General features: G+C 36.2%; 4 protein-coding genes and 1 long non-coding RNA gene across 8 annotated transcripts; 2 read left to right on the forward strand and 3 right to left on the reverse strand.

The window, feature by feature from the left end:
• Nucleotides 1–10,927: 10,927 nt before the first annotated feature.
• On the forward strand, nt 10,928–11,476 carry LOC126696915 (uncharacterized). The gene has a single exon (XM_050393675.1). The coding sequence runs from the start codon at nt 10,928–10,930 to the stop codon at nt 11,474–11,476; it is 549 nt and encodes a 182-aa protein (XP_050249632.1).
• A 4,507-nt stretch (nt 11,477–15,983) lies between these two features.
• Nucleotides 15,984–24,758, forward strand: LOC126713114 (uncharacterized). 2 transcript variants are annotated; one of them, XM_050412761.1, is made up of 11 exons: nt 15,984–16,197; nt 16,279–16,317; nt 17,527–17,618; nt 18,689–18,938; nt 19,136–19,255; nt 19,329–19,404; nt 19,806–20,014; nt 20,203–20,311; nt 21,958–22,050; nt 22,866–23,026; nt 24,031–24,758. In XM_050412761.1, the coding sequence occupies exons 1-11, from the start codon at nt 16,048–16,050 to the stop codon at nt 24,583–24,585; spliced, it is 1,854 nt and encodes a 617-aa protein (XP_050268718.1). In that variant the 5' UTR covers nt 15,984–16,047; the 3' UTR covers nt 24,586–24,758. The 2 variants fall into 2 exon arrangements, with proteins under 2 accessions (XP_050268718.1, XP_050268719.1); XM_050412762.1 differs by lacking the exons at nt 15,984–16,197; nt 16,279–16,317; nt 17,527–17,618 and adding an exon at nt 17,674–18,568.
• Nucleotides 24,759–24,894: 136 nt separating this feature from the next.
• On the reverse strand, nt 24,895–28,668 carry LOC126713113 (FT-interacting protein 3). Its single transcript, XM_050412760.1, has one exon. It carries the CDS (start codon nt 28,286–28,288, stop codon nt 25,157–25,159), a length of 3,132 nt encoding a protein of 1,043 aa, XP_050268717.1. The 5' UTR covers nt 28,289–28,668; the 3' UTR covers nt 24,895–25,156.
• A 17,186-nt stretch (nt 28,669–45,854) lies between these two features.
• LOC126713115 (uncharacterized) lies at nt 45,855–54,727 on the reverse strand. Of its 3 annotated transcripts, none has more exons than XM_050412764.1 (3): nt 54,457–54,727; nt 53,426–53,473; nt 45,855–49,236 (listed from the first exon to the last, which is right to left on the reverse strand). In XM_050412764.1, exon 3 carries the CDS (start codon nt 48,881–48,883, stop codon nt 46,190–46,192), a length of 2,694 nt encoding a protein of 897 aa, XP_050268721.1. In that variant the 5' UTR covers nt 48,884–49,236; nt 53,426–53,473; nt 54,457–54,727; the 3' UTR covers nt 45,855–46,189. The 3 variants fall into 3 exon arrangements, with proteins under 3 accessions (XP_050268721.1, XP_050268722.1, XP_050268720.1); XM_050412765.1 differs by lacking the exon at nt 53,426–53,473 and adding an exon at nt 54,181–54,299; XM_050412763.1 differs by lacking the exon at nt 53,426–53,473.
• Nucleotides 54,728–67,870: 13,143 nt separating this feature from the next.
• Nucleotides 67,871–70,104, reverse strand: LOC126713116 (uncharacterized). Its single transcript, XR_007651276.1, has 3 exons — nt 69,485–70,104; nt 69,276–69,360; nt 67,871–68,701 (listed from the first exon to the last, which is right to left on the reverse strand). It is a non-coding gene; the product is annotated as an uncharacterized LOC126713116 (long non-coding RNA).
• Between the last annotated feature and the right edge of the window lie 1,985 nt (nt 70,105–72,089).

Here is a 72,089-nt window from a genome sequence, read left to right on the forward strand (position 1 = left end):
GCTGCGGGGAACAAGCGATACATAATAGTCGGAACCGATTACTTCACTAAATGGGTGGAGGCTGAACCTTTGGCCAACATCAGGGACATGGACGCCCAGAAATTCATCTGGAAGAACATTATCACCCGCTTCGGAACTCCGAGAACACTCATTTCCGACAATGGTCTTCAGTTTGACAGCAAGAATTTTAGGGAGTATTGCCGTGAGTTTGGGATCATTAATCGATATTCCACCCCCGCATACCCCCAAGGAAATGGGCAAGTCGAGGCCGTAAACAAGGTCATAGTGAACGGATTGAAGAAAAGACTGGATGAGTCAAAGGGGAGATGGGTAGAAGAACTACCGCACGTCTTATGGACCTATCGGACAACGCCGCGGCGTTCAACCGGTGAAACCCCCTTCTCAATGACTTATGGGGCTGAGGCTGTGCTTCCGATCGAGAACAATTTCCCCACGTTGAGGTCTAGCTCGTTTACCCTAAGCGATAACGATGAGTTGCTAGGAAGAAGTCTGGACCTAGCCGAGGAAAGAAGGGAAAAGGCCACGATTCACATGGCCTATTATCACCAGAAGCTAAGACAAGGGTATGATGCTAACGTCAAATTGCGGCCTCTGGGTCCAGGTGATCTCGTGATGAGGAAGATTCTTGGCAGCGCAAAGAACCCCTCTTGGGGCAAGTTGGGGCCCAATTGGGAGGGACCATACCGCGTCACATCCGTGGCCGGAATAGGCGCCTACTACCTAGAAGATTTGGATGAAAAAGCTGTACCTCGACCATGGAATGTAAATAACCTCAGGAGGTATTATTATTAATAAGAATGGCTTAGCATACGTTTTCTTTTATGACTATTTGCCGCTTGCCAGTCTACATTACAACTATTTATAAGTTTTAAACAGAACCTAAGTCCTGCATGGCTCCTCGGACCACAGACTTGGGGGAAATTAATACTTAAGCCAACTATTTATAAGTTTTAAACAGAACCTAAGTCCTGCCTGGATCCTCGGACCACAGACTTTTGGAGAAATTATTACTCATGACAGTTCATAGTTTTAAACAGAACCTAAGTCCTGCATGGCTCCTCGGACCACAGACTTTGGGGAAATTATTACTCATGACAATTCATAGTTTTAAGCAGAACCTAAGTCCTGCCTAGCTCCTCGGACCACAGACTTTTGGGGAGATTATTACTTGTGATAGATTGGGAGATTATTACTTAAAGGAAATCATTTTAATGCGTGCGCGCAGTTTAGTACCATCGCAATCGTCAAATACGCAGCGCCAAAAACCTATTTTATTTTGACCGATTACCCATATCCACATCGATCGTAAATATTTAAAGAAAAGTGCTACTAACGCACATCCGTAGTAGGCAAAACGAACATTTTATATTAATATTCCGAGTACATTAGAAAGAGAGGTCCTTACAAAAAAGGGAAAAGTAGGATAACTCTCATTTAAAAGAAAAATAAAATAAAATAAAAAATAAAAACTATTTACAGAGATTGAAAGCCTAAAATGCTAAGCTTGAGCAGGAGGATCTTCTTTCTGCTCGGTCTGAGGAGGAGGAACCTCAATGGTAGAGTCTGCGGCGGGATCCTCCGCCCTATCAGGCACAAGGACGGCATCAGGCACCGCCAGGTCCTGCTCCGAGGCCACTTGGGCGTCTTCAGGATTCGCACGGATCTCCCTAGGATAAAAGATGCTCTCGGGCAGTCTTAGTGTCGAATCCGCAGGAACTCCTGCAGCGTCGAGAGCATGAGCCCATGAAATGCCGCAGTACTCCCTGCATACCTCGGGAATCTCCTCAGACAGCCTGGCCTCCGTTTCTTCAGCCCCGAGCTGGCGAGCAGCATTCTTCTCGGCCTCTGTAGCCTCTCGGATCAGCTGGGCCTCCTCCTTTACCTGCCTCAGCTCATCCTCTACTTTTTGCAGGGCAATCTTGAGATCTTGCATTGCCTGCCTCTCGGTGATGAGGTTAAGCTGTGTTGTGTACAGCTCTTTGCGCTGGTCCTCCGCTTGGGTCTCAGCACTCTTTAAACCAGCCTCTGCACTTTTGCGCCGGTTCTCCGACACCTTGAACTCGTCCGTGAGTTGGAGGTGCTCGTGCTTGAGGGATCCCAAGGCTTTCTCCATCTCCGCCCGAGCCTGGGTCTCGGCCTCAGCCCGACTACGGCTATCGCGGCAAAACTCATCAGCCACGAACACCTGCTGAGTAATCTGCGAACAAAACAAGAGTGTTAAAGAAATCTAACAGGGATAGGAAAATCAATAGAACAGTAAAAGGATTACTTACCAACGCGAGATCCCTTTTTAGGGATAGGAAGAGCTCGTGCTGGGAGAACCGCCTATAGGCCTCCATGTCCCGAGGAAGGAGTAGGGGTTGCTCTAGGGCGTCAGCCACGTACCCTGCTCGGCCTCGGTTATACTCTCGAACCGAAGCATTGTAGGAGATGGCAACCCCATCTAGCTCCAGCTTGGGGTTCCATGCACGAGGGGAGGCGCGCACGTCAACAAGGTTCTCCTCATCCCGGCTCTCCGAGGAGTTACCCCTTCTGCTCCTTGGCGCCCGCGTAGTCTTTTGCTGCTTGGTCGGCTGGGCAGTCACCTCACCTTCCTCAGGAGTGTCAACCGGCCTCTTCTTCTTCAGGTCCGGATTAACCTTAAGGCCAGGGTCCGAGACACCCTGGGGGATCACAGGGGGAAGGGTTTTGACCTTTGATGGACTCGGTCCCTTCAATGACTGAACCTTTGATGACTGACCTTTCCCTCGGGAGGACATCAGCTCCTTTAGAGTCTTTCCCTTTCCCGCCATGGGCTCTATCTCTTCGTCTGAAGTATCGTCCGAGCAAATAACGATTGAGGGAATACCAACTGCGGAATGTTGGTCCTGCTCTGCTTCGGGATTAGAAAGCTCCACCAAGGGGTTTTGCTGAATTTCCTCCTAGAAGTAAAACTTATCTATCTCTTCCTCAAGGGAAAGACGAGATGATTCAACCTCTTCTTCAACCAAAACAGCAGCGCCGGGCTCGTTTACCGGAGGTAGCTGCTCTGCTAAGTAGGGATTTCTGATACCTGGCAACACAACTGGTGGCAAATCGTGGTCGGCTAGGAATTCGTCCTGGGACACGTCAATTCTAGCCAGCCTCGGACTGCCAGCCCTTATAGTATGACCGACTGCCTGAAAAGCGCTGCTCAGAGGTTGGTAACCCAGAACCAGATGGGCCGCACGCAACTGTCCGTCCTGGGCGACGTAAATCTCCGACCTGAGAAGATAGTTCAGCGCTGGCACGTTCACAAGGCTTATCCGAGGAGCAACGTGACTTTTGTCTGCAAACAAACCAAGAAAAGTGAGGTTAGACCATGAAATTTTCCAATTACAAAGAAAGCAAGAAAAATAACCCCTCAACACTAAATCCTTTCCCCAAAAAGGATCAATCCTAAAAGCGCCGCACCTGGGTTTCCTGCCCGAGTTGGACAATGAATACCGTCGAACCACTCCCCAGAAGCAATGAGGAAGTCATTCTTCACGGTCTTATTGGAAATTGGAAGACAAGAGATCAACCTAACGTCCTCGTTCCGGGATTTAAGATAATACCCATCATCCCCGAGGCGGTGACATTCGTACAGATAAGCCACATCGTGCCAAGTAAGGCCAAGATTCATCCGCTCGTTTAAGACATCTACACAGCCTAGTATCTTGAACATATTCGAGGCACACTGATACGGCGTAAACCTATGGTTGAACAGGTATTCCCTCGTGATCCTACGCATGGGCAGTGTCATCCCTCCCTCTATGAAAGCAATCATGGGGATAACGACTTCTCCCATAACTCTATCTGTCAATACTCCTTCCAGAGGACAGTACCGCAGCCTAACCCCAGGGGGAATGTGATATTTAGCCCTAAAGGCCTCCATAGCGACTGGAGTTTTTACTAATTTTTCGAATCTACCCATCTGAACTGAAAGGGGGAAATGAAAGTAGAGACCACGAAGAAAAGTAAAGTCCGAGGAGGGAATTGAAACGGAGAGAAAAGCGAAATGTACTGGTACCTTCACAAAACGCTCAAGGGGACGCCTGGAAATCTCTCTTGGACGAAACGCTTCACAAAAACGGCTACGGCGGCGTAACGGACGCAAGTGTTCGTATATCTCTGGGATTCGATGGAGTTCTCTAGAGTCTTTGGAGGTTTGTGAAGTGCAGATGAAAGAAGGAACTGAACCCTTCTGACGTCTTATATAGCCGGGAGGAGAGAGAAAAGATCATCCCTGCCTAAAAATACGGAAAAAAACGATGGCCGTTCGATCCACGCCAAGCCGTTGGATGAAGGGAACATAACGCCTCCAGAAGTTAATGGCCACGCCTCGTAAATTGTAGCGCGTCAAAAGTAACGGTCCGCACGCGCGCCCCACGATCTCCTTATTTCCCTCCACTTACAAACATCAAAACCCCGCTTTTCCCCTTGGGGGGAGGTAAAAACCGGAGTTTTGAGGGGCTATTGTGGGGCCCGGCCCAAAAATGATGGGCTATTCCAAACTCAGGCCCGTCCGAGAAGCGTACTGTCCGAAGAGAAGCCTCATATGAAGCGTTACTCAACCCCAATAGCGCCAAGGAAACCTGTCCGAGGAGTAACTCCTCCTCGGACATCACGAAGCCCAAACGAGGAACTTTCCCCAGCCATTTCAGCTCATCTTCCCAACATATAAAATGAATTAAATCCAAAATATCTCATGGAAGGCTACCACCACATTAATTGCGCCCCAACCACCCTCTTGGCCGCATTAATGAGGAAAAGACTCCTGAACAGTACCGCCTTGGCCTCTGCAACTCACAAAGGGTCTGATGAGGGCGTCTGATGGGACAGGTGCTCAAGTGGATGCTTGGATGATTAACAGGTGTAAGGTTGAGATGAAAAGAAGAGAAATATATAATGTAGTGGAGTCCCTCAAAGAAGAGGACGGGAGAACTGTATCAGGAACAAAAAAGAAATAAACTCAGACTTGAGAAAGGTCCATTCTGGTGTTTTTATTTTTCTTTTTGCAAACAATAGTGTCCATGCATTAGACCGAACAAGTTCACTGAGGCTAAGCTCTTTGACCCATCCTCTACAAATAATTATTGTGGGTTGCGCTTTGGGCCAGGGCCTAATCAACATAAGTTGGGCCAGGAAAATCGTGCAACTACAATAATTAATTTAAAAATCATATTATCAGTCCAAATTTAATATTTATCAACCTTTTATTATAATCTCATGCAACAAATCACACCTTAAGAAAAAGACTTAACCAATCACAAAAATTCACATAATTAAAATTAACTAGTGACCAATCAAAATTAATTTCCATTAATCCAGTGTGATGGATCTCACCCAATTAAATGCATGCAAACCACTAAAACTTTATCTTCCGATATCTTTTGATCCGACCATCCAATTGAGAAAATGAACATATCATTGTAATCATTGAAATCTCAAGATCATTTTTCCCTCTTCCAAGATTAAATTATGGGTGCTAAATGGGATGTCTACAATGGGTTACAACTGCCATTTGATTATGCTGAAACTAAGTAGCAACTAGCTCAGCTGTTTTAGTTACATGTGTGGGCCCCATTTGTTGGTCATCTTGTTGGACCTTGACATATGGGTTGTAATATTTTGATTGGGCTTTGTCCTTGTGAGCTTTTGGTTTGGGCTTGCACCCTTGATATAACTTCTTGGGTCCTACAAAATGAATATTGAATAATGTTGCAATGGGTTTATAATATACATGGGCTTTTACTATTTAATGTAGTTATAAGATAAATAATTACTTTGATAATATAATTTTCCATTGGCCTTTTATATGTTTACCATGGGTTCGTAACACAAATAATTGTCATATGGTTTAAATATAATTTCTATGGGCTTAGATGTTAGTAACACAAATTCATAATTCTCAATGAGCTTTATGTATGTTTGCCATGAGTTTTAAAAAGATGAATAGTCTTACATAAAATAAATAGTTACCATGGTTTTATGAGGTAAGTTTCATGGCATAAATAATATGATATAAATAATTGCCATGGTCTATAATTTCCATGGGCATATATATTTGCTAGCAAATTTAATTTGCCAAAGATTATTAGCTTTGGGCTTTTTAAGATTATATGATAATATTTGCCAAATGATATTGGACTTTTAAATAATTTTTTGTCAAACTGTGATTGTCTTGTGCTTTTGAATATTGCTAAGCAATAATCATCTTGGGCTTTAGATATTGCCAAGCAATAATTGTCTTGGGCTTTGATAAATGCTGTCAAGTAGCTAGCTTGGACTTTGATAAATGTTGCCAAGGGGCTATCTTAGGCTTTGATAAATATTGCCAACTGATTATCTTGCCAAGTGATTATCTTGGGCTTTAATAAATATTGCCAAGATTGCCATGGTTTTTTGGGCATGGCTTGGATAAAGTGGAATATGTTTGTTGGGCTTTTTTGGGCTTTGCTGATAGGATAAGTGGTTTTGGGATTTATGATAATGGTTTAATCTATGACCCAATTTAGTAATGACGTGGGAAATATTTGTGGGGGGCCTAAAAATAATTTATGGAGTTTATTGGGGGTATTTTTGGTGAGTGGATAAATGAGATCAAATAGGATTTGCACATGCGGCAAGTGTGAAAAATTATACCTCAAAAGTATACAACACATAACAAAAACTTACCCATCCAATTCATTGAGTCAAAACTGCTCAAAAGTGTATATATATATATATATATATATATATATAGCTAAAAGGTGAGGCGATGTCATACGGAAAAAAAAGGAAGAGACTCATAGAATGGCAAAGGCAAATAGAGTTTTCACACATTTTTGTTATAGGTGAAAATACTATTTCCGTCCCTACATTTTCACCCCATTCCCACTTTGGTCCCTACTTTTTTTTTTACTGCTTTTAGTCCCCAAAATCAAAAACCATTCCATTTTGATTCCTGTCATTATCTCACTAACAGAAAATAACCTACAAATTCAATCGGAGTACACTGTGTCAACATTTTAAATATTAAAAAAAGCCACATCATTATTTTTCATTTTCTTTAATTATTTTAAAATAAAAATTTCCTTTCTTCTTCAGAAAATATTTGATTGTTCTTCATGTTCTTCCCAAAAACATGGTTGCCCAGAAAATTAAGAATTCAAGATTTTCTTCTCTTTTCTTACATTTTCTTAAAAACCAAATAGACAAAAACACATACAAAACTATGATCAAACTCAGCAATTCTAACACAATCAACTAACAAAACCCAAACCACGGTCAAATAAAAAACACCTAACCAAAAATACCAAAACCCATTCCCACAACAAGCACTCAAAACCCACTTAGACACCCATAAATTCTTTTGAAACCAACCCATACCCATGAACACACACAAAACTCTTTGGTTTGATCTAAGAGAGAGAGAGAGAGAGAGAGAGAGAGAGAGTGGTGGTGGTGGTGGCTAGCATTTTCACGACGGAGCAAGGAGGCTCCACCATGTTGGTCAAGTCGTTGCCGCTCTTTGATAGTGGTGGTGGTGGCTAGCTCTTCGATTCTGCTCTCTCCGATTTCCTCTATGCCGAGTCCTTCACACACATCTCTTTGTTTTGATCTAGAGGTAGGCAAATTGGGTTGTTTCTGGGTTGAATTTTCTGGTTTGGTTTTGGAATTTTTAGGCTTTGAGATTTGATGATTGATGTGTTTTTTGGTTTGTTTTTCTTGTGGGTATTCTGAATCTTTTGGGTTTACTAGAGATGGTTTTAATTGCGGGTTGTTGGTGGTTGTGAATAAAGAAAGGTAGTGGCTTGGTGGTCGGTTAGTTCAGGTGATGGGTGGATTTGAGTTTGGATTTGGGTTTTTTGGGTTTTCTGAAGATGGATTGTTGGGTTTGTGTTTGTATTCTTGTTGATGTTTGAGTTTGTGTTTGTTGTTTTTGTGTTTGGTTGACAAGAAATGGCAAGAAAATGCTAGAACATCTGGGCACGTGTTTTTATGTTTAAATCTGGATTTGTGTTCTTTAGAGTTATTGTTGAAGATGAACTCAAATCTAAATTCAGTTTTTTTTTGGATTTTAATTTTGTTTTTTCTTTTTTATTTTGTTATAATTTATAAATTAATTTGCTTTTTTAAAATGGGAGGTTGACGTGGTATTTTTATTATTATTTATTAGCCACCTCAGTATTTACTGTGCAAACAATGCACTTTGTTTGCCACGTAGGATATTTCCGTTAAGTGAGTAACGGTAGGGACCAAAATGGAACGCTTTTTTCATTTAGGGACTAAAAAAGGTAAAATAAAAAAAGTATGGACCAAAATCGGAATAGGGTCAAAATATAAGGACGAAAATAGTATTTCTGCCTTTGTTATATTGTCCCATTTTGAGGACTCACAAACACTTCAAATGTTACCACAATTTGTTCTACATACAATGTGGTGTTCAAGATGTCTATCATTTCTATATGATTTGATTTCTCAGACACTGCGCCTTCTTTCTAATAGGGTTTGAATCTATTTTTAAACATGTTTTGTCTACCCTAAAAAAAATATTGAACATTATGACTTGAGAATTCCAAGAAGTTTTGTTCAATAGAAATAATCTTGACTCCCCAAATATAATACTTAACCCCTTAAAAAAAAAGCCTAAAATCAAAATTAGAAAAATTCTATGGATACAACGAAACCACACAACATTTTCACAACACCCTTGTTTTAATTGTGTTGGTCCCAATCTAATATTTTATTATTTTATTTTGACTTATGAGGAAGTAACATCTAAGCTGTTAATATCATTGGTGTCCTGGATACAACTATACTAAAGAAGAGTTTCTCTGCAACTAAGAAAGTTCCCCATACTCTTCTTAGGCAGTAGAATAGCCGTACCTTCTATGAAGGCTCTTTGTTTCTCCCCGCACTAACAGTGTTAGTTCGGTGGCTAGTTGGGTTTTCTTCAAGGGAATAGGGAAAGACTTTTTCTTTCTTTAATTTTTCTACTGCCTAGAACAATTTGAGATAATGGAGGAATTATCACAGAGTTGGATGAAATTATCACTATCGGAGAGAGAAGGACCAGGATGTCAATTAGAAGAAGAATTCAGCTCGAAAGAACATATCATTGCAGCTAAGTTTCTCACGAAAAGGGCTCTTAACACTGAGGCCATTGCAAAAACGTTCACTCCACTGTGGGGCTCAAGAAATGGTTTCAAGATTAAAAACTTGGGAGATCATGTGGTACTGTTCATTTTTGAACGTGAAATTGAAGTAGAGAAGGTCCTCAATGTCGAACCATGGTGTTTTGATAAGCACTTGGTAATAATGCAGAAATACGATAAGAGCATGGCCTTGGAAGAACTAAAATTTGAGAAGACCCGCTTTTGGGTTCAAGTCCATGGACTTCCCTATAAGTTTATGAATGCTAAGGCGGCTGAGAAAATTTGGGAAGTTGTTCGACAAGTGATTCACTCTAATGATCCAACTGAAATGGAGGGGAGTAATTTCATGAGGATTCGTGTGGAGATGGACATATCATTACCTCTTTGTCGTGGTAGAGTGGTGTCTATGGAGAATGGCAAAAAATCCTGGGTAACTTTTAAATACAAGTGCCTTCCCAATATTTGCTATTGGTGTGGTAGAATGAATCACTCAAATCGTGATTGTGAAATTTGGCTAGATAGCGAAGGTAGTTTAGCAGAAACACAAAAACAATTTGGGCCATCACTATGTGCTCCACCCTTTTTCCTGTCAAAACGGAATGTGGTGGTTGTCCCTGGATTTTTCAGTCAAAGACGCACAGCCCCAAATGTGCAGCCTACAGAAGCCAAACCGAAGGAAGGGGGCGAACCCAACGCTGCTCCAAGTGTCAGGGAGGAGCCCACAGTGGTGCAAATTCTGGAACCTACGGACAAGGAATTAAATGCTCAATTAAGGGGGAAATCTGTGAACATTAATGTCCCTCAATTTTCAGAAAATGGTGACAGGGGTGTTAAATTTCAAGACCCCATTAATTCCCCACAAATCTCGGTCCAATTAAATTCAGAAATAATAGGGATTAATGATCCCGAAAATTTTGATGCTATGAAGACAGTAATCCTAACGGCACAATATGGAGTTAATTCAATTTATGGTCCGAGAAAGTCCACCAATAGCAATCAAGAAGGAGAGGCGACTCATACTAACCCTATTTCTAATACTTTTATCCCAAACCCTAAGTCACGTGAGGAGATTGAAATGGTTAGAGTAACCAAAAAAATAGGCACGTGGACACGGTTGGGCAGAGGTAAGGTCATGCAGCAAACAATTCAGGATGCATTCTCAGGTCCAGGCAAACGAAACTTCTCAACAATTGATGATCATTCCGATTTACCTTGCAGCAAGAAACAGGTTTTGAAGAATGATGCAAAAATTTCTATTCAAATGGTGGAGGCTGGTGCTCAGCCCCGCCAGGAGCAATGAGTTGCCTAGTGTGGAACTGTCGTAGGCTTGGGAACCTACGTACAGAGAAGGAGCTTGGAGTTTTAGTCCGGGCAAAAGATCCCTCTATCATGTTTTTAGCCGAGACATGGTCAGATGAAGCAAGGCTAAAAGAAATTAAACGGAAATTGGAGTTTGATCAGGTGTTTGTGGTGCCTCAGAAAATAGGGGAGGAGGTCTGGCATTGTTTTGGAAAAATACTATTGATGTTACAGTGGAGACTTTCTCCAAAAACCATATCGATTCAATTATTAACAAAGGAAAGGATGGTGCATGGAGATTTACAGGTTTTTATGGGGAACCAGTAACACATTTGAGGCATGAAGCTTGGGCGAAGTTAAGACTTTTAAATTCCCGTTTTAACCTCCCTTGGCTTTGTGTAGGAGATTTTAACGAGATTTTAAGGAGCAATGAAAAACATGGAGGAAGCATGAGATCACAACCCTAAATGCAGCTTTTCCGAGATGTTGTTGACGAATGTGGGTTTCTTGATCTTGGTTTTGTAGGACCTCAATTTACATGGAGCAAGCATTATGCAGCGGGACATTCAGTGTGGGAAAGACTTGATCGGGGATTAGCCAATTATGAATGGCTCACAAAATTTGTAGGGGCACGAGTTTATCATCTTCACTCGGATTCATCTGATCACTGTCCACTCCTGATCACTCTCACAGATTTGAAGGTGGCTTGTAAGAAGAAAATTTTCAGATTTGAGGAGATGTGGCTGTTCGACAAGGGTTGCTCTGACACAGTTGAAGCCGTATGGCTAACTAATGAATTCGATCATTCCAACAATCAGATTCTTGGGAAAATTGAGAAGTGTGGTGTCGAACTCACAAAGTGGAGCCGTGAGAAGTTTGGTAATGTGAGGAATGAGTTGGAAAAAAAGAGAAGACAACTAGCTGAGGCTGAAAAAGTTGCAATGGAGTTGGGGCTGAACACTCGGGTGAGGGAATTGAAGAGTGAAATTGAAATTCTCTTGGATAGAGAGAACTGAATGTGGCTGCAACACTCCAAAACTCAGTGGGCAGTACAAGGAGACCATAACACACGGTTTTTTCACAGTAAAGCAACCAGCAGGTATCGGAAAAATTTTATTCATAAGATTAGGAATCCGAATGGGCAATGGAGTGCAAATAATGAGGAAGTGGCAGATATCATCATCCAATACTACAAAGAACTCTTCACTTCTGCCAATCCCACGTTTCCTGAAGAAGTTTTGCTGACCATTGAAACTCGGGTTAGTGCACAAATGAATGAGAAGCTATTAGCTGATTTCAAGGCTTGGGAAGTACATGAAGCAGTAAAACAGATGGCCCCTCTCAAGGCACCGAGTCCAGATGGAATGCCCCCAATCTTTTTCCAACACTTTTGGCCATTGATTGGTGATGAGGTAACAGCTACTATCTTACAATTCCTTAATACAGCCATGTTCCCTTGTCATTTGAATCATACTTTCATCTCCCTAATCTCCAAAGTAAAAAACCCTGAATTAGTTTCTGAATTTAGACCTATAAGCCTTTGTAACGTACTGTATAAGATTTTTTCTAAAGTATTGGCTAATAGGTTGAAGAAAGTTTTACCCAATCTCATAACAGAATATCAAAGTGCCTTTACAAAGAGTCGCCTTATCTTTGATAATGTTTTGGTTGCTTTTGAGAGTCTACATAGCATGCAGAATCACAAATCCAAAAAGGATGGATATATGACAGTTAAGTTAGATATGAGTAAGGTGTATGACAGAGTGGAATGGTCTTTCTTGGAAGCAGTTATGAGGCGAATGGGGTTTACAGAAAGGTGGGTCCAGTTGATGATGGTGGGTGTAAAAACAGTATCCTATTCTGTATTGGTGAATGGTGAGCCCAAAGGCATGATCAAGCCAACCCGAGGAATTAGGCAAGGAGATCCCCTCTCTCCTTTCCTATTCTTGTTATGCATTGAGGGTTTGCATGGTCTCTTTTCACAAGCAGCCGGCCAAGGAGAAATACATGGCTACTCACTTTGCAAAAATGACCCCAAACTAACCCATCTTTTCTTTGCAGATGATAGTTTGTTATTTTGCAGATCTACTCCTCAGGAATGTGACAAAGTTTTGGAACTTTTGGATACCTATAGCAAATACTCGGGGTAGCACATAAACAAAAGCAAAATCACCATTTTCTTTAGCAAATCCACCACTCCGGAGAGAAAGCAATACATCAAAAATGCCCTAGGAGTTTCGGAAATTAGAAGCTATGAAAAGTATTTGGGCTTGCCCTCTTTGATAGGGAGAATGAAGAAAGCAAGTTTTGAATATATCAAGGAGAGAGTTTGAAAAAAACTCCAAGGGTGGGGGGGAAAATTGCTATCTCAAGCCGGGAGGGAAGTGCTCATTAAAGCCGTTGTTCAAGCCATTCCCACCTACATTATGTCTTGCTTCAAACTTCCGGTGGGATTATGTAATGAAATTGAGGGCCTTATTAGAAAATTTTGGTGGGGACAAAGAGGAGATAGACATAAGATCCATTGGGTAAAGTGGAGCACTATGTGCAAACCGAAAAAGGAGGGGGGTATGGGCTTCAAAGACTTGGCCTTGTTCAACGATGCTCTTCTAGCTAAACAGGCTTGGCGGCTCCTTCACAATGAAAACTTACTCTTCTATCGGGTTTTCAAAGCTAAGTTCTTCCCAAATTGCTCTATCTTGGAGGCCTCGGATTCAGCCAAAGGGTCATATGCTTGGCTCAACATATTGAAGGGAAGGGAAGTTTTGAAAAAAGGAGGGAGATGGAGAGTGGGTAATGGCAAGGACATCAGCATTTGGAGTGATGCTTGGCTGCCTTCTACCTCTACACCAAGGGTGAGTAATCCGATGGGGATTGACTTTCCAAAAGTGAGGGTTAATTCCTTGATCAATGCCCAAACGCGAAACTGGGATGTGGACTTGCTGCATGGTTTGTTCAAGCCAGAAGAGGTTCAACTGATTCGGGGCATCTCACTTGGTGATGTTTCAGCTAGAGATAGAATGATATGGCCTCATACACAATCTGGAACCTACACGGTTAAATCAGGATATAATCTATTTTCAAAGGAGAAGGAGAATTTGGACCCTCTTAATACTAATCCTGCCCACCACAGAAACTATGGAAGATCATTTTGAGTCTCTCAGTACCACCAAAAGTCCGAAACTTTTTGTGGAGGGCTGCAAAAAATGCCATCCCTGTTAAAACCAATTTGGTCAAACGGCTTGTGCTTTAGGAAGAAATCTGTGATCACTGCAAGGCACATTCAGAGGACGTGATTCATGCATTGTGGCTGTGCCCCTGTTTGAACGAAGTCTGGGAAACTGATACGGGTTGGAACTTCAGGAACACAGCCCGTTGGGATGATTTCCAAAAACTCATACTGCATGTTGATGAGGCCGGGCTTGACTTGGATTTGTTCGCCACGATCATTTGGTTGTTGTGGCATCGAAGAAACCAAATCAGAGTTAATAACTTAGCAACTTTACTCGGTCAGATAGTTGCCAGTGCTCGACAGCAGTTGCAAGATTATAACCGAGTGCAACCAACGAAGCCAGCGACTGAGGCGGCAATTCTCCACACAGCAGTGACCTGGTCTCCCCCATGAACTCCATTCCTGAAGATTAACTACGACAGGGTAGTGTTCCGGGACTCAAACAGAGCAGGTTTAGGAGCTGTGGTCCGTGACAACATGGGAGGGGTGCTTGCCTCACTAGCAGAGAACATTCCTCTTCCTCAGACAGTGGCAGACGTGGAGGCAGCAGCTGTAAGAAGAGCCATCATGCTTGCAAGGGATCTCAACCTTAGCTCGATAATTTTAGAGGGAGATTCGGAGATCATCACCAGAGCAATTCAAGCGGAGGAGCAGTCCCTAGCCTTCCATGGTAACCTCATTGAGGAGATAAAATCGCACGCAGAATCTTTTCTCAGTTTTAGAATTTCTCATGTTAAAAGAAATAAGAATTCTGTAGCACATAGCCTTGCTAGACATGCTAGACATGTTACCGGTTTAGTAGTTTGGATGGAGGAGGTTTCATCCCACATTTTACCTGTACTCTTAGCCGACGCTGGCTAACCTTACATATTAATAATAGTCGTTCCAGTTTGATTCTCAAAAAATAAAAAAATAAAAAAAATAAAATCTAAGCTGTTGTGACAATTTATTATGTCCCTAGCTTAACTCTAAAAGTTAGCCCAAGGAACAACAAAAATAGCCCAAACAACAACAAATGAATAAAATATTCAACAAAAGGCCCATTCAAAAACAAAAAATAAAACCCCTAATTATTCACATCCATAACTCGTACAACCAATTTCATAAAAATAGTCCATAATTTCTTTTTCTAAAAAACAACACTAAGAGAAAGAGTTCTCCTTAACTCCTTAGTTTTGCAGTCGCAACAACTCGTCTCGTAGTCGCAATAGATTTCATCTCTCTCTCTCTCTCTCATCATTTCAAATACTCTTTTACTTTATTACACTCATCTCAACATTTTCAGTCCTTACTTTATCTCTCATCAATTAGATTTTGCATTTTCAATTTGTTAGTATAAGAAATTATAAAATTTCATCTATTTGCGTGTTTTTATTTTATATATTTTTTATGCTGATAAATTCAAGTCTTATTTTTATTAAATTTTGTATAATTTAAGTTTCTTAACAACTATCCTAATATAATTTCTTAAAATCGTCGTTGCGGCCTGGAAATTTTCGAACTTGCCAATGGCAGATTGGTTGAAATTCATCGCCCTGCCTAATCCGACCAGCATACAGTAACAATCAAATTATTATTAAAAAAAAAGAAAAAATAAAAAGAAATTGTACTCTGACCCAACGTGTGGAAAGCTATTTTTGGGATTTTGCAAACCCAGCATATAAGTTAGGCAGGCTCCACTCAAGTGCTGCAAGGGTTTGAGGGCTAAACCAAAGTCACAAACTGAGCCCAATTTATTAGAATTTTTTTTAAAAATAACAATAAATATTAAACAATTTAGTTAATTGTCATATTTCAAAACAATTTTGAAAAATAACATCTCGAGTATCTAAAACTCGAGTTCCAGATGGAACTCGAGTTTTTAAGTCTCGATTTGGAGAAAAAAAATTGCGCTGAAAATCGAGTTTTAGAGACTCGATTTTTATAAATTGCAAAAAACGCCGCTATAGGTCTATAAAACGTCAATATAGGGCTTAAAAACGCCACTATAGGACTCCTTAAACCTGTACTTATAAAAAAAAATTTTGCAGGAAAACGTCGCTATAGGGTTTTAAAACGTCACTGTAAGTCTTAAAAACGCCACTATAGGTTAAATTTTTTTTGCATGAAACTCGAGTTTTAAAGACTCGAGATCTAAAGCAGACTCGAGTTCTAATATGGATCTCGAGTTTCAAAAACTCGAGATGTTAGTTTTCTAAATTGTTTGAAAACGTGCCTAACTAACTAATTTGAATGGTTGAAGGAAGCTGATTTGCACAATACCTCCAATTTATTATATAATAAATATAAACGTAAGCCTAACAATTAACACAGTAAAGGAAAGAAGCATAGCTGGGGTACGAGGGAAAGTAAAAAATGGAAGACATAGAGGATCTGGTCGTCGGAGCCGGTGGTGCTCCTCCTGGTTTTCGATTGCCATTGTCTTCTGTTGGACTCAAGCCCAAGAAGAAAAACAACAACCCCACCAAACCTGATGCTAAACTCTCTCAAATCCCTGGCATTCAGGTCTCTCTCTCTCTCTCTCTCTCTCTCTCTCTTCTTATCTTTCCTGTTTTGTTTTCTTAAAATGTTTTTATTTTTTTGCAGACAATATATATCAAGACTTTTGGGTGCTCACACAACCAGGTTTTTTTTTGGACCCACTTGCTTAGTTTCATAATTAGGGCCTTTTTAATTGCAGGAGAGATTGCTGTTGAATTATAGTAATTAGGGCCTTATTGTTTTTGTGAGCCAACTGGATGGAAAAGATATTGGAGGAAAGCAGGTGGTGTTAAGCCCATGGCAGTTTGATTATCAGAAATGAAATATTTTCACATTTTGAAAAATTCTAAAGCTAATTGTAGATGAAGTATCAGAAAATGTCATTACTATTATGAACTTTTTTTGGGCACATGGTGGAACTAAGTAAGATTATCAGGTGACCAGGAGAATTAGTTACTTATTTATTTATTTTATAATTCAATGGTTGGGGGGTTTGGGGGATTTGAACCTGGATGTTTCTATTGGAAACACCAGGAGGTGCCAACCAATTGAGTTACAAGGCTCTTTGGCGACAAGGAGAATTAGTTGAGAACACACTTTCGGTGGGTATGTGGAAGTTTTTTAAAGCAGTTTTGGTCTTCAACATTGGCTAATCTTTGAGTGAATGATTTCTGCGATACATTCCTTGGGGGATAATAGGATGTGGTTGAAGGAGTTTGATGGCCATGTATATGGAAAATGTAAGGAAACTGCTGCTGGCTGCATTCATTTCGTGGATCTGTGAAGGAGGGAAAGAGGTATAGATATTAAAGATTAGAGAAACATTTGTTTCTTTGTTAGGAGTACGTGCAAGGAAATATTCTAGGCGATAATGGTTTGAAATCTATGTAGTCTCAAATCAAACTATAGTTTTTTTATTTTAATGATGTGGAACCTCACCAAGGTAGGGCCTTTTGAATAAAAGGTTTATCTATTATTGTTATTTTTAAAGATATTATATAGACAAATGTTAGGTTTTGCAAATGAATGCATTCATGTTATTTTTTATTTTTGTTTTTAAAGTAGAGAAAGTGTTTATTTAAATGCACAAAAAGGGTAACTTCATGTATAAATTAGCTCCAGTGGTTAATTATCTCCCTTTTTTCCTACCAGCCTTGTAGTACTGGTATCTCTCTCTCTCTCTATATATATATATGCACCAAGGTTAGTGATTTCTTAATGAGATCAAAGCTGGTATCACCTCCATTTACTTCATTCATCAACAAGTATTTGTGCAGACTTTTTTTATTTATTTATTTATTTTTATTTTAAATCTTGTTAATTGTTTTCTTTACATTATTTTTGCTGTCTCAGAGTGACAGTGAGTATATGGCTGGTCAACTTTCTGCATTTGGTTATTCATTAAGCGACAGTCCTGAGGAAGCAGACCTGTGGCTGATTAATACGTGAGCATCATTTCTTTTCCCCTCATATTTAACTTTTTTTTTTTTTTTTTTTGGTCTTACAATTCTTCTGAGGACATCTATAAGTTTCATATTTTGTAGCAAACCTTAAGTTCTTTAAAGAGTGGTTGAATGCTGCTGGAATCATAAAGAATCATCAAGGTCATGTGTCTTAGTTGTCAAATGGTTAATATTTTTTATTAGGAAAATTTAGTACAGAACCACCCAAAGGATTTTTAAATTTGGTTAATGTTATCTCATCAAATATCTCTTTACTGGTATTTTGCTTTGCAATTTAGAAAAGGGATGGTGCTGAGCAAAGCAAAAACCCTAAATCAAATAAGAAAGGACAGGGCAGATTTTTTCCTCCAAAATAGTCACTATGTCTTTTGGAGGATAGTTCCTCCAATGCACTATGTGTCACCTTAAAAAACTATCTACGTGTACTTTTAGTCACATGACCTACTTAATAGTCATGTGATTTATTTAAATGATTTAATAAATCATATGATTTAATACATGTGGATGATCTTAGAATTGACAATTGACAATCATGTGAAAGAGTTCTACGCTAATTTGATGAATTTCAAGAAAACTTCAATCAAGAAAACTGTGATGATAAGGTTGGAACTTCAAAAGGGTTGAGTCAGCATTTATACATGCATAGTCAACATAGATATCCATATGTGCAAATATATAGGTACATATATTGCAATTTGTACTTGAATGTCTTTCAAAAAAATATGAAAGAAATACTAATTATGGGCATTATTTGGGAGAAATTGAAAAAAAAAAAAAAAAAAAAAAAAAGGCTTCCAATAAGTAGGAATATTTGTTTGAACTGATTGATTCCTGAGATTCTAACATTTATTGTCAAATTTGCTTGGAACCACCACCAATGAGCTTTGCCTCAAATGGCATCATCACCTCCCCTTATAAGAGTAAGGTGGACGGTAAGATTATTGGCTCATTGCCCATATATATATATATATATATATATAACCTACCAATAAATAAAAAAATTAAACTTTGCCTGTAACCACCAAACTTTTGATATATATTAACTGATGCAGATGCACAGTTAAATCCCCAAGTCAGTCTGCCATGGACACTCTAATAGCAAAATGCAAAAATGCAAAAAAGCCCCTAGTGGTGGCTGGATGTGTGCCACAAGGAAGTCGAGACTTGAAAGAGCTTGAAGGGGTCAGTATAGTTGGAGTCCAGCAAATTGACCGTGTGGTTGAAGTTGTGGAAGAGACCCTGAAAGGTCATGAGGTGCGGCTTTTGAACCGCAAGACATTGCCTGCTCTTGACCTTCCAAAGGTGCGAATTGTAGATTTCTATTGCTGTATATCACATTATTGTGTTCAAGGTTTTTTTTTATTGTTTTAATCCATTTCTATCAAATTGTTGGCTTTTCTTTGGTTTCATTGTTTTTCTAAAAGGCTGGCTTTGCATCTGTTACAATTCCCTTGAATTGGCTTATTAGAGAGTAGCCTTTAACTTAATTTTTCTAACAGGTGAGAAAGAACAAGTTTGTCGAGATTCTTCCAATTAATGTTGGTTGTTTAGGTGCTTGCACCTATTGCAAGACAAAGCATGCTCGTGGTCATTTAGGGAGCTACACGATTGATAGCCTTGTAAGTTCATGACATGGGTGTTCATTATTTATTTGAATTAGGTTTAGATTTTATATGTAGTTTAATGCGGCAGGTCGGGCGTGTGAATACTGTAATAGCTGATGGAGTTAAGGAGATATGGTTGAGCAGTGAAGATACTGGAGCCTACGGTAATTTGTAGTGATCTTTCTATCACCATTTTTTGTGTTACCATGTGAAAGTATTTGCGAATATGAAGCAAGTTCTGTTTCTGCAGTGTCTATTCATGAAGATCATATTGGAGTTTTTAAAAGTAGTTTGTGTTAATCATAGGTAAAATGATATGTAAATTTCACATAATATGGAGCAATTTACATTGCTTGAGCTACAGTGCTCCAGGTTAAATGCTTACCTAGAGAATTTATATTTGAATGCTATACTCGACATTTTCTTTATGTCCATTTTCATTTTTAACATCATAAGACTTATTTTAGGCCTGAGGTAGACAAATTACTACCAAATTAAAAGAAAAATTAAGACACCAGTTGTAATTTTTTTTGTTGAATAACTATGGTTTTTGGAAAATTTTTAGGTCGTGACATTGGGGTCAATCTTCCAACTTTGTTGAATGCTATTGTTGCTGAGCTTCCTCCTGATGCAAGCACAATGCTTCGGATTGGGATGACAAATCCTCCTTTTATTCTCGAGCACTTGAAAGAGATAGCAGAGGTTTTGCGTCACCCATGTGTGTACTCGTTTCTACATGTACCAGTTCAATCTGGGAGTGATGCCGTCTTGAATGTAAATCCTAACAGAAGAAATGACACCATTTTTTTTATTGCTGCTAATGCTTATACTTCTCCCTGAGATCTCTCCCCCTTCAAAAAATTGTATTTATAAATTTGAGGTTAATCAACTATTATTGCCTAGAATTCCTGTGCTTGTTGATTTTTTATACAATTGACCGTTCGATACTCTTATTATCTCAGGCAATGAATCGGGAATATACTGTGAGTGAGTTTAGGACTGTGGTTGATACCTTGATTGAGCTTGTGCCTGGGATGCAGATAGCAACTGACATCATATGTGGATTTCCTGGTAAGTAATTGTGGTTTCTAAGGCATTGTACTTCTATTTGCTTTCGCAATTATTTTGTGTGCTTGGGTTTCCCTTTTCTTTTCTTTTTTCTTTTTTTTGGGGGGGGGGGGGGGGGGGGGGGGGGGGGATCAATTTCATCAACCTCCCTTGAGGTTTTGCAAAATAACACTTTGCCCCAAATGTTGGACAAGATGACGCTACCCTCTTTAGGTTTGTATAAATGAGACAAATAATCCCATGCATGACATTCTTAAAAAAAAATTAATTTTTTTTAAGAGAGTCCTAACCAAACTATGGACGAGAAATGAAACTAGGTGCTTGAGCTGTTGTATAAATAAAACTCTGCCCCTTGAGGTTTGTACAAATGAGTAGGAATCTTGTTTAAAAAACAAAGGAATATTCTTTAGTGAAGTAACACTATAAGGGAATGAACTTAACTGTTGCATTTATGGAAACCACAAGGGGGCAGTGGCATATATAAAAAAGTTTGGGCAGGGAGTGTCATTTCAATAATCCTTATGGGAGTTTGGTTCAATGTTGTTAAAAGTGCGCTTAAAGCTTAAGGCTCCAATGTCTAAAGCACTTTGGTTGGTCGAAGCAAAACTCATTTAATGAAATGAGCCTAAGCACACTTCTTAATTTTTTTTTTTTTGTTAAAAAATATATGAATCATTAAAATTTATTGCTCAATCTTGAATGAAATGACATGCAAAAACACCATTCTTAAGGTGCTATATTATACCCAAAAAAATTGTTTACATATCAAAAGACATGAACCATGATAATTTACTGCTCTTTTGCTGTTTGGTCTTTGTATTTTGGATATATTTTGATTGAATCATATACTTCTTTTGATCATAGCTATTGTAGTTGTGATTTTTATAAGCACAAGAGGATTATATAAAATGTTAGGTACAAACTTTCTATGACTAGATTATTATTGTACTGTCCATTGATAATTGTTTTCAAATTTACTATATAAATGTTTTAAGAAATTGAAAGAACTTGTGTGGAACTTGAACTTATAGACTTCATGCAATTGTACTATCTATTTTAGCTCATTGGCAAAATATATTAATATTTTGATTTATTGTTTTATTTATTTATTATATGCTATGAACCTTTTTATTAGAGGTTATTATATATTGTGTTTGAAAAATGTGTGGTTTACTTCAACCAAGCACACGCTTTTGCTTTGCGCCTAGGCTCTAAGAGGCATTTGTGCTGAAGTACACTTGATTCTTTTACCAACTCTGGGTTGGTGTAATTTACCCTTTTTTTAAATGGTTACTGCTCAAGTAGAATAAGTTGAAGGTCGATAGTGTGCTCCAAAGCATTTAATGTAAGAACATGCAGCTATGTTGAAATTGTATGCCACTTGAGAAGCAATTAGCAAATTTCTTGTCTAAGTTGGAAATTCTTGAAAACAAAAATTGATACTGGAATATCAATGCTCGTTGGAAAAATATGAATTGGTCATTGTCATACTGGAATTCTTTATAATAAATGGAAATGTTTTGGAAGTTATTTACAACATGAACTTGGGGAAACCTTTAGAGATTGATCACGCTTTGCAATAAACATTTTAGATTTTTAGTTAGATTGTGCTTTAGGAGCCAATAATAATTTCTTTTGGCTTTTTTCAGGTGAAACGGATGAAGATTTTGCTCAAACTGTAAGCCTTGTCAAGGAATACAAGTTCCCTCAAGTTCATATATCTCAGTTTTATCCTCGACCAGGTATGCTGTTCATGAAATTGTACTGCACTCTCAGATTTCATCATTCTGCTTATCATGCTATATAGCCATGATAATTCCGTTGTGATTTTCTAGCATGTTTCTGTTGTGAGTTGTGACATTGTTTTGATGGCAAATAGCTGCATTTTCCTCTGGATTGCAAATGATATGTTGCAGGGCATCTGAAAGAAAAATGTTGATTTATCTTTTGTGAAGGTGCATGACCACCATAATTTGTATGCGTTAGACATGGCTAAATTAAGTTTAGTATCTTACTACCACTGTTCCGAACCATTGGGAAAAGGAGAAAAAAATGACTCCCAGTTTTCAGTAATTCCTTGATCAATTGTATTTATTTTAGAAAATAAGGATTTGGAGTGATGCAAAACTGCAAATACGACTCAGTGTAATTACTAATCCTGGCATGAATGCAGGCAGATTGGATGGGTTCTGGCCTTACCAAAAGGAAAGGAAACACCAAACAACAACAACAAAACCTTTAGTCCCAAAACTATGGGGTTGCTATGGATCCTCAACATACTAGAGATTATTCAAAAAGCAAAAAGAAAGAAAGAAAAAGTATCAAGATGCAGCTGATGAGCTGTATCACATTGAACCCCACCCTGAATTTGCTTGTACTATACCCTCAACAAATGACAAACTTATAAATATATGCACTAACCTTGTCCATGTGGGACTGTGGTGACACATTGCCTGACAGATTTCATAGGCATTTAACAGTTTGTTTGAATTTTGAACTATGATACTAAAAGCAATTTTAAATTATGTTCTAACCTTTTTCTTCATTCTAAATTTAGGGACACCTGCCGCAAGGATGAAGAAGGTCCCAAGTAATGTGGTGAAGAAACGAAGCCGTGAGTTGACTTCTGTTTTTGAAGCTTTCACACCATACAATGGAATGGAGGGTAGACTAGAAAGAATTTGGATAACTGAAATTGCAACCGACGGAATTCACTTGGTAAGACTGGGCAAGTGTTTGAATGCATTTTCGGTGCTTTTGGATTCCATATGTGCATCTTGTATTCTGGTGGGGGTTAAGGGTATGGTTTCAGCTTACTTTTCCAGCATTACAAAGCTTGATTATAGTTTTTTTTTTTTTTTGGATAGGTACAAAGCTTGATTATAGTTGCTTTGATGGCATATTAATATTTGTTTTGGTTAGTATAAGAGGTCGGGTCTAGGTGCGATGGCAAGTGCTTTCCACCATAAGCAACAGGTCATGGGTTTGAGTCTGGGAATCAGCCTATCAAAAAAATAATTGGGGTAAGGTTGCCTACCAATTGCCTCTCCCTAACCCTGCAAAAGTTGGATTCTTGTGCATTGGGTACGACCTTTTTTTAGTGTTTTATTTGAAGGGGTTGCTGTCTTATTTTTCTTGAACTAAATATGTGTCTACTTGTGCAAAGAATAAAAGAAATCCTACAACTTTTTGATATAAAAAAAAAAAGGGGAACCTACCTTGCAACTTAAAAGAACAAAAGCAAAAGAAAAGAAAAAAGAGAAGAAGAAGAAGAAAAAACTAAATTTAGAAGCCAGTAGTAGCTCATAATAGGTCGGGTTCTCCATCAATCCGCCACTCAACCCAATGTGATAGGGTCTTGAAAATCCATAACCAACACGGAATGAGAAGGGTTCTCGTATTGACTGAATTTTGAAGGGTGGTCGGAATTGGTTGGATTCATAGAATTGGCTTGTCGAGGATGTGAAGGAAGAGATTTGGCGGATGAGGGTGGCTAACATGGATATCTGGCAGGCATGATAGGAAACGAGTCTTGCATCGCTGGTGACCATTGTAATGGGGTTAGGTGGGTGAGGAAGGTGAGGGATGGAGGCGAGAAATAGGATTGTGGCTAGGGAAGGGGATTTGGTTAGTTGGGTTGTATTTTTCCACATTACATTATCACATGTCAATTTACTGTATAATATTTCTATTTTCTAACCGGATGTTCCTTCATTGCCAAGGTTGGCCATACCAAGGGATATGTGCAGGTGCTAGTAATTGCTCCTGAAAGTATGCTTGGAACCTCAGCTATTGTGAAGATAACAAGTGTGGGAAGGTGGTCAGTTTTTGGAGAAGTGATTGAGGCCATCGACCATATCAATGATGAATCATCTTTAAGAAACAATAAGCCTAGTCAGGCTAAATGTTCACCATGCTCTAACCCTGCTGAAAGTTGTGCATGTACAAGAGAGCCAGAACCTTGTCCTTGTGGACAAGAAAGCTGTGGACCAACTACTCATGAAGAAAGTTCTGTTTCAAGGAATTCCATGTTTGCAGAAGATCTAAACAGCAGAAATCTGATTGGATGGTTACTAAGGAAGCGGAAAAACCATGTGCACAAAAAAGTGGAGTGCGAAATTGCCTCGGGATCCATGAAAAAGCAAGAATGGGCCCAGGGAAGCATGGGTGTATGGGGTGTTGTCGATAAGGCTCTTTTGGTTGGAATATTTGTAAGTTTCTTGACAATCATGGCTTTACTGATTCATCTTGCAGTTAGGACTCTGGCGTCCAATTAAAGAATTTTGATTGTATTTGTCCGTTTCTGTGGGAGCAGAAAGAGAATTTTGTTTCAACAATTTTTTTGGAAGTGAGTTTTGTTATATGATTGTTATGTTGGATAGCTCAGATGCATGTATTTTACTAACATTTTTTAGTAGGTGTGCCACACTGCTGAATGTTTTTCTCATCATTTCAGTTTCCTCTAATCTTGGTTCTCAAAACTGCTTGAGACTGGGCAGCCATAGTTATTAGGCTGACCCTTGGTCATTGATTACTGCTCGGTAGATACACCAATTGATTACTCATTCATTCAACAGAACCTAGAATTGGAGCGAGAAAGAATGAGTTTTTCCCCCAGGTTACAAGAAAGAATGATTGTTTCCATAGATAAGATTGATGAAAGCTAGAATGTACATATATCCAGGAAAAATTGAAATATTATTTTGGGCGAGGATAGTAGGGCAAAAGCAACATTGCTGCATATCCTTCTGTCTTACGCTGCTACGAATTTGATGGTTTAATTTACTGAACCATCTTTTGTTCACGAGAATTAAGTAAATGAATAATAAACTGATAATAGCCTTCATCTCAAAGTAGCATATCTGACCTGCACGGTAACCTCTTGAAGAAATTGACGGGTACAGAAGGCATCTTTGATCTGAATCGAGGATGTCGAAGCCAGTACAGCCCAACCAGCACTGCAACTACTTGGAAAGGAGTGACATATATGAACACAGCCCAGATCAATGAGAAGATGATGAAGATTGCTGTAGCTCTTGAATCTCTCCAGCTTAATAAAGCTAGAGCCCTTTCCCCTTGTGATGCTAAATCTCCAACCACAGATTGCACCTTACTTGCCACACTCCGCAACCTATCATACCTCATCCTTACAATATCTGGAGGTCTAGAAGTTGGGAATGTGTCAAATTCCTCATCCAATTCCTCTGGGAGTATAAACTCTGCTTGTGATAGTCGTGCATCCATGTGAGGTGGCTGCTTTGGCCTGAACCGATAGTTCCATATTCCGATCACAAATAGGTAGAGGAAAATCGTAGGCAGGATCAATTCTGGGTAGCAAACCAATATCAAAAACAAGACGTGCACTAAACATGTTGTGATCGGGTTTCTCCAGAAACATATTTCGTTGATCCACTTACAAACCGCTCCAACCCCTGAAAGCAGAGACATGATGCGAGAAAAATTGGCTTTGCTTCTCCTGATACTCCACAAGTGAATATCTACATCAAGCATGTACTCAACAATTTCACGCCGGAGGGGTGGCTCTGATCTAGCTAGCCTTGCTGCCACAATCTGCATTGCGTGGTGGCGAAGCCAATCCTTGTACTTAAAAGATATGGGTTGAATATAATGTATTTTTGGAAGCAAAGGTTTTCCATATTGTGTCACCATGTTAGCCCAAGCAGTACAAGTGAACCTCAATGCCAAATGAAGCTCACCATGTTTCTTCAAACCAGATGGATGGAGAACCAACAATGGATAATAATGGGTATAAACCCGATTAGTTTCTAAAGTCGATAGTCGAATTCTTACCTTCCCAATCCTTTGATCTCTTGTTTCTTCTTTGCTTCCATTAACATGGCAATTATCGAAAACACCAACAGTGATTACAGTATATGGATCATGAACATCCCAAGTATACTGCTCATTCCAGCGAGGAGCCAGTGTGTTAAGCAGCGTTCTAGTCCGAATCCATTTGTTGCCGTACTTGGCCACACAGTATGCATCTGTAGTCCCACCATCCTTTCCCTTCATTGGAAGCAAATTCCTTGCACTCAGAATCCCAAGTTCAAGAAACCCGATGCTTGGTTTTCTCAAGTGTTTGGAGGAGGGCTGTAGATCACTGCTGAAATGCGTGGACTCATCAAGAACATGATAACCTGAGTCCACATAGATTCTAAGGAGGATCTTGCTGGTAAACTTGTCTTTCTGCTTGTCGGTGTCTACTTCAAGATGCCTGTGCAGATTATGCCAGCGGGCTTCGGGTGCTTTGTGGTGGTCATGTCTGTGCATAACATCTCTTACTGATACGACCAACCGGCCTAAAACCTCAGGTCCTACCTTGTCCTCCACAGTAATAATTATGAAGTCTTCAAGAGGCTCTGATACCACAAACATGAATTCTTCATTCCATTCAGGGTTCATTCGATTATGGCTACTCCGAATAGTGGCTCTCAGCTGATTCCCAACCTCTCCCTTCACATGTATTTCTGGAGCTCGGCCTTTTTCGGTGGGAATAAGATCCTGAGCTGCAATTACTTCAACTTTAAGGTAGTATAGTTTGGGGGAGAAATAAACCTTGGATCGTGTATTGGACATGTTTGAATGGCTTATGTTGTGAGCATCAGAATGCCATGCATCGGGAAAGGCCTCATCAGCCTGTGTTCCTACCCAAACCGCAAGCATTACTTCTCCTGAATTGTACCTGACCCCTTTCTTGTCCTCCAATTTGTACCACTGAGGAGCCAAAGGACTATCTGGTGGCAGCCGAAGAGGAATTTCAGAAAGATCAAAACTAACTCTCCCAACAAAATCATCTTTCACTAAATCCTTATCCATCAAAATCACTTCCAGGACACTGGATTGCAGCATCTCTTGTGAGAAAGCAAAAACTTGGTTCCACACCGGGTATTGGTTCTTCTCCAATGGTTTCGTTTGCCCTTTGTAGTTCCCAAGCTTCACTTCCACATAAGGATCAAGGCTTCCTGTAACATCCATGACAGGAAGATCTCTGGCCTTAACCACATTCACATACAAGTAATACATCTGCTCCACTAGATCATAAGTACTCGATGTCTTGTCTCCTCTGCGCCGAAGACGTGCTGCCAAGGGAGGCCTAGTTTCCACCAATCCAAATTCCGGGTTCGTCGGAACCTGCATGTGAAACATACTAGCCGGCCCTGCTCGTGCAAAAGCGGCCTTGGTCTCAGCCACAGCCGCTGCCTTTTCCTTTTCCTTCGTCAAATTGTTACCCTCGAACCCCCCGAATCCACCAGTATTTGGCCTGTTTTTCTCGAACCCCCCGAATCCACCAATATTGCTTTTATCGAACCCCCCGAATCCACCGCCAGAGATCACTGAAGGTTGTGTAGCTGGATGGTGATGGTGTTCATGTGTCCCGGCTCCTATAGTGTGAAAAGTTCTCACTTCTTTTTCCTTTTTCTTCTTCTTCATTCCCTCAGCCCTCCTTTCTTCTTCTTCTTTTAGTACTTCTTCAGGCTTGTAATTAGTATTTATCTCTTGCAATGGTACTGTGTTTGATTCTTCAGCACCACCATCTTGTGGTGGAGGAGCATGAGACGCAGATGAGTCATGAACCGCGTAAACTCTGAGAGCTATATCGCCTTTAATATGAGAAAAGAGGCCACGTTTATCAAGCGGGTAGCGCTGGATAATGGCTTCAGATTCTTGAAAAGGTATGGAGGAACCATGGAGTCTGACACGACCGAGGAAGTTCTTGTGGTGGCCGCCTTTTCGGTCATTGTACACGATCACATCAATGGTCTTGTTGTGAAGGTCTCTGGGGTTGTTGACATTGAACACTAGCTTCTCATTCCATTGGGGGTTGAGGTCTTTATGCTTGGTTTGTGTCTTTTGTTTCTGCCCATCGAAATCTACTTCTACAAAGGGACTGGCAGAGCCTTGGTCATCTTTTGGCATCAGGTCACTTGCATCTTGAATCTCTACTACCAGTCTGGCCATTGTGGTTGTAGCTAGTTGGGGAGCTTCACTGTGGAGTGTGGACTGTTTTTGTGATGAAAAGAAAGGTGGGTGGTGAAAAGAGTAGGAGTGAAGAAGAAGACAGGAAAGGTGGGGAAAAGAAAAGAGAGATAGATAGGGGGAGAGAAGACAGAAGAGGAGGAGGTGGTGAAGATGAGTTGTGAGTTGTGAGTTGTGACTATGAGATGGTCATTTGGAGTATGAAGACAGAAACATATGCTGGACACACATGGCGTGTAATGTTTGGTAGTGTGAAGTGGCCCCCTTAGTCATATGGCTTTGATAGGAAGAGATTCTCGGTGGGTACATTTGTGTTTTATCTGTGTGTATGTGAGAGAGAGAGAGAGAGAGAGAGAGAGAGCATAGGGTAGTTTTGGTGCAATTTCATTGTAATTATAAAGTGGGGTTTGACAGTGATAATCTTTCAATTAGGTAGGGGAGAAGTATGTTGTTGAAGTTTTAATACATGGGTGTAAAAATGACCACTTATTGAAGAAACTCATAAAAGTTTTTTTCCAAAAGCAATCTCCACATTCATTAGAGGATCTCTCCCTTTCAAGGAATTGGGCGGATCCACTTCCATTACTTGTACTACAGTCATGGCTGTCTATTCTTTTCTTTGGGCTAAAAGGTCAACAGTGTCATAATCTCCCTTATGCCCAACAGAGAAATGAATTTGGTTTTTAGTAAAATTAGGGGTTTGGCTAACTTGTTGGCCGACCACAAAAGGTGGTTTTAAATAAATATCCCAACTTATTTATTTACAGTCATATTATATCTTACCTTTAAGCAAATAAATTTACAGCAAATAAAGGTACAAACATGCACCGAAATCTCTTACCTTTTTTCTTGCAAAGAAAATATAAAGAAAAGAACGAAAATCTTTGTTTTGTTTTAAGATTATTCAACCTAGCTGAGTTGCTTATTCCTTTGCTTTCTTCAGGGGATCAAATTTCCGAGTTTTCTTTTTCAAACTTCGGCAAGCCCAAATATTTGAACAATGGATGTTGTTTTCTCACTTGCAACATGTCATAAAAACAAAGTTGCTCTAGCGAGTTTGATTTTTCTGAAAGTTCGTGTACAATTGCCTGACTTGAAGGACCAATAGAAATGCTCATGAGGTGCATTTGGGGACATTAAAGATAAGGAAATATTACTTGATTGAATCTGCCAGCAATCAGCATGTAAATAATAAAAAAAACTATTCCTTTTTGGCAAAAGACAAGGGAGAAAATGTTTTCTTCCTTTACCATTGTAATAGGGTTGGCTAACTTCCAGTGCATGCCTTAAAAAATGGCCACATATTAGTTTGGTGCACGAGTATTGGATGGATAGAAGCTTTACTCATGGTAGAGGGACAAATAGTTATTTTGTCACGTTTTAGAAACTGTATGGCCTTTAAATTCATGGTAGAGTTAGGAGCTAGGACTTGAAAAAATGACAAGAAACATTGCAAATTGGGAAGTAAACATTGCGTTAAAGACGAGTAGTATTTACTTTTTCTCTCTTAAAAGTAAAATCTCTTTGAGCTAAGCTCTTCTGTTATGCATGAATAAAGTACCTTTTTTTCCCTCAAGTAAATTTTGAGAAAGAGATAAGAGGATAAAAGTAAAATCAGTGAATAATCTAAACCTATTATAAAAGAAAAAAAAAATAATAATAATAAAAGAAAAAGGAAGGTCGATGAGAGGAGAGGAGCTTAGCATGTAAGAAACACCCTCCTTTTCTTTCTCTCCTTATCACTTTGTATTTTTGTTTGTTTATCTCCATTATTTGAAAGACATCTTTCGAAGATATGTCCAAGGGTCCCCTTAACTTTTTCAAAGTTGCCCATCTTGGCTGTGGAAGAACAATCTTACAAGAGTTTTAAGAGACCCAGTTTATAAGAAAGCTGTGGTGTTGCATCCCAATTGGCTTTACAAAATGCACTACATGATCATTTAAAAGTTTTATCATCAATTTGAACCAGCAAGCTTCATTATTAGATGTACTCAGCCACTATATTTTGACCATGTTGGATGATCTACATAATGAGAAAATAACAATCACAAAAGAAGGGAAAATTATACAATTAGTTGATATCACCTTTCTCACTATCAATCATGTCTCATCTCATGAATAGGATCAATGGATAGGAATGAATCATGAACCTTAACTTCCAATTGAAATATTAAATGTCTTGTTAACAATTACTTAGAGTTAATCATATCTATCTATTTTGCATTTTTCAAAAGTTAATAATAAAAGTAACTCTAGTAGACAAAACTTTTTTTGCATATAGCTGCTTTATGCGACTATTACATTATTGATGATGCAATGTTGAATCTTCGGATCTTTTGAGGGTGCAGTGCAGGGCAGTGGTGGGGGCAAAAGGGTATTTTGGTAAATTGGGAATGTATGGTCCAGGAATTAGTTCGCGAATATGCGGTGGGTCAAGGAAAGTCTGCGTCAGATGGCACATTGTGGACATCGGTTGTTTTCAAATTTCAATACTTTTGTGATTGGTTTTGACCCATTGGAATATTTGGAGGATGATATTTATAGATGCTTACAAATTAAGTGTCGCTGTTTTCTTTTCTTTTCTTTTCTCTTTTCTTCCCATCTATTTTCTTTATCCATCTAAATTTGTATTATTGATTTATTAGTTTTTTTTTTTTTCCCAATTGAGTTCGAAAGTAAAGTAGACACCCTTGAATGGGTTATTTGAGCACCTTTCATTTGAGGAGTCAAATTTTCTCCTATTATAATTCAATCCCTTTTATGGATTGGTTATTAGTGTGCGTTTGAATGAGTGGAATGATAAATTTTTGTTTTTTATTCAATTTATTTAGTTTGTACAATTTTTTAAAGTTTTATCTTTTAAAAAAAATATATATAATTGTCTAATTTAATTTTTAAGTCCATAAACCAATAGAAATAAGTTCTTTCAAAAAAAAGTTTATATATATACTACTACTAATTACAGGATTCTTCTGTTTGGGTTTTACCATTTTTTGTACTAAAATATTCTTACACAAATCTTAAAACTCTCTAAAATACCTCTATCTTTTAGTTACATAATTTAAAATGAAAAAAAAAAAAAAAAAAAAAAACACAAATTGGTTTAAAAAGTAATATACTATTTTAAAAAACCAAAAAAGTTATATATATATAACTAATTGGGGGAAAAAAAATCTTATATGTTATCTATTTGAATTCTACTCATACTTATCTCAATCCATTCAATTATCATAATTCTTATCCCAATCCATACAATTATCATAACAATTAAATAAATTTATATATATATATATATATATATAAGCTGAATCGTAGCATATATTGTTGCTACGCTTTAATTGAGCCACATCAACGTCCACATCATTATCTTTTTTCTTTTCAAATTTCCTATAATTGTTTTTAACATTTTTTTTTTAATATTTACACTTCTCCAACCTTTCTCTCCCTCTTACCTTTTCATTTCCCCACTACTTCTCCAACCTTTTTCCCTCTCTTACCTTTTCATCTCCCTACTACTCTCTACATTAATATCATTCTTCCTATTTCCCTTCATCTTCCTTTATTTTTGTCTCTTCTTATTCACACCCTATTACTATAAATTCGTCATTATCTCTTCCATTCTATGCATATTTTTCCCTCACAAAAAAATATTCTCTCTCTCTCTCTCTCTCTCTCTCTCTCTCTCTCTCTCTCTCTCTCTCTCAATTTTTTGGTGAATTTTTTATTTTTCTTGTATCTCTTCTTTAGGTTAATAATTTTTTATATTCTTAAAAAAAAAAATACAATATTATTCTATTATATAGCATGATTTGGATAATTTGGTATTTATTGTTTTTTTTTTGGTTCTCTTTGATTGTTAAATTTTATCCTATTGTGTTATAAAGAATTAAATATAGCATATAAAAATATATTATTATTCTACTACATAGCATGATTTGGATAATTTGGTATTTATTCTATTACACATCATGATTTTTTATGGTGCTCAATTTAGATGTTAAACTATGAGACTTTACTAATTTTTATTTATTTTTTAATCCTTTGTGGTGGTCAAAGTACTCTTAATAGTTGTATTAGAAGTACTCTATAGTGCCATTTATTTAGAGAAAATCAAAGGTTAGTTAAATGAAAATAATTAAATGGGTGACAAATTTTAGCTTTTGCAATTTTACTTTTATTGTTATTATTATTTTATAACAATGCATATATAGAAATCTAATTCTTGGATTTTGCTAATAATTGTTTATTTGATAATATGTTTTGCGTGGATGAAATTACAATTTCTACAAAGAAAATAACCTTAATAGATTATGAACAACAAATTGTTTTTCCTAATTGGTCCAATTAATCATTGTTTTTCCTAATTTGAGAAGTTTGTTTAAAACTAAAAAAATAATTTCCAAATTTTATATTCTTTTTAATGATTCACATAATGTTATAAATAAATTTTATTACAAAATGAATATTTTCGTTAACTTGCCTTTTGAATTTCTAAGAAAAATTGTATTGCTTTCATTTTGGTATGACAAAATTTATATTTATGATTTATGATTGTTCTTATATTACATTTATGGTTTTTCTTATAATAAATAAAAATATGATTATGAAATACATTATTCTTTATTAAATTACTTTAAATTGTAAAAAAAAATTAATAAAACCATCATAAAAATAATTATCACGTGCAACGCGAGGGTTCATGACTAATTTAACTATTAAAAAAAAATTAAAATCCCCAACCGTCCACTACTTTTTTAAAATTTGATTTTTAAATACTCATTCTTATCCCAATTCATACAATTAAATTTAACTTCTCAATCTTCTTTCTCAAAAAAAAAATAAATAAATAAATAAATCTGACTTACCCCTAATTGTGAACATCCCACTAGCACTCTGTTTGTTTTGAAGTAAAATATTTTTAATAAAATATTTTCATTATACCATGTTTGATTGCCAACTTGAAAATACAAAGGAAATTATTTTTCAATGTTTGTTTCATGATAAAATGAAAAAAAAAAAATCATAGTTCTTAACCCACCAAATGCAAGCACAATTGCACAAACCACCATCACCCACCACCCAAAACTCCACATGGGGAAGAGAAGCCAGCCACCAAAACACCACCAACCATTCAAAACATTGCCACCAACCACTCAAAAAACAACCAACGGCAACCAACAATCCAAATCAAAGAGCCAAAAAGACCTCCACGAACCCAGATCGAAAACCAAAAAGAATAAAAAATAAATAAAAAACAAAGAACCAAATCTTAAAATCTAACAAACCAAGGGTGGCAAGGTCGAAGTATCCACCAAAACCCAAGACTACCGCTCGTCAATCAGACCCAACCAATGGACGGTGTGAGAGAACTAGCCTCTTCACATGCACAAAAGCACGTGCACTTAGGAGCATGATGAAATATATGCATTTATGGGTGTATCATTCGTTGATGGTGAATGAAAAATTATGACAAAAAACTTAAACCTAGGGGAGTAATAAGATTTATGTGTTTGAGTGAAATAAATTTTTTGTGCTACATCTAATCCCCCCCTAGGAATTTTGGTGGTTGGAAAATGCAACCACTCTGAATCAATATACAGGAAAAGTTTTGTCATTTAGAAGAAGAAAAAAAAATTAGAGAAATCTTTAAGCACAAGTAACATGCATGCGAAGAGGCTAATGGTTATATATTATAATATTAAAAAAATAAAAATAAAAATTGGAATCAATATATTTGTTTTTTTTTGGTTAAAAGGGTTATATTATAAACAACTAACTGCTTACAGACACCAAAGATGGGCTTGTCAGCCTACAATATGAGTTACAAAGACATAATGCAACAAAACCTTGAACTTAATTTAGTCTACCCTGAAACTTTTTTGTCAGAGGTATTACTCATAACAAATTGAACACGGTACACGGATAGACATTAACATTGTTTCTTCACCTTCAAAACTAGTACATATTTTCTATCTTTTTACTCCAAAAAAAAAAAATCTACATGTTTTATATTAGTTCCTTGTTTTATTTTTATTTTAAACTATATAACCTGAATCAAACGGTGAAGAAAAAATAATAAGTTAATATAAAAGTAATGAACAATCCATTACACTTTAATATGTAAATGTAAAGTAATTGCGATAAAAATTATGACAATATATGTAGTACAAGCAATCTTATAGGATTTGGGCTATATATAATCTTAGAGCACCTAAGTAGACGTGGGATATGTGCCAAATGCTAAATATTTGGCACATATCCCACACCAAACACAAAAAATAGCTCCCTAGTAGATGTTGCATATATTTGGCACATATACCATTTTGTGTCCGTACCATTGCAAATTTGCAATGGTACGGACAATTGTGGTAAATCAAAATAATGTATTTTAATGTATAGTAAATATTATTTTAATTTATAGAATTGAATTATAAAACATCTGATAAATGAGATATTGTAAAATGATGTGATAAAATAATAAAGTGGTATTTTAATATGACAAAATGACATAATTTTTACACCAACTGCTACGGATGCTCTTACAGTGGTATTTATTGCGTTTGCCCCATTAACTATTAATCACGTGAAATGCAATTGCACCTATTCTTGCTGCCGACAACCGTACAGCCTCCTCTAACCCGGCCAACCTACCTAAAAGGATAATCTACTTATCCACTAGTAGTTTTTGGGGTTAATTTCCCGCCAAGCTTACCACTTCCCTATCTTCTAAATAACGCATTAAATTACGCATCAGCCCCCACACTGAAGATTGCAAACTCAAACTCTCTTTTACGTTTTACTCAGCAATTTATTTACTTATAGAAATTACCTATATTAACTTAACCTTCCTTGGCCTACCTTATTGATTGGTCTAGAATGAACCACCAAGCTATTTCATTTTCTTAGTAGTATATAGGAATAGTCAGGGGGCATAGTTAGGAATTTTGATTTGCGAGGCGGAATTAGATATTTATAGTTACGTATATTTACACATATTGTTTACTTTCCCATCAATATATACAAAAAAAACGTATTATTGTTATTTAATTGTAATTTTTTTAACTCTCATTTTTGGAGTATTTTTACCCCTTAACATAAAATATCCTCTATTTTTTTTTTTTTCATTCAACATTTTAAATCTAAATCAAGCATTGAAAAACAATTGGAAACTTAACAACAAAAATAACAATAAAAGAATTTAGTCCCAAATTAAAAAATAAAAATAAAAATTATATGTGTGGGGCCCAATAGTTTAGGGGCCCGGCTCGCTCGCTTATGGGGAGTCCACAGGCCCCAAACTAAAGGAGGCCAGGGCCCAAGTCCAAAAATAGGAAGCCCAAAGTGGCCTGAAGATACAGCCGATGATAGCTTAGTCCTCGGCAGACCCAAAGTCTCATGGATTAGAGTGGAATACAAGCTAACTTGAAAGATCAGAAAATATCTTGAGGGAAGTTGTCCATAATACCCTTCACTGATATGACACTGCACCTAACAGAGCCGGATTCTTAGGCTTTATTGATCATCTCCCACAATTTCGGGATTAGATTGATGGGACAGATATCTGTCCTGGAAAGGTCAACCCTACACGTGGACGAGGGACAACGAACGTAGGCTAGTATAAAAGAAAACGTTAGGTAACGAAGTAAAGGAGCCTGATCTCACTTCCTGGGAAAAACTTCAGGAATGAGAATGCCCAGACAATATATGCGCACCACCACGGAAAACTCACCGTCGGGTAACCGGAGAAAAACATTAGTGCTCCTCGGACATGATCCGAGGAGCCCAATCCCTCAATTTATAAAGTTATAGGGCTTGGATATCCAGACTAAAGCCTTTTCTTGTCTAGGTTTATCTAAAGTCCGGCCTGTACTAACGCCCCGCGACCCAACGCTAGCCTTTCAAGCCCACTCTCTACAAATTTTATTGTGAGGGATCCATCACGTGCAAACTCAACGTCCTTGTTGGGCCGTTTGAGAACCGTGTCCCTACAATATGTGTGTGTGTCCAAGAGAAAATTGTTCTTTAAGTATTGTTGTGTAGTTTTTTTCATTTAATATTTTGTGATTAAATCAAGTATTGACAAACAATTTGAAACTTAACAAAAGCAATGAAAAGACTTAGTCCCAAATAAAATAAGATAACTCTAAGAGAAAATTTCTTTTATTAAAAACTTACTATTTTAACTCTGATGGTGTATTAGAAAATAGACTTACTCCAAGTTCGCCCATAAAGATCGTCCAGGGCAAGAATATATATATAAAAAAAAAAGGCTTTGAATGGAGTACTTGTCCATGACAAGGTCGTCTGTCCATAAAAATGTTTGAATGACCTCTATACATCCCAACTCTATACAAGTTTTAAACGACCTCCACATTCTTATTCCAAAGCACAAGTGAAAATTGAGGTTCATTACTACGAACCGCTACCAATGACAGTTATAGAAAATAAGATCAAACAATGTAACTTCCATGGCAGTTATGGAAGTTAATTCCGAATCTTCCGACCTCCTCAATGATCGGGGAAGTTATCAGACAAGTAACCACCCTGTGTACTATATAAACACTCCTCTACGTAAAAATAAAGTAAGTTTTTTCTTTTACACAATTCCTAGAAATTTGGAGTTTGAAGAGAGAAACTAACTTCATCATCGGAGGGTTTGTGGCCGGTCAACCCCAGTCTCTCTTGATTCTTTGTTTTTCTTTTTCAGGCCCTTCAAATTATTCAAGCCCGAAGTATCTAGCTTACTGATTTTCAGAGTATTATCAAACTCAACAACCAAAACTTACCAATTAAGAGAGGAAAAAACTAAAAGAACTAGCACTTTTTTTTTTTTACAAGGTGGATAGCTTGTTGTTATTAACAACTAGTTTTTGGAACCCAATAATTAGTTATTCAATTCTTTTTTGCAGGGGCTAAGTCTTATTTTTTGGAGGGGCCAACTATTGATTTTAAGGTCTAATATTTTAAAAAATTGCAAAATATACATACATTTTGAAGTTTTTAAAAACATTTGCTAAGTGTAGCTCCGCCCCTGGGACTAGTTATGTAGGCCATTCAAGCACAGTTGTCGTCAAAATTTTTGTTACCATTTAGTACCTGCAGGTTCTCAAAGGGTGGGGATGAGGCAAAGAAGTTTGCCCTGTCATGCAGGGTGGGGGCAAGAAAAAACCATAGTGGACGGGAATGAAAATCACATCCTTTGACCCCACTTCACCCCATTGTCATCCCTATGCCCAACCCGTACCATCTTCCATAAAAAACTCATGCATGTTATGATCCTAGTGTCCCACGTGGATTAAGTATAAGATTAACCATGTGTTTATAAGCTCTTTGTCACCCTTTACTTGCAAGCCGATTTTCAAGAGTGAGTTCTACCCATAAGTTTGTAATATTTGGTATCAGAGCCAACCACTACTCCGATTAATTGGGCATACCTCATTGAATATGGGATCAAATAAATTGCATGGCTTTGTGGTCAGATCTCGGAGGAGGCAACCTAGAGGCTAGATTAAAATAACTAATAGATGAGTGGAACCACCAAAAGAGAAAGGGCTACCATCGGGTCAGTGTCGCTAGACTGAGTTGTTGTGGACATCGACTGCAGAGCGTGGTGGTATGTTATGATCCTAATGTCCCACATAAATTACACATAAGCTTAACTATGTGTTTATAAGTTATTGGGCACCCTTCCCTTGTAAGTTGGTTTTCAAGGATGAATTCTACTCATGAGTTTATAACAATACGGGTTCACTTCACACGAGTTGAAGTGGGAAGCAGTTTATCAAGGGGTCGTACCTCCTTGATTTGGAAAACAAAAATAAAATTTTATTAAAAAAATCTAGTAATAAAAAGAGTAATGGTACATCTCAAGACCTAAATTTTCTTTTAATATATCTTTAATTTTTATTTTTATTTTTTTAATATGAATCAATGATTGAGGTCGGTGACTGGGGGTTGTTGAATTAAAAAAATAAACATGGGGTTGGTGTAATTGCTAATTAATGAGTGAGTCCAATATGACCGGACCACAGACACGCATCCTATCAACGACAAAATGATACATAAACATAATACTAAAATAATAAGATAAACGAAAAGAAATATAGATGAGTATGGAATGGAATCCACAAACAAAAGGGTTTTATTAGTGTGCAGGTGTTTAAATTGGCTTTTATAGTAGTATTTTGTTTTGTAGCATCATGTTCATACCCTCATCCGCATGCAAAAGTACATGCCAGCTTTTAGGCTTTTGATTTTTGTATTGTTTATTTGTTTACCCTGTCGAAAAGATGGTGATTTCATCAATGGGATATTCTAGTAGGTTCGGTACTTTATTAGCTTCTACGTACATATACATATGTTTTAATGTATGTATTGTCTGAATTTGATGTATTTAATGTCACTCAAAGATTGATTATCAAAAAAAAAATGTCACTCAAGATCTCCTCTCCTATATTATATATATATGATGAATAGCAACGTATATAGTGACTCATTAATGCTTCTTTGACTAATGACAATGATGATCAACTTTTGGATTATGGCGTAATAAACTATATAACCAAAAACCAAAAAAAACAAAACAAAACAAAAATTGTGGTGTGTAGTAGGAGTTGTCATTGGCTAAGGAAGGTTAACAACAATGCACTTACTAGTAGCAATTAATTTTAAATTTTTTTTTGACAAAGTAGCAATTAATTAAGATGACTCAAATTCAAATCTAAAGTTTTGTTAGCCCAAGATGTGACCGCTAGAACAACGTTGGTAGCTCTAAATAATTTGCTAGTGGTTCATAAATGTCTACAGTAATGTAGGTGTGGGGTCTATTGGATTCTCAAAAAAAAAAAAAAAGTGTGGGGTCTATTATTATTTGTATTAAAAGTAATATTAATGTATAAATATTAAATAGAAAAGAAATTATAATCTCTTATTAAAATTAGGAAAGTAACAAAGTCAAAAGTAACATCACTCACTATTGACACATGTATAGAGGAGAGGACGTCCTTGACTATTAACAGTATCCAAAATTACAGCTGATATTCTACCTTTGAAATTGAAAGGCCAAATTTGCCAAATAATATATATATATATATATATATATATATATATTATATTTGACAGTATAGGATAGAAGATCATTTAAATAATCAGTAATTGCAAACTCTGTATTTGATTTTTCCCCTTTTGAATTAAGTATAGATCAATATACTCATCAACTTGTCCAAGGCTCTTGCCATTGCATGCAGATATTTTTCATCCGGTCATCTTTTGTTTGGTATGGTTTATTAGTTATTTATGACTTGTTTCCTATATATATATATATATATATATATGAAAAAAAAAATTATTTATGACTTATTCAATTTATTTGGTTTATATACAAGTTTTTTAAATTTCTATTTATTGTAAGATATAAATATACATTTATTGAACTTAGTAACTTCACCTCTTTTTTAATTTGGGGAAGGGGGGGGGAGGGAGGGGGGAGAGGAATTTATTTGTGAACACAAGTAACTAAGGCCTCGTTTGGGAGGAGTGAATGGAATGGAAAGAAATGAAAATAATCATTTTAGAATATTCTTCTAAGGTTATGCTTGGGAGGAGAGAATGGAATGGAATTGAATGGAAAAAATATTTTTAGAATATTCTTCTCTCCCCCTTGTTTGAGAGTTTTAACGGAGAGAATGGAAAGTTCATTCCCTTATTTGTGAGTTTAGGTGAGAGGGAATAGAATGGTTAAGAGGGAATACTCATTCCCTCCTAAGCCCTCAAAATCTCAAATTTTTGTTCCCCCCAAATTGAGAGGAATAGGAGGGAATGAATTTAGGTTTAATGAAAATTTTATTGAAATTCCTAAATTACCCCTTGAATATTAGCCCTCTTTATTCTCAACCAGCTGTACCAATAATTTTTTTTGGCGAAACTATAGTATTGGTCTCTCAAGTTTATTCTGTGTGCGTAATTGGTCTCTCAAGTTTGAAGCATGCGCAATTAGTCCCTCAAGTTTTCAAATGAGTAATATAAATCCTTTTACTAACTGTCATTAACGGTATTACTTATGTGGCTAACGAAACAATGACTTGACATTTTATTTTAATGACGTGACATATTTTTAATTAAAAAATTACAAACTAAAATTACACGCAAGCTCTTCACGCACTCCTCCACGGCTCCACTCACCAATTGTAATCGTCACAGAAAAAGGTGACGCTTATATGCCGTCGGCCACGGCCCCGACACTCTCTTCTCAATGGCAGCCCCAGCACCAACCACATTTACCGTTATGCCCCTAACCCTCTCTTCGCTCACCAAGCCCTTGAAATACAGCCGACAGCCTAAAACACTCTGAGTCCGGGATGTTGTGGATATCGACGGCGAGTTCTTGATCGTGGATCTGACGGTCAAGATCCTCCTTCAATTTCCTCATCTCTACTTCAAATTAGTAATTTGAAGAAAGGTCAAGAATTCCGTGAAAGATCAAGAATTAACAACTTAAATAAATTTCCCAATGAAGAAGATATACTACCAGTAAGGTTATTACCTGACATATACAAATACCTCAGTGTACTCAATCCACCGAGCAACGGAGGGATCGACCCAGTAACTGAGCTAGACCTTAGATCGAGCACTTGAAGTGCATTAAGTCTTTGGCCGAACCAGTTAGGAATAGGCCCTAGAAGCGAAAACCCAGAAGCGTTGAAAGACACCAAGCTTGCCCATTTGGCCAAAGAGTCCACAGTGAACTATTGATTTAGAATCCCAAAACGACTTCGTCTCAACCCAGACACGTTGATTTCAGTGACCCGACTTTTATTGCACGGCTAAGGCTTGTTGTTCCCTCTCTCCCCTTCTCTGTCTTGTGGCTGGGGGTTTTTTTATTTTATTTTATTTTTAATGTCGTGGCTGGGTGTTTACAATCAGTAGAAAATAGTTTTTAATTTGGTAAATAATGTTTCTCACGTGTAATTTTAGTTTGTAATATTTTAATTAAAAATATGCCACATCATTAAAATAAAATAACAAGTCATTATTCCGTTAGTCACATAAGTAACACCGTTAATGGCAGTTAGTAAAAGGACTTATATTGCTCATTTTCAAAACTTGAGGGACCAATTGCACACGCTTCAAACTTAAGGGACCAATTGTGCATACAGAATAAACTTGAGGGACCAATACTGTAGTTTTTGCTCTCTCTTTGCCGCTCCTTTCTCACGCTGCTGCAGCCATACCCAACTATGAGTTTTTCAATTGTTTTGATTTCATTGATTTATTGGTACTATTAAAAAGTTTTTCAATTGAACTATATTCATGCATAGCCGAAATGTATGACTCCATAGACAATAAACGGAAGCATGCCGTATGGCTTGATCAACAAAGTCAAAGATATGCAATTCAGCATCTAACTTGCATGAAGAAACACAACACTCATGCATTAAATGTTGCATGGATTGCTTGGCCACTATTGTTGACTTCCTTAACAATAGAAGTCTCTCATGTGCTAAAATTTCTGATATTTTGGCTGAACATCTAACTATAAATAGATGTGAGCAAGAGATAGTTCCTGCGTGAGACGGATAGATAGAAAAGAACTTCTTCTGTGTGCACCAGAGTTAGGAAGTTAAAGTGTATTGCAATTTGTCTAAATATAATAGGGTGTTCTTTACGACATAAAAATATATATAACTTGTTTTTTAGTTACAATAAAATTTTCTTTTTTTCCTTAAACTAGAATTATTTTAGTTTTATATCAGAAAATTGATATGTTAATAGTTCTATACCTCTAGTCTTAGCTTGATGCAATCTATTCACCTTGAAAAACTATATTGTAATTTAATAATCTAACACAGACCCAATTGTAGCTAACTAGTTTCACATCATCCACTAAATACTAAACATTTCAAAGCAATTATAAGTTCTCATTGATTATTTTTTATGTTCTTTAAAATGAGGGGTATAATAGTAATGTTATTATAAAATGATTACATTTCATTTCTTCCAATGTCATTTCCAAACGGTGTTACTTACTTTCCATTCAATTCCTTTATTTTATAACATTCAAACAAGATTTTTAAATTCCATTCATTTTCCTACTAAATTCATTCCATTTCTTTAATGATCATTCAATTCCATTCCTTTATAAACTCCCAAGCAGAACCTGAGAGTTGTCCTTTCGGGACACTTAAACAGTAGATTCAATGTATAAATTTACAAATTTCGAGAAAAAACAGTAGATTTAATGGATTTGAAGGATATACCATAAATTTGAAATTTCGGAGTTCCATCTATCATATAACCGGTTTACAATCTTTTTGACTTTTAAAGAATGTATCATAAAAAGAAAATGGAACATAGGTTTTTTTTTTTTTTTTGTCAAAAAGATAATGCATTAAAAGAAAACTTAAGGGATAGAAAGTGGAATCGTTTGTCTAAAATAGTAGGGAAACTATATATATATATACCAACTAGAAGTCAAACACTGCACTCAGAGCTACACTCAAAAAACTCAAGACTATTATTCGGATACAAGCATAGGCACGAGTAAGTAAGCGGGTTAAATAATAAAAACCAGTCGGCATGCATAAATAATTGTCCTTTCTGATCTACATCTGACTACATTAAAGGCTCCATGAGCCAAAATTCATATTGTACGGAAGTTCTAATTTGTCCTTCCCTCACCAAATGGTCCGCCATCATAATAGTTATTTTTGTTCACTGTTTGAACAATCTTTTTTTCTTTTTCTTTTTTTGATAAAGACTGTTTGAACCATCTTTTCTATTGACTCACAGTATTCTAAATATCAAGCCAAGACGGATTCATTTTTAACTTTTCCTATCAATTTTTCAACAAGTTGTTGTTTGAGGAATTGGACTGGGAAAGGGGTTTGGATTAAGGTTGTGTTTGGTTCAATGTAAAATATTTTTCGAAAATGTTATTTTCGAAAAAGGAAAATATTTTCAAGTGTTAGGTTGCATTATGAAAATTGTTCTAGAAAATATTTTCATGTGTTTGGTAATATTTTGAAAATGCTATTTTCCACCACCACCCACACAAAACCCACCACCACACAACAGGAAAACCACCAAAACACCACCACCCACACCACCACAACAACAAAAAAAAATCAGAGATCAAAGAGAGAGTAAAAAATCAAAATCACACAGAAACGTAGATTAGTTCGTGGGTCGATCAAAATCACACAAAAAATCAAAATCACAGAGAGAGAGAGAGATCGGTTTGTAGGTTCGTGGCGCGAAGGCTCTGGGTTGCCGGCGAAGTCGAAGGCTCGTGAGTCGAAGGCTCTGGTCGAAGATCGGTTCGTGGGTTCGTAGATCGGTGGGTCGAAGGCTCTGGGTCGAAGATCGGTTCGTGGGTTCATAGATTGGTTCGTAGATCGGCAAAGTCGAAGGCATGATCTGGGCTCTGGGTTCGTGGCATGATCTGGGCTTTGGGTTCGCCGGCGAAGTCGAAGGCGTGATCTGGGCTCTCTCTCTCTCTCTCTCTCTCTCTCTCTCTTTGCGCGTGAGTCCAGAAATGGTTTGAATTGAAAATTTTGACTGAAACTAATTTCCGGGTCAAAGCCATTAAAACGGTCAACTGAAAATTTATTTTCCATGCGCAACCAAACACCTGCATTTACGGAAAAGCATTTCCGGAAGTGATTTGAAGTCAAAACAAACACAGCCTAAGTTCAGTGTCCAATGACACTAGATCCTTTAAAATTGTGACACATGTTCATTTTTAGACATATGTCACCATCCCAACGAGTTCAGTGCACTGGAAGCACTGGATTCAAACTGCTCCAGAGGGAAAGGAAGGCATTCCATGTAAATGTAATTATTAATATTATAATAAATGATTAAAATGCATGAGAGTTTATAAGTTTATAATAAATACTTTCCAAAAAAAAAAAAACCTAGATAACTTCAATACAAGGACAACTTCCTAGGTCTTTACATCACCCAATAATAATTTATTAAATTATATACTATCAAATACAAATAAGACTTCATAAATAACTTTGACTAAACAATAAAAACAAATAAAAGATAATTGGACGCTCAAAAAATTGACACATTTCACCTACTACATAAGTGTCACATAAGTTGTCAATATACTTTTGCATCACCATCAATTTGCGCTCTGATGAGCTCCTCATATCGCTTTGACTCCACCGAGGGACCGTGTCAACCTCAATAGCCACCAATTGACATCTATGATTGTTACTTGGTGTCGGCTGCTCCACCCACCACCCGATGGGTTTTGCTTGGTGGATGTTTTGCCCAAAACCAACCAATTGCAACCTAAGAAAGGAATGCCAAAGCGTGAAAACTAAACCCAGGACTAAAAAGGTCAAAAGCATTCACATCCCATCATCATGTGAAAATTAGCCAAATTTTGAAAGGGGATTTTTTTTTTTTTTTAATTTTAGCTTCATACTTTTGAAATACATCTCACCTCCTGCTCTCTTTCATTTTACTATTCCATAAAAAATATATATATTCTTTCTTTACTAGGTTCATATTTGTGCTAGTAGAAATTTCAAAATTCCAAATCCAATCCAAATATTGTGTAACCATACAATCTTCAGAAAAATTCAACATTGTAATAACATATAATCAATCTATTTTTTATATTGAAATACGTCCTCTGCTTCTAAAAATAGAGAGTGTGTGAATGTTCATGTTATTCCAAAATATAGAGCCTCTGTGAAAACTTTTTTTTCTTGGAACTATTATCCAAGAAAACAAACAAAACCTAATAGACTAAACTAGTGAGCAAAAGGCTTAAAAAAATAAAAAATAAAATAAAAAAGAAGAAGAAGAAGAAGAAGAAGGAAAAATCATATTTATGACATCCACTAACCTCAAATATGTCACAACATATAGGAAAACTCTTCTAAAAAAAAAAAATATATATATATATATATATAGGAAAACACAAACAAATCAAAGGAGCCCATTTCAAGCACCCAGTTGTGCGATTGCATTGTGTTCTAAACGTAATCGAAAATAAGATAATCCTATCAAAGATTTGAGAATTTTCTTTTTTCTTATTATTTGTTGCCCCCGAGTTTTCTCAAGAACCAAATAGAGAGAAATCATTTGAAGTGAGGCATCTTTGAGTAATGGAAATTTACAAATATAGACAGATTAAAAACAAAAAAGAGATTGCCAACTGAGATATGATCTAAGGAGGAGCTTGCCTCGATCTAATTCTTCTTCTTCTAAAATCTGAAATGCAAAGTTGTAACTAGCCCGATGTATGTGGATTTTTGTGTGTGAATAGCTACAATTTGACCCCAAAAGAAAAAAAATGGTATGAAGGACCAGGTGTGGATGGTCAAAATCAAAACTTAAAAATTTATTTTACGGTGAAGCAAGTAGATTAGCAAGACAAAATATTCAGCTAGAGCCTGGAAGTAAAAAATAATCCAACAAAGATAAATTGCCAACAAAATTGTTTAGGAAAAAAAATAAAACCTCTGTGATAATGTTAACTAGATGCATGTAAACTGCTCCATTCATTTAGGAGGAGGTGATAATCATATTGTCAATGGTAACTATATGATTAAAGTGATTTGCATATTTGTTAAATAAATATTTGACATGTACAAAAGCCTTTTATACAACCCAAGTTGCAACGGATAAAATGACAATAAAATAGAAAGGGCAAAGAATTTTTTTATATATATAATAATAAAAAACACTAATATTCTCCAATCATATTTTGTGGAAGCCTGTCTGACTCCATGTAGCTACGGCAGTCAGGTTAAACAATTGAGCTACAGCAGCCAATAATGTCTTCTTCAGCTCAAACTTTGGCACTAAGAATCATCTGATTATGGAAGCCAAAGCCGTCAAAACATAGTGCCAAGAAGTCACCTATCTATAGCTAAGCTGATGAGAGTCCCATCCCCCATCTGGTTCCCGCCTCTTCATGGATGTGGCAGATAAATGAACTTGTTGGAAAGACTTGACTGGCTCTTCACGTACTGAATTACTTACAGGGATAAACATTTGTCTGGCGCTTTCTCCTCTGCTTCCATTCTCTGAAGAATTAGCTATGCCATTTAGATCAAAACTCGGCCTCATAGTTGAAATGTCACTACGGCCTGGTCCACCAGGAACACTCATGATATGTGGAGCACCTGACAAGGCAGAAAGAGCACCAGAACCTATAATTTGTGGGATGACAGTGGTTCCACGTGGGTCTGTTACGTATGGGAAGAAATTGGGAGGGTACAAAGTTGAGGATAGGCCATTGTTGGGGTCAAAGCAGAATCCATTGTTATAGAGGAAAGCATGAGGTGGTGCTGGGGGTGGCTGTGCATAAGTTGGCTTGTGTTGCAATGGATATACCCTCTGCATTTCTTCATTTGAGGGAAGCATATTGGAAACAGATACCTGAAGGGGTTTGGCATGAACATGAGTAAAGTCATGCAAAGAACTAAAACCTGATGGATACCCAGTGCCAACACTTCTAGAGTACGGTTGTCTTGCAATGCCCATTAATGAAACTGCAGGATCATCATATGATGCACTGTTTCTTAATTCTTGTGTGCCTTGACCTGGATGTCGAGCATCGATGCATGCATCAGCAGATGTCAGGTTGTCATTTAAATCAAAATCCCTAACAGAGTGTCCTGATAATGAAGCTGGTGGAGACAATCGACAACTGCTGTCATCATTTTCACTTGCACAATTGAGATCGAAATGGAATGTTCTTGCTCGTGTAGAACTGACTTCCACAGAAGACTCTTCAGAAGCTAAACTTGACTGGGCTTGGACACATTTTTCTGTAAGCAATTCCATGTCCAAATCAGCCCCTACAGCAGCAACATTGAGGTCAATGCCTTTAACCTGTAACTGTATAGAGCTGTCATTATTATCATTGGCCAATGGTGATTTATTCCTATTGAAATTCCTGGAAAGAGAAATTGTTCGGAAAGCACTAGGAGCAGATCCCCTCCAACCTCCTAGACAGTGTGATTGAGGCATAGGTAAGGATATAGAAATTCCAGGTTTAGCCAAAACAGGAACTGGCCTCATCACATTATTTGAATGGTGCAAAATAGTTTCTTTGACTGAGAGTTCAGGGTATTCAGCTTCATTGGTCAAGATATTTTCATTAAGATCAATTCCAAATAGAGTAGTCTGGTCACTGGCAGTTACATTTTCAGGTTTTGTAGTCATATCAGATGATTCATGACCATGATGACCAGCGTCAGATCCATATATCATCCTGGGACCCATGACACGTGATGGCTGTTTGACTTCTAAACACAACCCTTCATTTCTTGTCGACATTTCTGGATCCCCCACCTCTTTAATGGTATAACGACTATCACAGTTACCTTGATCATTGCAAAACTGGATTTTGCTTCCAGTTTCTGTTAAGCAGTCTTTTTTATTTGAATCTGCAGAATCAACAGAGCTCATATGAACTGCCTCACCATTTTTCTCTTGTACAGAAGAGGAACTCTCTGAGAGCTCCCTATATGTACCAACTTCCCTCTCCACTTCTCTTGCAACTCTCTGAGCCACCTCCAGTGCATCATCCAGATCATAACAAGGCTGTGCTTTATCTTGAATAGAAATTTCAATAACTTTCCTCTTAAGCATGTCAGGAGTTGGAAGATCAATATCATCCACAGTACAAGAATTATGGTCTGAAATCACCCCCAGCACCTTATTACCATCACTTGCTCTGACATGAACAAGTTCTGAAGCCTTAATTGCATTTTGCTGTTTTCCAGATTGGAAGATTGTAGCATCCAGAACATCTTTGGAAGCTTGAGCTGCCATACCCACAGCTAAAATTCGGAGTGCAGGCTCTTTGAGATTATTTTTGAAGTCAGAACAAGTGGAAGTGTCCATGGCACTGGTTTTACTATGTGTACATGACTTAACATCGACAGAAGTTACTTGAAAGCTGTCATTTGAAGAAGCTGGAATACTGATGTGTGTTGAGTTAGAAGATGAAGACTCAGTTTTATATGGTTTATCATGGAAAGATGCCTGCATCACAGACTTCAATCCACTTTCACCAGCATTTGACCAATACCCACTCATTCTCCCATCCACTGACTCATTATTGTCCTTGCCAAGGGGTTGTCCACTGTCTGAGCTAATATCGCTCTTCATGGAGATGTTCTTTGTAGAAGCATTTCCTTCAGGGGAAAGTGCTGATACTTCACCCTGCTTCAGATTCCCCTTGACTTCAAGTCTGTTACCATTGGATATTACTGCAGAAGTTCCTTCAGCATGATTTTCTTTCTCAAGTACTGAATCTTTCATTGTGGAAATAACAGAAGATGGTGCGCTCAAATCATCTGCATTTTCTCTGGAACAAGAAGTGGAAGAGATTGAATAATTCCTTTCCATTTCTGGCAGTTTATCAGCTTTGCCACCACTGATTTCATGGTCTTGTTTTTGTACACCAGCATTTCCATTAATACATGTTCCACAGCAATCAGATAAGCTGTTTGCCTCCCCAAAACAATTGTGTTCTTTGGGAGAACAGAGGTGCCTGACATCATTCATCAATGCACTTGGTTTTAGATCATGCTGGTCCATAGGTACCCTGATGTGATGCCTTGACAACAGGATTTTGCGATCATCAACGTCACAGAAGTAATTATGTGCTATCAAGAGATCGTTGGAATAAGCTCTCCAGACATTTCAATCCACCTACTGCTGTCAGCTACCAAGCTACAGGCATACCAAGAAGAATGACAAGTGGTGAACAGCTTTAATAGTTACTTGGAAGCATGTGATTCTGCTGCATCATGGAATCTTGGCAGCCTAGAGAGATCAGCAAGTCCATTGGTCATTAAAACTGGGTGATTGAAAACTGCAACTACTCCACAGCATGATACTTTTAAGTTTGGTAAATTGAATACCAATCTAGCAATGTACAACTCTACTGCCTGCAAGAACATTTATTATAGGTTAGTTACCTTAAAAACTTTTTTTTGGGATAAGTGGGTACCTTAAAAACATTATGGAACTTTCATATCTAGAACACAAAAGAATATAGATGCTGAACTACAAGGCAAACATCTACGGGCTTATTATGGTCTATGGGGAACTTTTATTTCAGTATCTACGCATCAATGAAATAAAGATTGCCAGCTTAGCAGCACTCTAGCTATGCCAAAGGACTTCATTTCATTATCAGCTCCTTCACTCCAAAGGCCTTCATTTCATCCTTGAAAAATGATGTTTTATGTTGTATATGCTGTTTGCAAATAATGTGTTCATTGGTGACAGGAATATGGGTCAATGCAATGAACTAAAGCTGGTAAGAAAGATTCAGGTCAAAATATTTCATAGTTTATCTGAGCAACCAGAACAATTGAACATTAAAATTGAAAGATAGGAAAATAAAGGATATGACCTAGGAGTCAACACCTAGGCCTAGCTAGGAGTCCGCATCAAGCAAGAAAACCGCTAGGAGTCAAGCACCTAGGGTGGAACTGGAATCGACACCAGACCAAAGAAACCAAAAGGCCATTTTTTTCATTCATCAAAATCTTAAATCATCTCCAAAAGGACTACAATAGGTTGCTTATATAGGGAGAAGTAAACCCCAATTCTAATTGGCGTAGGAAACCCAATAAACTACTATCTTAAAACATAAAAATACAACTGAATTACAAACATGAATGATACTAAATTAAAATAAAAGTCTTCTTATGTCTTCTGCATCATTATCGCCATACTATTTTGACCAAAAGTTTCATTTATCAAATAATAAATATTAATTCCAGGAACCAGCTTCATACAGTCAAAAGAAGAAGAAACTATATCCATGTGGTCATTTTCTTCACTAGTTCCATGGGTATTGGACCAAATGGCATCTCCTCCTCCTTCAAACACAGGTGGAGGTTGACGTCATGGCTTCAAATCCAAACAAGTGGTGAATGATTTCATGTCTATAGCTTTTGTTTTTATTCTAATCCTAATTGTGTCTTCTAGATTAGGATCATTAATTGAAATAAAGTAATTTGGCTTGATATTAAACCAAACTATTCCATTAACAAGACCCCCCCCCCCCCCCCCCCCCACCCCCACCCCCCAAAAAAAAGGCTACCAACCGGCAACTTAAATATTACATGTCTGATTTGTCAAAAATCCGAATTAGCAAGTAAAGGAGAAAAAAGCCAATTGTGCTGGGATCTGAAAAGGCTAGAAAGCTGGTTTTCTCATTAAATGAATCAACAATAAACATGCTCCGACAGGCTCAATAAACCAAGAACAAACATAGGCACCTTTCATAGAGTACAAACATGGATACGTACTGCATATTCATGTTTTTAATGAAAAGAAACGTGTAGAAACAAAATACCAACTGGATTTTGTCATATAAACTGAAAAGACAAAGTTTAGCTACAAATTGGTTGTAGCAACCTTACTCGATATCTTTTTATTGGAGGTGAATTTTGACAAAACCACCATTGAATTACATTTCTTCTTATATCCTCCATTCTTGTAAAATTTCTAAAAATTAAAGATCAATAACTATGTCATCAAGAAATAGTTTAAATTGCAAGTTTTTGTAGTTTGAAAATATGCATAAAATATAATCTTATAGATTATATAGTAAATAATATCCGATTAGCACAAAATTTGACAGTGTATTAAGAGCGTAAAGAACATACAATTCAATAGTTAGATTTTCAAAATATGTAATAATATTAATGATATTGAGTAGGGTTATAGCCTTAAGCTACAACCAATTTTATAGCTAAACTTTGTCCAAACTGAAAAGGTATGCTGAGGAAGAAATGCACATTCATAACATATTTCTTAGAAACTTCCATGATTAGGTCATACAAGACATGCAAACATCAAATGAGTTATATATTCACAATGAACATATAGTACATGAACACTTTACCCCATGGTTTAGGGAAAAGAGAATGGACTATATGACAATTCATTTGTGGAATGTATAGACAAAGACATTTCAACATCCAGATGCACACATGCAATTGATACATGAATAGAGTCATATGTAATGTAGATTACACCGTGTTAACTTCAGACTAAGATATATAAACCTTCCAAGCTCTAATAATTTGACTGGGTATGTTGAGGAAGAAATGCACATTCATAACACACTTCTTTGAAACTTCCATGATTAGGTCATACAGACACCCAAACTTCAAATGAGTTAGATGGAACTATTGTAATTTTTTTAATATAAATTACAGTAATTGGTAAAATATGGTATCACTAGTCATGATCCAATAGGTTTCATCATAACAAGGTCAGAATGAAGTAAAATGGAATGAGATTCTCAAAATAATTTAGTTTCCTCTATCTACATATTTCTTGATAAATAATAAAAGTTTTTTTTTAATAAAAAGAGCCCCTCAGTATACAAGAAACATACTTTGAGTCTTATAATGCCAAATGAAAGCAAGCAAACTTTAAAAAAAAAAAAAAAAAAAAAAAAAAAAAGGGAACGGTTGGGTAACAAAGCCATCTCATACACACCCTTAAAAGAAACAACTTCAACTCTGGAAGAGGCCTCTCTACACCTTCAAACGCTTTATATAGTTACACTCCTTCCAAATCAACCACATCAGACATAATGGTACTGCACACCAAACATCACTAATACCCCTTCTAGCAAACTGGAACATGCCAACACATCAAGGGACCACATCTCACCATCATAATCATAGTGGAGGAGCAAATGATCAATACTCTCCTCAGCCTTCTTACACATGTAACACCACTCAATCACATATACCTTACGATGGTGTAAATTATCAATCATGAGAATCTTACCCAGAGCAGCAGTCCAAGTAAACAAGGCAACCTTGAGCGATACTTGGACCCTCCATCTACTCTTTCAGGGAAGAGACTCAATCAATATAAACCCTAATTTGTAATAATTAATTAACTTCCAATCCTATGTGGCCTTAATACAGAGCGTTAATACTCCATTCCATCTATCAGGCCCTTGAAATGGTCTTTAGAATCTAAAATCAAGGTCTCTTTTCATATCAATCAGTAAGGAACCATTTATTTGCCTACTGCTGCAATTACAGAGAAGCTTTAAGTACAATAAATAGAATAAAAATATTGCTCCTAATTTAAGAATAAATAACAAGAGTACAAGACCATGCAATATCAATGAAATGCTGTGCTCCAATCAAGATTTTCTGTCTTAGCCTAAAAGTCAGATGCACAGCCCTATTCAACGATTGTAAACGCTTAATTTCCTCAATAGGTCCTAATTTAACCATAAAAATAACACCACAGGCTTTAATTAAAGAAAATTTCTTTAATGTAATTATGTAAAAAAATTAGACCAAATAATGGTATCAATAACAATTTTAATAACCCCACACACACAAAAGTTAAAATTATTTATAACATAACTGTCTGACAAACTTTGTAGAGCTAATATGCTAGAAATAATCTTTCTGCCCCTCTCACATTGTACCATAGCAGCGACAAAGCATTAAAACAACAGCATGTACATGCTTGTTTATACTATCATCTGCAAAAGCAATGTTTGTTTGCATACTTAAGTTTTGGGCATCTATTTCCATTTTAGTTAGAATCAATAAATGATTCCAAGGAAAACCAAACAATCCTAGAGAAGCGTTGAAAAGAAGGTGAAGAATCAAGGAGCAGCAGTCATACATCAAGAAATTTGCTATACATCACAGAGCAGCAGTCATACATCAGGAGCCGATCTAAGTGTTCCCCTAAGGCACACACCCAGAAACCATAAACTCAACTAAAAGAACACTCAAAGGCCTTTACAACTTAATATTTTGCCTTATGATACTATGCATATTTCAGACAACAAGAGACAAAAACTTAAGAGGCACACTAAGACAATGTATAGCACAATATAGAAACAATTATACAAATTTTTACCATCTGAACTCGATCTGTTTAACTCCCTGTGGAAGATGTTTCCAATACTCATTTTAATAAATTTTTTTCTAAAAAAAAAAAAAAAAAAAGGGAAGGTACTGTAGTTCATCGTAAATACCCCCTATTTACGATAACAATCAGAAGCACATGCTCATGTGTAGACTTCCTCAATTAATTTCCATCTAAACGGAAATGAAAATATGAACACATTACCTACGTAATTACCCCCATAAACTTTGTATATCGCTGAGCCTTTGCAACCTGCCTTCACCATATTTGCATTTATCAAAAGTTGAAACGAGACTACATAATACTAGAAGCAATTTAGAGAGACATTAAGCTATAATTAAAGTCTCATATTGTCCTAAGAACACAACTAACTCAATAGAAAAGCCTTAAAGAGTAGGAAACACTCTGAGAATAAAGAATCTAATTCATGAAACAAAAAAGAACAAACAACATAGCTTTTGTCTGCATTTGTCAGATGCAGGGAAAAAAAAACCTATTGATTTCCTCTAATTAGAAGCAATTCATGTCTTCGTATCAAATGAAGCATAAAGGGTATTATTAACCACGAAAAAATAATAAGCAAACATTACATAAAAATTGAAAACAAATCAAAATTGGTATTATTCAGTGTAACCATGTGCAATTTCAAAGCACATAATAAATATTATTAAAAAAAAAAAAAAAAAAAAAACCCTGAAAACAAGAGAAGCTCTAAATCCCAATTGAAAAAGCACAGGGTAAGACACTGTACTCATGAAACAACTCAACCGAGTAAAATTCAAAATATCCCAATGCTCCTAATAGTGGGTGAGTAAATGCAGGAGTGGATAGAGATCAAAATGTCACATTCATTATTCAAACACCCAATGAAACAAACAACTTAATAGAGTAAAACCCAACTTTTCTTTAATCATTTCAAATTCTTTACAAGCAAACTAAAACCAAAGAAATCATCAGACCTAATAGTGGATTCTGCGCCCTTTTCTTTTTTTCTGAACAACCAAACAGTAAGGCTACCATGGAATGCTGCCAAATATAGAATCTCTAGAAAACCAAGCTCAAATGGGTATGCATACACCTTCACAGTCATTCAGATTCACAGTTCAAAGAAAACCTCCAAACCCCAAAAGAGTAGAAAAATCCCAGTGAGCAAGTAAATACAAAAAAAGAGCAAAAGACAACAAAAAAAAATGACAGCTGACAGAATAAACAAAGAAAAAAGCAAAGAAATTGACCTGTATCGTATCGTATGGATTATGGAAGGGAAGAAAACGAGGCTTTGTGGGGTTTCTGGTGGTGGCGCAGCCAGAGAGAGAGAGAGAGAAAAAGAGAGACAATCACGATTACAAATAGAGAAATGTTATGAGAGAGAAAAAAGAAAGGTGAGAAAGAATAAAAAAGACTTTTTCTGGGTTGTGTTGTGGGTGTCACTCACTGCTAAATACTCCTTGCAAAGTCCAACCAATCAAAGGAATCCCCCACACTTTTCTCTCTCCTAACCCCAAGAGAAAGGCAGCCACCGAGTGACTGTGACTGTTGAGTGAAAATGCAAACTCATCACGACTCAATTTTAACATACGCACCATTTTTTTTTTTTTTTTCCAAAGAAAAAACATACGCACCATTTTGCTAACCGATGTTGAAAGGAAATTTGTTAATTAACTATTTTTAAAAAAATTATGAAAAAATTATTTTAAAAAGAAAAAAATTAATATTTTTAATTTTTCATAAAAGTAATATTAAATTATTATTAAAATTGTTTATTAATGAATGTTTTAAGGGAATCTATTAAGAGGATCTTACTTAATAACTTTGGCTATAAATTATTTTAATCCTTAAAATTTGAAATTGGTCACAAAAAATCATTTTAGTCTTTGATTAGTTGGGGTAAAAAAATGAAATGATAGAAAAGATTTAATTTTCAAGTGCATAAGAAGATAAAAAATGTAATTTACATAAATTTGATAATGCCTCTATTACATAAAATAAAATGTAATAGTTTATAGAAAGAAAAAATAAAAATAAAAACCAAATGGGGGGGGGGGGGGGGGGAAGTGGGATGGAGGCAAATGGGCAAATTCTCATCTAAGCCCCTTTCTCCTCCCGTCCTCCCTCATTTTCTCCCCAATATAAGAGATAACAAAATGGTGGTCCCGAAAAGAAAACACCTACCCCTACCAAAATTATCCCTCTTCTCCACTTCTAACCAAACAACCTCACTATCCAAAATCTCCCATATTTTCTCATTCCCTTTTCCATGCTCCCCTAAATCACCCCAACCAAGAAATCTCTTACTTCTTAAGGGTTCATTCTTGGTTGGAAAGATGGATACATGAGAAATATAAAATAGTGGGAGGATGAAAAATATTTAGTTTTTCCTCATATGTATTTGGTTGGAGGGATAGAAAATTATTTTATTTGATTGGGGAGAAAAGTACGAGGATAGATATTTTAATTTATAGATATAGACTCATATGCCCTTATTTAAAATATTACACCCAATAAAAAAAAATCAACAAAAAAAGCAATCACACCAAACTTATTAAAACAAAAATTATGCCCATTTAAAAGAAAAAAAGAGTGAAGAATTAACAAAAATAATCATTACTACCTAGTTAAAAAGAGAAAAGGCAAACCAACAGACAAAAAAAGATCATGCCCAATTTTTTTTTACATATATATGTGTACATAAATTTTACATTAAAAAAGGGAACAAAAGCAACAACCAGCCAAAGGAAATAAGTATTTGTGCCCCATTAGAGACAAAACAAAAACAAAGGCAGCACAGTAAAACACACTCAACAGTCAACACAATAGAGCTAGTAATATGGGCATTTTGGTCCAAAAATTTTTGCACAATTTTCTCTCCCATTTTCTCCCTAATTTGGGAGATTGAGTTTTGGTAAGTCCAGATAGAAAACACCTGGCCTCACCAGTTTTCCTTTCTCAAAATCACTCTAACCAAATTGCCCCAAAAAGCATTTTATCTCCCCATTTCTCTCCTCTCTTTTCCATCCCCCCTAAAATCCACTCAACTAAACGGACCCTAAAAGAATTTTGAGTAAAGTTATCGAACTAGAATGACCAACTTCAAGCTTAAAATGATAAAATGATTTTTGAGTAAAGTTATCAAATTAAAATGTCTAGCTTCAAACTTAACACTATGTTTGGAAATTTGAAGGAAGAGGGGAGTAGGTGGTAAAGATGGGAAGGAGAGGAGAGTAAATGAGAATGAAGGGGAATGGTTACCCCTTCACATTATTTGGATATTTTAAAAGTAGAAGAAAGGGGAATATATTCTCCATTTGCTTGGAAGTTTTAAAAATTAAATAGGGGAGAGGAGAAGGGAGGAAAATTTCTTATAAATCATGCCAATAATAATCTTATTTTAATTATTTTTTAAAAATATAGAAATTGCTCTTTAGGAAGAAATTGATATTTCAATTATTTTTAATTCTCTCTGCTCCATTCCCCCTCTAAATCTCTCTAATGTACGGCAATTAAAAATTTGGGGTTAAAATCCCTCCAAACCCCGCCTCCTCCTCCCTTAAAACACATTCAAATAGGGTTTATGAAACCCTTCTCCTTTCCTCTCCTTTCCTCCCCTTTCCTCTCCTTGATCCAATTTACCGTAAAGAATTAAAATACTTCTCCGTCCTACTTTGTTTGTCCTCTATTCCATTTTGAGATGTCTCAAAATATTGTCCTATTTCTAAAAATAGAAGTCATTAATTTACTAATGTTCTTATTATACCCCTATTAATTTACTAATTCAATTTTTTGATAAATTTATTTGAGGGTAGTTTTGGAAACTTATACATTTTTAAAATGTAGATAAGATAATAAATGATGTTCCCTTAAAAGTATTGATTTTTCAAACAGGACAAACAAAGTGGGATGGAGGGAGTAACTTTTAGGCAAAGTTAGCAAGTGTAAATTGCATTTTTTCCTAAAATAAAAAGCTTTATTAATGAATGCTCTAAGTGCAATAGTTAAGGAACAATTCTAGGACCACCACTAATTGGACATCAATTTTCACAGCTATCTGATGTAGCTGATTATGAGTGATAAAAAAAAATTATGGGTTCATGTGAAAGTAACAAACAACCAATCACAATATGCCACATGAGATAATTTTGAAAATAAATGTGAAATTGGTTTTGGTCTTAAAATAACTCGTAGTTAAGGCATATTTAATGCTTTATTATTAAATAATGTTTTTATACATTTAAAAATAAATATAGTCAAAACTATACACATATATCCAAAACATATCAACCACCTTTTTTTCCCATCTTTTTAAGGCTAAATCTTATTACATATTTTTTATTGCACACAAGGTACATTGCATCTAATGAAATTATGTTTTAAAATTTCATTTATATATATATATATATATATATTAATTGTCAAAACTTAGAGGAAATCCAATTAGATTTTAATTGGATTCTCAATTTTGCGACATATGTCCCATTAAATTTTCAATTTTGTACCAAATGAATTATTGGTTGTAAAAATCGAAGAGTCCAAATCCAATTAGATTCTAAATTGGATTTCAATTGGACTTCAATTTTCTACCACGTGTCCATCTAAATTTTTTAATTTTTGTGGCAAGTGAATTATTGGGTGCAAAAATCGAAAAGTCAAAAACCAATTAAATTCTAGATCATATATATATATATATATATAATGAGAAACCGTTACATATTTTAGAAAATGTATGGTTTTAAAAAAGTGTAAACTAATATTATGTATAATTTGAACATTTTCTAAAATATATGTATAATTTGAACCGTGTAATTGTAATTGTTTTTAATTGTACTTGTGCATGTGCACAGAGCTACATACTAGTAATTCTAAAACGATACAATTTCAACAAATTTATTTAGGCCATAAAATGAATCATTAGTATTGGAATTCTCACTTCAAAGCATTATGAAGAAATCACACTTTTAGCATTCTCATTAGTTTGTGCAAAAAATTTTTGTCTATTTTAGTACAAAAATCTATTTTTTATATTATATATAATACATACTCACTTTTCAAAACACCCTAAATTATTTAATTTACACGACATTTTATTAAAATATCAAAATATCTTAGTTTTTTTTTAATTATTTATCTTTTTTCACACACAATAATCATCATCCACTTTTTTTCTTCATTCTTAAGATACATAAAAGAAGAATAAGCAACTAAATGTAAAATGAATAGCGTTACTGCTGTAATTTTACACGATTATTGTAGCAAACTTGTAAATTTACACAATTATACAAGATTGATATAGATCATTTTTAGATAAAATTGTATAAATTTTATATTTTTTTTTAATGAAAAATGTTAATAAGTACCGTGCAATGTTTGTTAAGGATAAAATCATATGGATCTCACTTAACAAAAAAATTAGATAAATGAGAGAAATTATATAAAATTGGCCTTACTGACCTTACAACCTATAAAGCTGACAAAAGCTTACAAAATACTGACAAAAAGATAAAAATTCTAACACAAAGTTTGGTGTTAATACCTTACGTTGCCCGTCAATGCAGCTATTTAGTTGTGTTAATGAGTTGCCCGTCAACAACAATATTTTGACTTTTTTGGTACAATTTTGTCTTTTTTTTTGCAATTTTATGTCTTCTTTTAGTGTGAGACCAACTTTATAGAGAGAAAAAGAAATTAAAATAATTTGTAGAACTAGTTATATGTTTTTTTTATGAGATGAGTTCAAATTACACCTGGTGTAACTCTTATAAAGTTATACATTTTCTGTCCCATAGATTTCTAATAGTTTGAATGGTTGAAAAAATAGCATTAAATGATTATTTCTTTCCACTTATTTACCTTATTAATAATAGTTTTTCTCTATCCTCATTTATTACTTTCCATAGATCTCATTGGATTTTGTTTAATGGTGTCACTTTCTTCCTAAAATTTCTGTTGTTAAACAACGTTTCTTCTATGGTGGAAAATGCAGGTCAATGGAAAAGGTTTTCTATGTTCAACCAAAAACAAGTTTAATACAACAAAATGAAAACTTTTTTTAGAATGTCACATATTCAACTAATCAACACTTAAAAACTCTCTTCTTGCATTATATAAGTTGTCAAAATCCCTTAGATATTAGATATGACAAAGCAACCGCCAACCTTAGATATTGGATTTTGTTTAATGGTGTCCCTTCCTAAAATTTCTATTGTACAACGTTCCTTCTTCTTTGTTAGACTCGTTTTGTGTTTCAAATGGTTTTGAGGTTTCAATTTTCCTAATCTCCTAATTCACATACTCTCTTAAAAAAATTATAGAAAACTTTATGGATAGAGGTGACATCTACAGAGACAAAGCAAAGCCTCATACAAAACATAACTCAAACATCATACTTATATTTCTACTTCAAAACCAATTAACCAAGTCTCCTAAACGGGGAAAAAATATCTCAAAATTAAAACTTAAAAAAACCTCATGGGATTGATTTTTTTTACAAAGCGTTGGTTAAGCTTCTTAATTTGGTAATTTTTTTAATTCATAAAAAAATTATTTTGTTTTATCATTTCTTCCTCTACTCATATCATAGTGAGAGAAAGAAGCAGAGAATTTTGTTTTTTATTGGGTAAGCAAGAGAGAGAAAATAGGTGAGAGAAAGAAGAAGAGAATTTCTTTTTATATTGGGTAAGAAAGAGAGAGAAAAAAAGATAGAATTAATTTATCATAAATAAGGAAGAGAAACAAAATAATCATTTAATTCTATTTTTTCAACCATGAGATCTATTAGAAATTTACGATACAAAAAAGATATTACTCTATAAGAGTTACACTAGATGTAATTTAAATTCACTACTTTTTTTTTTTTTTTTTTTATCTAATTTTTTTTTTTAAAATAAAACCTACCTAAAGACGTCCTTAATAAGTACAGGTGCAGTGCTCATTATCATTAGCCTTTTATTATTCACGAAAAGATGTGAATGCCACCAAAAGTATCACTATTCAGGTAGAAAGAAAGGGAGAGGAGATGGGACCCGACTCCCGAGGGAACTGCGACCTTCTTTATGGCTTTATCTCGTACTCTAACGACTGACGCAAATTGTGACAATCGCATTAAACTGGTTCTGCGACTATTCCCGCAGTGGGAATCATTATTATTTTAATAACATCGGCCTTTTCGGGGGCTACAAGAACAGGAGAGTCTGATTCAGCCAAAAAAAAAAAAACAGGAAAGTCTGCATCTCAAGCCATTTTGGGCCCCACTCTTTATACTATAACCATGCCTTTCTCTCACCCTCTATCTCTATCACTATTTAATAAGAGATTGGGACCACATCGAAAATGGCATAATTGTCCGTCACGCGAATTGTGGTAAAAAAAATTGTGTAATTTTCGGTTACCTTAGCACAGCTCTTTAATAATACATATTTAGCAGAGAGTCGTAGTTATTATTATTACCTCAGATCTCCTTCCTTCTCAAGTCTCAACCATGACTTTCAAGCGCAGGAATGGTTTACGCAACAAGCACGGCCGCGGCCACCTCAAGTTCATCCACTGTTCCTCCAACTGAGGAACATTGCTGTGTTGAGCAAGCTGCATGCGCGATTAGGGATGTTGAAGAAGCTTGCGTCTGTCTATGACCAGTATGTATGTTCTTCCAAAGCTCGCTGTATGCAAAGATGCAGTACTATGTACAGTACTGCATGTGTTTCCTGTGCTATTCACTCACATGTTGTTGTATTTGTGAATCCTGCCCAAACATAGAAAGCTGTTAAGCTTGTCAAATATTAATATGCAGCCATGCTGCTGTCCCTGAACATTTTCAGTTTTGTCTAGGAAATCTTTAATGGTTTAATTTTCTGTTTTCTTTATGGATGTTCGATTTGGTGAGAATGGGGAATCCATGTACTTATTTGAGTTTTGACATATCCGTTTGATTTGCAATTCTGTCTACCCTCACCAAAAAAAAAAAAAAAGTTATTAATTAGTGTTACCAAACAAAAAGAAAAAAGAGAGCAGTACACTAGTACTGTAGTAGTAGTGTAGTTCTCTCTTCTCTGTTAACATTTGCCTATATTAAAATGCAAAAGCAAATGTTGGATTGGAGTAGGACGTAGCATTTGCTGCCGTACGTGTCCGTGCGCTCTACGAGTTGACAGACACTAACTTTCTCATTAAATTTAATATAAATTTTAGTAAAAAAATTATAAATGAGATTTCACAAACAAATCTAGATTGAAATACAAGTACGGGGTACCCACACCTTTGCTCTCACTCTCACTCACTCACGCTGCTCCAAGCGCGTCTCCTACACATACACTCTCGCTAGTGAAAGTCACTACCTCGCGCAACACTTGTATAATAGCTTCCACTACTAGTAGTAGGACCATTATCGGTTTTTAGCCAAAAAGAAAAGGAAAAAAAAAAAAAAAACTAGTACTTTAGTCTTTAGTAATATGCTAGGATCGATCGGCTTGTCTTAACAATTTTTTCTTTTTGTTTCTTAACCTACTCGGTTATTCATAGTTTTTTTTTTTCTTCTTCTTCTTAAATCTCACTTTATTGAGATACCAACCTACTTCTATCAACTTAAAAAAAAAAAATAATAATTCAATAAAAAAAGTCTTAGCAAATAGACAATAAATTTTAATCGACTTTAAAAAATAATAATTAAAAAAAATGTCTTAGCAAACGGACAATAAATAAAAAGCTGGATCTAAATGGACACCAAGACTCATCCAATATTGTCCTTTCGTTCAACATTCCCACGATGCACCTTGAAAAAACGATGCACCTTGAAAAAAAATAAAAAGAACATTGTTTAATGTTTTTCGTTTTTTGAGCTTTTCTACACTAGCTGCTGGCTAGTACTTTCAGCATATAAGAGCATTTTCATTTCAAAATTTTATTTTATTTTATTATTTTAAAAGTTATTTTATTAATTATATCATATTATTTTACAATATATTTAATATCTCAACTTTTATTTTCCTATTTTACATTTTAAAATAATATATCTACATAATAAAATATATTTTTTCCTTTTTTGTTTTTTTCCAATTTTCTCCTCCACATGCGTATGTATCTTCCAAACCTTTTTTTACTTTTCACCTTCTTCCAGACTCCACCACACGCGTATGTAAAGGAAATAAAATATATTCCTTTACTTTTCACCTTCTTCCAAACTTCTCCATTCCTTTATCTTCCATCTTCATTTTTGTTTTTTCTTTCTATGTGTTTTCCCATTCCTTTATCTTCCATCTTCCTTTGTTTCATCTAACCATACCATTTCTTTCTTTTTTTCCTTTCTTTGTGCTTCTCTCTGGTTCTCACTCACTCTCAGTTCCTCATCAACAACTTGTCACCACTAGTATTAGTGGGTCTCACAAGCTTACAAGCTCCCTCAACCTCTAACACCGTGCCTCCACTGCCAGTCACTACCACTGTGCCTCCACCACTGCCCACCAAAATCCCACCAGAACAAAAACCATATTTAAAAAAAAAAAAAAAAAAAAAACCAGATCAACCCTGATCAAAACCCAGACAGTTGTTGAGCAAAACCTCGACCAAACCCGCATTGCACCACTGTCGCTAGATCAACACCGCCACCACCGCCTTTAGGTCCATCATTGGCGAGAATTAACCCAGCCCATCTTCATCGAGCTTGAGCAACCCATCATCAGCGAGAATCACAACCCATCATCAATGAGCTTGAGCAACCCATGCTGCCGCCAAACCCACGCTAGAATATGCCCACCGTGACAGAGATGTGATGAGAGAGAGAGAGGCTGTTGTGCAAGATCGGAGAGAGGAGATGAAAAACACGGAAAATAAAGAGAGAGAAAAAGTCAGATTGAATAAAGAACTATTATTTAGTTTTACAATTGTGCTACAATGTGATTCTACATTTAGAATCGCACTGTAGCACAATTGCAAATTTTTTTGCAATAGTCAGGTTTTGCAAGACCGACTGTTGGGGAGTTTTAGGGCTTAAATGCTAAATACTATTGCCATATGGCATATGCCATTCCTATTGTGAAGGCTCTAAGAGCATTCACATCCAGTATCTAAAAAAATCCCATTTTACCATTCTAAAAGTTACTTTATCAATTATACCATACCATTTTACAATGCACCCAACATCCTAACTTTTATTTTCCTATATAATATATTAAAATAATATATCTATATAATAAAATATATTTCATTCTCCCTCTAATTTCTGTCTCCCTTCCTCTCTCTCAACCACTCATCACCTCCATCACCGCAAAGAAAACCCAATACCCCTAGCACAGAAACTCATCCCAAACCCCAAACAAACCCAGCACAGAAATTCATCCCAAACCCCAAACAACACATCCACCCCACCTCCCAAACCCAAATCAACCAAACCATCAACAACACAACCACCCACCGATCTACCCAAAAACTTTCCAATCACCACCCACTGATCCACCATCAACAACACAACCACCCACTAATCCACCATCAACAACAAAACCACCACCCACTGATCCACCATCAACAATACAACCACCACCCAAACCCAAAACTTTCCAATTATCACCCACTGATACACCACCTCGGCACTGCCCTAATCTACCACATCTACCACCACATCAAACCCATGAACTCCACCAACCCATAAGACCAATGATAACTTGATTCAAGGGAAGAGAGAAAGAGATAGAAAGGTAAGAGAGTCTGCTTAATGGAGGCGAGCATGGTAGGGTTCTTCTTAATCAGCGATGACCAAGACACCAAGCCCACGCTGCTGCAACCATCTGCTCACGTCACTGCAATCACCTACCCACGCCGTGTGATCTGAGAGAGGGACGAGAGAGAGGGGTTGAATGGGAAAGAGAGAATTAGAAATTTAAAACAAAAAAAGGGAAGGAGAAAGTCTGACAAGAAGAGAGAGAAAAAGTAATATAATATCATTAATATGTTTACAATCTTGCTACAGTGCCATCGTAAATTTACGATGGCACTATAGCACAATTGTAAAAACTTTTACAATTAACGCTGCGTTTGTTTCAGTGTAAAATATTTTCCGGGTGTAAAATATTTTCAGGTGAAAATATTTTCGAGAAAGGAAAATATTTTATAGTGTTTGGTTGCATTTTAAAAATTATATTAGAAAACAATTTTCAGTTTTTGGTAACATTCTGAAAATGCTATTTTCCTACAAATTTTTCACATTTTCTTAGCTTCCAAACAAATTTTATATTACAAAATCCACCACCACCCATACATCAGCACCCACAGAAAATCTACCACCACCCACACACTAGCACCCATAGAAAATCCACCACTATCCACACAAAACCCACCACCACACAACATAGAAGCCACCAAAACGCTATCACCCACACCACCACAAAAAAAAAATAATAAATAAATAAGAGATCAAAAAGAGAAAGCAGATCGGCGACGAGATCGACCTAGAGGAGGAGATAGATCGGCGAGTGGCAGACGACGAGATCGACCCAGAGGAGGAGATGATCTGACCTAGAGGAGGACGAGACCGGTCAAGCGGCGGCAGGCTTCATGTGGTGCGATCTCAGCGGGACGATCTCGGCGGCCCGAAGTCGACAGCGCGTCTCGCCGGCGTGTTTGGGGTTGGGGCATGATCTCGCCGGCGTGAAGTCAAAGGCTCTCTACTCTCTCTTCTCTCTCTCTCTCTCTCTCTCTCTCTCTCTCTCTGCGCGTCTAAGTCCGGAAATGGTATAAAGTGAAAATAGAAACGTAAAACAATTTTCAAGTCAAAGCCTTTATTTTATAGTCAAATGAAATGTTTTTCTGGAAAATTTTATTTTCCATGCGCAACCAAATACACGGTGAGGTGTAAAATGATTTCCTGAAATGGTTTGAAGCCAAAACAAACACACCTTAAGAGATCGGGTAACAGGGGTTTTAAGAGCTTTGATGCTAAAACATACCTACATATGACATTTACAAGACCCAATGTGAATGCTCTAAGTGTACAGTAGCCTCAAGATAACAAGGTGAACGAGTTAGGTTGTGTATTAATAACTATCTTAGAGCATTCGCATCCGGTTTTTTTAAAAAATTCTATTTTACCATCTTAAAATCCACTTTATCAATTATATTATACCGTTTTACAACAACCCCAACATTCCAACTTTTATTTTCCTATACAACACATTAAAATAATATATCTACATAATAAAATATATAATCCAAAAAGTAGGAGAGAGAAATTTTGTTGGAATTATTAATAAAAAGTAGGAGAAAGACAATTAAAAAATATTTTTTAAGAATACTATTGTGCTACAGTAACATCATCTAGCATTCACATCTGGAATTTTCACACTATTTTATTTTACCATTTCAAAAACTACTTTATCAACTATACCATACCATTTTACAATACACCCAACATCTCATTTCTTATTTATTTCATCTATTCATTAAAATATTAATTTCACCAACTCTTTCTCTCTCTTCCTCTTCATAAAAAAAAAAAAAAAATACCCACCCACCATCACTCGGGAAAAAAACAATATAAAAATGTATACAAGTTGCTACAGTGCCATCATAAAAATAGGATGGCACTGTAGCACAATTGCAAATTTTTTTTTGCAATTGCAAGACCGGGTAATGGGGGGTTTTGAGGCACTAATGCTAAATATTACCAACATATGGCATATACAATACCCAATATGAATACTCTAAAGAAGTAAATAAGATGTTACTGTAGCATAATTGTATTTTTTCTTTTTGCAATTACAATACCAGACAATGCACACTTTTGCACACTTTTATGATTTTGATGCTAAAATTCTCTAACATATACCATTTACAAGCTCCAATACTAATGCTCTTATACTTATAATATTTTCCCTATTGAATTGAAGGCTTTAACGTTGGAGTCAACAATTATTTTATTAAAGTAAAAAATAAGATAACTATAAACAAAATGAAATTCATCACTTTATTTCATTAAAATTGAGAATTTACGTTATGATAGAATATAAATATATACAGAGGAAAATTACCTGTTTCTAGTTAGAAATATATGGCTTGTGAACATTACATGTATAAAGATAGTCAAAAACCATTGATTTAATTAAGTTCAAATGCTATGTACGTAGGAAAGTGTTAGACACTCACCTTGTTGACGCAAGACTACAATAATGCATAACATGGATAGGGGCGACTCTAGGATTTTTGTCTAAGGGGTCAATAAGAAACATTATCAATCCTACGAGTGATATCTTTTTCAATGTACAAAGTCAAACAATTATTCATCCATTGATCTCCATTCGATTGCACACTTGATTCTTAATATATGTTTACAATTCTTTAATTTATAAGTTTACTATTCTTTAAATATTTTATAATTTTATTGTCCTTTAGTGTTAATATTCTGACCCACTCACATAGCCAACAACCAATCCCACTGACAAGTCACAAATTCGTCAAATAGTCAAATTGCAAAAAACAAACTCATAACTCAAAACTTTATATCAAAACAATGCAAACACTATTACAGTAATAGTAAAGAGTAAACGCACAGGAAAAAAGGTCAATTTGTCAAAAACTCAAAACTCAACCAAAAAATAATCAAGGCACTTAACCCCCTGTCAGCGGCCCACCCACAATCACACTCAGAGACTCAGCATTCAACAACAAAAATCAAAAGACTAAAAACTCAACCAAAAAAAAAATCAAAAGACTCATCTCCTAAAAGACTCATCAGTTTGACTTTGACACTGTATAACCCCATTCAGTTCATAATAGAGTCCTAAGAGCATTAGCATTGGAAAATTACAATGCTATTCTATTTTACAATTCTAAAAATCACTTTATCATTTATACCATACTATTTTACAATACCTCCACATCCCAAACTTCTATTTGTATTAAAATATTATTTTTTTAAACTTACTTTATTATTTCTTTCCACTGTCAATTTTTTTTTTCAGATTTTGGTGATTCCAACGGTCACTTTCTTTCCAACTGCCAATTTCTTTCCTGGGCTTTCCAAGTTCCAACAGCCAATTTTTTTCAACAGTACAATTCTGAGATTTCCAGCAATCACATTTCTTTCTTGGCCTTTATATAATTTCTTTCCAGCAAACTATTTTTTTTTTTTTTGGGTCAAATTCAACGTCTATTCCAAAGAACATATCAAATATCTTTCCCTGGCCTTCATCATTTCTTTCCAGCAAACTTTTTTTTTTTTTTTTTTTTTTTTTTTTTTGTCAAATTCAACAACTATTCCAAACAAGCTGCCAAATACATGCACACACATAGAACCTGCCAATTTTTCTGATCCACACACACATATAGAACCTGTCAAATTCAACCTGCCAAATACATACGCACACAAAAGCAACTTTTTGAAAAGAGAGCGACCCATAGAGACAACCTTCAAGACAACAATGTTAGGAATTTATCACCATTATTGAACAGGAAATTATCTCACTTAAATAGCTTAAAACATACTTAAAACAGCCCCATAACAGATTTTTACTAATTCTGCCACTGAAACAGACATAAAACAGCCACATAGACAAACTTCAAGAAAAAAAATACACACACTTAAATAGCTTAAAACATACTTAAAACAGTCCCATAACAGATTTTGACAAATTCTGCCACTGAAACAGACATAAAACAGCCACTTAAACAGCCACTTAACCATAAAAGCTACAACAGTTATATTAGAAAATCAGCATAATCACCTATTTTGGATGAAGGAAGGGACACCTATGTGAATCACTAAATGCCCACTCATCACTTAATTTGTTAAGATGAGCTCAAAGGGTATCTATTAAGGATAAGGCTTAGTTAAGTTTTTGGATGGACAATCCACAACCACTTACTACAATATGAATCAAAAACAGGTGGACCAGTTCTCTTTATTGGGCTAAAACACCTTAGCAAGTAACTGAAAGCTCAAAAGTTTCCATTTTTATACAACTTGCTGGTGATAACTATTACCTCCTCAGACAAAGACAAAGGCATCAAGGCATCGTTAGAGATCTTTAAACAAAGTTCATGTGATTTAGCAAACCTTTTCCAAATTGTGTTATAACTTTAAGCGTCAAATACAACTCATTAGACACAAACTTCAGGCCGAACTAAAAAGGAATTATATTAAAATAGAAATGGATTATCACTTTAATCAACAAGAGATTTTACGAAACATAGGTATCAATGAAAGGACCACAATATCACTTTTTAAAGCTCAACATAATATAACCATTAAAACAATAACAAACATTGATTACACGAAATGTTGGCTTAAATAGGTGTAAACCGTTGGGGCTCTATGATTTGAAAACTAATTAAACTTTTTTTATTTATTTAAGTAGTTGTAATAAACACATTTCATTTACACAGGGCAGTCATTTCTGCAGCAGAAAAGTAAACAACAACACAAACATAACACTTGACTAAGCCAACAAGTCATAATCTATTGTACACTCTAAGTAGCAGGGGAGGCTTTTCCAGTGGAATATTGCCCTGTCAATAAGTCAATATCAAATTCATCAAAATTTTGGCTCATGATCACATTGCGTTTTTTGCCCTGTGACATTACTAAGTTCCAAAATTCAAAAACTTCCAAGTAGCCTTCAGCATATAACATTAACAAACAAGAACTAAGGCCTCAACAAGTCCACATCATTATTCTCTTGCTAAGAAAAAATGGTCTAACGCAAAATGCCCAAAAGGATGTGAGAAGGAAAAAAGATGTATTCGTTTTACAACACTTGAAACTTCCAAAGATCAAACTGGAAAGTAAGGGAAACTTTATTGATCAAATTGGAACATGGACTTAGAATTTGATTGCTAATTTTGAAAATCTAGAGACCAAATTGGAAAATGGACTGGATTTTCATTCTTTTCTTTTACTAAAATTCTGTTTTCACTTTTATGTGTGCCTAGATGCAAAATTTTGGTTTAATATTACTAAACTAGTCATGTATTACACAGGAGGAAAAAAAAAAAAGGCTTATCAAAGAACGGTTTTACAGAGGGCTACAGAAACAAAGAGAAAAGAGAGAAGGGAGAGAAATAGATAGAGAGAGATACTTACTAGTAATTGAAGATGAACCGAGCAAACTTTCTGAAGATGAACTCGAGCTTACGGTCTCGAAGATGCTAAATCAACAACAAAAACTCTGCAAACATCAACAACAATTCTTTTATCAAAACCCAAACACAAACACAAGCTGAATCCCTCTTTTTCTTGCAGAGAGAGAAAAGAAACACAAACACAAAAACTCTACATTGATCAAAACCCACCTTACAGTCAGCACCAACACCGACGGAGCTGAATCCCCCAACACCAACGGAGCTTCGTTTTTGCAAAATCTGAACCCAAACCTAAAAACCCTTGAGAATGGGTGAGGGTGAATCGGTTAAGATGGGTGAGGGTGAATCGGTGAGGGTGAATGGGTGAGGTGAGGGTGAATCGGTGAATGGGTGAGGGTGAAGCTTCAGAGATGGAGATGGGTGAGGATGAATCGGTGAGGGTGAATGGGTGAGGGTGAATCGGTGAATGGGTGAGGTTAGGGTGAGGGTGAATCGGTGAGGGTGAATCGGTGAATGGGTGAGGGTCAGCGATGGAGATGGGTGAGGGTGAATCGGGTGAGAAATTTCAGAGATGGAGATGGAGATGGGTCTAGAAATTTCGGAGATGGTCACATAGACATTTCAGAGATGAAGCTTCAGAGATGAGGGGAGAGCAGATGAGAAACAGAGAATGAATAGAGAGAGGAGAGCCCGCGCAGAATGAATTCATGAGAGAGAAGTTTTAGGGGGAAACATAATAAAATATATTATTTTTTATACAATACTTGCTACAGTGCAATTCTATGTTTAGAATTGCATTGTAGCACTATTGCAAAAAAATTTGCAATAGTGCTGTTTGCCATTCCCAGATTGTTTTGAAGTTGAAAATGTTAAATTTCCTTTAGATTTGGCATTAGCATTTTCCAATGCTAATGCTCTAAAAGACTCATCTCCCATAACCCCTCTCTCTCCGTTAGGACTGTGTAAATCCTTATCAGTTTATTCGTGCAACTTACATACTCTATATCCTTATCATATCCATGTATAACCTCACACGCACGGTGATTAGGTGAAAGAGTCTCTTCAAAAAGTATATCAAAACACTATAAACACACTCTCACAGTGAAAGAAAGAGAGAAAGAGAGAGCTGAAAACCAAATCAAGTGGTGGGCCGGCGGCAAATCAGGGACAGTCCAAGCAGTGGCAGAAGGCAGATCCTTGGGACTATGCAGAGGCAGATTATGTGTGAAGCAGAGCAGAGGCCGCCTTTTTCCTTTGGGTTTGGAGAGTGAAACTGAAGAAGGATAGTGGGAGAGCGGCAGGTTCTTAGGTTTTATTTGGCTCTTTTTTTATTTATGATTTTTTAAAATTTGATTTATGCTTATGGGCTTTTTAGTTTTGAGATTAAAGACCAAAAATTTTCTATTGGACCTTTTTTTTTTTTTTTTTTTTTAAAGAGTTTAAGCTGGGCTTAAAAAAAAAAAAGGGTCAAGTTCAAAGTGAGGGTGTGCAAATTTGTATTGCAGGGGGTTCCAAACAATTTTTTTAAAAATATTATATATATATATATATATATATAAAATTCGAGACATTTGAAACCATGGATGATAATTATGTGGCATGGTGATAGGGCATGAGTAGGGGTGGCAAAGTAAGCCTAAATTCATTTGTCCATTTAAATCCATCCACTCTAATTGAACTCAAACCCACTAAATTATTAGTTGGGTTAAATGGGCATCAACTCAATTAGACCCAGTGATTATTGGGTTTTAACTAAAAACTCATTGGGGTCCATTTAACCCAAAAACAATATACCCAAATTCAACTCAACCATTCCCATAATTAAAAAAAAAAAACAGTATATGAACAATTAAAGTATAAACAATTAAGTAAACAACAATGAAATTGAGCTTCCTTCTTCTTGATCTCCATTTTCTCAGCCACCAAACAAACCAAAATTTTAACACACGAAAAGAAAAAAAAAAAAAAAGCTTTTTTGTTTTTTGGCAATGACAATTCTCACAGATCATTCAAATCCACTGACCTACATTTCAAAAAAATAATAACAACAACAACAACAAATTGGCCATCGGATTTGTACGAAGCCCGAAGATCTGAAGAAATGTGAGATGTACGGACGGAATGTGGATTGAAGATACGAACCTAGAGGATTCATAGTACGATTGTGTGGGAAAATGTGGTTGAGATCTCTTTCGATAAATCACAGAGCTCTAAGAGAGAGAGAGAGAGAGAGAGAGAGAGAGAGAGAGAGAGAGAGAGAGAGAGAGAGCTCTGAGTAATGGCATTTCGTTTCGGACCGATCCATTACAGAAAAAGAAACGCCGAAATTTTTGATCGTTAAATGCCGAAACTTTTGCCCGAGATTTCGGAGACCGAAGCGATGAGAGAGGAGAGAGAGAGTTTGTTGAATTTTCGGTTTTTTCTTTTTTTCTTTTCAGTGAAGATAGAAAGAAACGTTGGGAAATGTCGACGTCAACGACATGATTCATTTTATTTGTTGGGAAATTCCAAGAAAGTTTTGAGCTTGAAATGACATTTCTTTGTTTTTGTTGCACTGTTTGGTTGCAAAGAAAGTGAGAGAAAATAGAAAAGAAAATAAAATATTTTTTTATTTGGATTTTTAATATAATTGCTGATGTGGATGTGCTTATGTGGAATTTTTTAATTCCAAGAATGGAGAATAGAGAGAGTGGAAAAGAGAATCCAAGAAAGTGTTGGAGTTTTTACTTTAATGGCATTTTGGTAATTTTGATAATTGGGTAATTGGGTGAGTTGGGTTTTAACCATAATAATTGGGTTGGGTTGGATTTGGGTT

This window comes from Quercus robur, chromosome 2 (genome assembly GCF_932294415.1).
Source record: "Quercus robur chromosome 2, dhQueRobu3.1, whole genome shotgun sequence".
Classification (NCBI taxonomy): Eukaryota; Viridiplantae; Streptophyta; class Magnoliopsida; order Fagales; family Fagaceae; genus Quercus; species Quercus robur.

What these genes read in the sequence shown, in the direction of transcription:
- LOC126696915 (XM_050393675.1), top strand. Translation starts at nt 10,928, where the DNA reads ATGCAGCTTTTCCGAGATGTTGTTGACGAATGTGGGTTTCTTGATCTT.
- LOC126713114 (XM_050412761.1), top strand. Translation starts at nt 16,048, where the DNA reads ATGGAAGACATAGAGGATCTGGTCGTCGGAGCCGGTGGTGCTCCTCCT. An exon ending in GCTACACGATTGATAGCCTT is followed by an intron (nt 19,256 to 19,328) that starts GTAAGTTCATGA and finishes TTAATGCGGCAG; the next exon opens with GTCGGGCGTGTGAATACTGT. An exon ending in TGAAGATACTGGAGCCTACG is followed by an intron (nt 19,405 to 19,805) that starts GTAATTTGTAGT and finishes GAAAATTTTTAG; the next exon opens with GTCGTGACATTGGGGTCAAT.
- LOC126713113 (XM_050412760.1), bottom strand. Translation starts at nt 28,288, where the DNA reads ATGGCCAGACTGGTAGTAGAGATTCAAGATGCAAGTGACCTGATGCCA.
- LOC126713115 (XM_050412763.1), bottom strand. Translation starts at nt 48,883, where the DNA reads ATGGACCAGCATGATCTAAAACCAAGTGCATTGATGAATGATGTCAGG.